This window comes from Tyto alba, unplaced genomic scaffold (genome assembly GCF_018691265.1).
Source record: "Tyto alba isolate M040663 unplaced genomic scaffold, T.alba_DEE_v4.0 Super-Scaffold_15, whole genome shotgun sequence".
In the NCBI taxonomy this organism is placed as follows: domain Eukaryota; kingdom Metazoa; phylum Chordata; class Aves; order Strigiformes; family Tytonidae; genus Tyto; species Tyto alba.
The window spans coordinates 8,088,055-8,158,336 of record NW_024881277.1 but is presented as its reverse complement, the minus strand read 5'-3'; the positions used below and the strand labels follow the sequence as shown (position 1 = coordinate 8,158,336).

Below are 70,282 nucleotides of genomic sequence, written 5' to 3'. Positions count from 1 at the left end.
ATGACCTCACTGGGACCCCCTAGGGCCATGCAGGCAGGCTGTTGTGGTCAGCTCCACACAGGAGGACTATAGCACCAAGAGCCTGGGGGCACCACTCCTTCCTCAGCCACTTCACTGGCCTGCTGGAGCACCAGGACATCAAGGACTTGTGACTCAGCAACAACCAACAGACCCAGAGTCTGGACATTGCCTTGATTTAGCTGAACATCATCATTTTTCCATTGGAGGCCGTTGCCCAGCCCAGGTCACCTCCCTTCTGATCTCCCCCCATCCTTACTCTGCTCTGGGCAGCCTCTCCTGGCCCCCTCCTTGTGCTCTCCATATGGCCCCAGGATCTGTAGGGATCACTGCTGCAAACCCCCTCCCAAAGGGTCTGTGGAGGTGGCAGTGCTTGAAGGGAGGGACTATGGTGCATTTCCAAGGGAGCAGGGGTGTTTGGCTGTGCCTGAGGGTGAGATGAATCACTCTGCAGCCTCCTTTCCTTGTGCCTGCTGCGTCCCGATGGCCTCCTCTGGGATTGCAGAGTCCTTGTTTTCCTGAAGATACCTGGATTTAGCGCTTTCCCTTTGAGTGACTCCCAACCTTGGGTGATCTCACAATTTATGGGGCTCCAGTCCCTGCCCGCCCCAGGCACCTGTGTCCATGGAGATACCCCGTGCTCTTCAGGCAGCTCCAGGCTCCCCTCCTTAAGGACTTCATCTGCATGTCACTTGTGGGACAACCATGGGAATGCAATTCAGTGACCATTCACCATCTCCAGTGTCACTAGACATCAAATGGTTACTCTTAAATCCCACCCTTGGCCTCTAACAGGCCATACCATGACATTGACCTCTTGGCTCCTGAATCCATGGGGAACAGGCTCTCTGGGGGAGCAGTTGCTCGTGCCTATTCCTGGCACCAGCTTTGGAAGAAGAGCCCAACTTTACAGCAGTGCACTGGGGAGATCCCATTTTATTATAGAAATCCTATGGGGGCGTTGGCTCTTACCCAGTGTTAGACATACTTTATACAGGCTCCAGGAGACAGAGCAGAGTCATATCTCAGTACAAGAGAGTTGAGTCTAAACTTTTCTGTAGGAACAAAATAACTACAGATTACCAAAAATTATAATGATAACATTATGATGTTGGAAATGAGAACATAAACACTGATGATAAATCAAATGGTGAAAATGATAACATTAAAAAACCCCACAGGCCTGAAATGGGATACCCTGTGAGTCACTTGCGCAGAGAGAAGGGAAGTTTATCAGTATTGAGAAACAGCTGTGAAATTGTTTTCCTAATGGCAACCTTGATCTCTTTGTTCCTCATGCTGTAGATGAGGGGGTTCAACACTGGGGGCACCACCACATACAGAACAGCCACCACCAGATCCTGTGATTGGGAAGAAATGGATGGGGGCTTCAGGTAAGCAAACATGCCAGTGCTGAGGAACAGGGAGACCACAGCCAGGTGAGGGAGGCACGTGGAAAAGGCTTTGTGCCGTCCCTGCTCAGAGGGGATCCTCAGCACAGCCCTGAAGATCTGCACATAGGACATCACAATGAAAACAAAACACCCCAGAAATACACAGATACTAGCCACAATAAGCCCAGCCTCCCTGAGGTAGGCGCCTGAGCAGGAGAACTTGAGAATGTGGGGGATTTCACAGAAAAACTGGTTTATGGCATTGCCGTGGCAGAATTGTAGTGAGAATGTGTTGGCAGTGTGCAGCACGATAGAGGAACCCAGTGCCCCAGGCAGCTGCTGCCATGTGGACACAAGCTCTGCTGCCCAGGAGGGTCCCATAGTGCAGGGGTTGGCAGATGGCAACGTAGCGGTCGTAGGACATGATGGTGAGGAAGAAAACTCTGCTGACATCAGAAGAAAAAAGAAAAAGACCTGGGCAGCACAGCCTTGGTAGGAGATGGCTCTGGTGTCCCAGAGCAAACTGGTCATGGCTTTAGGGACAGTGGTGGAGATGGAGCCCAGGTCGAGGAGGGAGAGGTTGAGGAGGAAGAAGTACATGGGGTGTGGAGGTGGTGGTCGCAGGCGATGGCGGTGATGATGAGGCCGTTTCCCAGGAGGGCAGCCAGATAGATGCCCAGGAAGAGCCAGAAGTACAGGAGCTGCATCTCCCGTCTGTCTGCAAATGCCAGGAGGAGAAATTCAGTAATGGAGCTGCTGTTGGACATGTGCTGCCTTAGGGCAAGAGGACCTGTCCAGGGAGGAAAAGCACACTGAGAAGTTAGGGCAGAATTCTTTGAGCAAATCTCTATGCATTAGTCAGTGCTCTGTCCCTTGTTCCTACCCAAACACACATTACTTCCCTCCTTGTTTCTCTCAGCTAGATGTTTGGGTTGTGCAGGCTGAGTGAGTTTCCAGGACAAGTAGCCTTGGCCCATCAGCTCCAGAGCAGTCAGCCCTTCTCTACAGCAGAGGGTATGAGACAGAAAAGGTATGAAATCAACAGTTCATGTCAGCTATAATTCACTCGTAATGCAGAAGGGCTCTTCAGCATCTTCCAGGAGGACAACCCCAGAGAGACTGTTGGCTGTGCCACAGCTGCAGTGAGCAGAGCCAGCTCATTCCCTGGCCCCAAGCACTGTGTTGCCCTGAGCCCTCCGGGTTAAGATGGGCTGGGGCACTTTGCTCCCCTGGACACATCTACAGGGCAAGACCCAATCTTTCATTGTCTGAGCTGCAGCTGAAACCCTCCTCCCCAGAGGGATTGAGGGCAAGAACAAGGGCAGCACAGACAGGAGGGGAAATGCAGAGACATGCCCCAGTGCTGCTGCTGAGGGAGGAAGAACAGGGGGAGAGAGACAGGTACTGGGGGGTTTAAACTCATCAAGGGTCGGGATGCCATCGGGGTGACACAGCCTGGGAACATTTGGCCTTGGGGCAGAAGCTGTGCTGGGTGGAAGAGGAGAGTGGGGAAGGATTCTGTACTGCACGGGATGTCAGGGAGATGCCAGAATCCCCCCCTCCCTCAACATTTCTGGGAACAGCTCCCTCTCCCTCCCTGCCCATGTCTCTGCTGCCTGGAGATGTCCCTACCAGGGGCTGCTTCTCTGTCACCGTGTCTTCTCCCAGTCAGTGCCCACAGCCCCCATCCCATCCGCTGTGCTCAGCTCTGCCCTGCAGACACCTCCTGGCAGCACGACATTGTCTAAGGATAGCTTGGTGTTTGGAGGTCCTAATATACATCTAAGATCAAACCCGAGGGTGAATTTGTTGCTGATCTGTAGGATTAAGTTGGGGAAGGCTGTGTTCCTTGCTGAACTATTGATCTCTCAGTGCAATGCTTTAGGGGTCTTGGTCTCATGCAAAAATGAAAACTCCATTACCATCTCTGCCTCATCATCAAAGCAGAAACTGAAACCACAGGCTCTAGAAAGTGACTTTGCTTCAGGTACCCCCGCCTTGTCCTTCCCATTGAAATATCCCCCAGGTAATATCCTGAAGGTGTTCTGGAGCTGTGAGCAGCCCTGATCCACGCAGCAGCCTCTTGAGAGCAGAAGGACCCTGCCCTGTCCTACTGGGGGTCTCTCCTTCCCCTCCCAGCTTCTCCCCACAGCGCCATGGGGAGCTCCCCGGGCAGGCTGAGTGCTGACCCTGGCAGGCAGCAGAGTCCCTGCCCCAGCACACAGCCCCCTGGGGTGCAGGGACCCTGCTGGGAAGAACAGCCCTGGGCACCCCTGCCTGCACACCCGGCTGCACACCCCTGCAGCCGGCCCCAGGAAAAGGGAGATGGGATGCCCTGTCCCTCTGAGGGTGCAGCAGGGAATCCCTGCTCTGCACCATGTCCTTCTCCACACAAAAGAAACCCTGAGAGCCATCCTGCCAGATCCTATCTGCTCTGGGATGGGCCAGCTCTAAGAGACCCTCCAGGACTCTCAGGTACATTGCCCTGCACCCACAGACTTACCGAGTCAAGGGCTGTGAAGATTTCTCCTGCAGTGAGCTCTCAGCATCCTCCCACTCCACGCTGCCTGGAACCTCTCCCTGCCTCGCTGCTCTGCCCTGGGTGCCTGCAGGCAGTGCCCCCAGCCCTGCTGCGCTTTGCAGAGGAGCTGCTCCTGGGCAGAGCTGTCTCTCACAAGCACTGCTCAGTGGCCAGGAGCTCCCTCCGGCCCAGGAGCCCGGCCCAGCTCAGCAGCAGGGGACCAGCCCAAGGCGGCACTTTCTCTGTCCCCTCTGGGCTCCCTCCGGGTGTCCCTGGGCTCCAGGGGAACTGCTGTGAACCAGGCTGAAGGAATCGCTGATGTTCCCTCCCTCAGCTGGGGAGAAACACTTATTTCTAGCAGTGTCATTTCTCGTCAGGATAGGCTTATGTATAAGATTCATCTTTTCTTGTCTTAATATCCGACAGGACTTGCAGACAGTGACAAGGAGGGATTTCTTTTACCCCTGCTGAGGAAGTGATTCAGCTGAGTCTGTTGAGGCATCTCACTCTAGACTTGTGGTCCTGGGCCTAGAAGGGGATTCAGCTCCCTCTCATGACTGTCACAAACCCACAGACCTGGGGTTCCTCTCTCCTCAGTTCAGGTGTGCACAAAATAGGCACCTGCATGTGAGCTGCCTGTCTCATCTGCCCTGCTAATTAATGGAGATTGAGGCCAGCAGTGAGCTCCTTAGAAAAATACCTGGTGACATTTGGGGTGCCCGAGGTGGTCCAAGATATGTGCAAGTAGCTGCAAGCTCTAACAGAGCAGCCCTGACAGACGGGGCAGCATCTGGGGGCAGCATCCTGGAGCCTGGTTGTGAGTTCCTTTGCCCAACAGCAGATGCCCACATTTAGGATGACTGAACGTTTCCCTACTCCGTATGTTCATGGCAGCCTACAGAGATATTTATCTGACCAAATGGAATCATGTACCCTAGGAAGATCTAAGCCTTTCCTTCCTTTTGTCATTAGCTGAGTTTCCCACCTGTCCTTTGAATATAATGGCAGTTTTCTCATGTACATCCCTTCAGTGCTTAACCTATTTTAGTGCAGATTAATCTCAGTTTAATATCCAAATACAGGATATGCAAATACAGGCCAGTAGTGCTACATGAGATACTGGGACTTTCCAGCACAACTGCGTGTCGCTGACATGGACAGCACAGGCCCTCTGCAGGGACCTCCCCCCATTCAGCCTGGTTGCTACAGGCACCGTGCTGGGCACCGCGGACAGATTCAGTGCCCCTGGGCCAGCCCCCGCATCCCACTGCAGTGAGGCAAGGGCTGGCCGTTCCCTGTCACGCAGGTGCAGGGCAGGGCGTGAATACAGAGCACATCACACCGGGGTCTCACTCGTGTGCCTTCACTTTCAAACTCTGATGATTCTTCTCTCCCCCATCATTAACCACCCCCTCAATGTTACCATTCCCTCTTTCCTCCTCCTCCTCTCCTTAATTTCTCTTTCACTATCCTAATACCCTCCAAAAAGAATAGCCTAGCCTGTTAATGCTTTCCCCATTGGCCATGCATTTCTTTTTTTGTACCCTCTTTTTGTATTGCTGACATGGCTGCTGTAGCATTTTGCTCCTTGGGCGGCAACCCCTTTAAACACAAAATTCTCTTTCATTACCTGTAGTGTCTTTCAACTCCTCATATTGTTGTCTTGTTTGAGGATTGGCCCATGAGCCTGAAATGCTGAAATGTTGAAGTTTCAGTCCTTAAGTACCTTGGCAGTTTCCTATTTGGCCAACAGAAATCTCCTGAAGATTTACAAGGAGGAGGGTTTTGCAAGGAGAAGGGGGCAAGGTCCACACCAGGAGCAGAATAACCCCTTGCTCCAGAGGCTTTAACAGGACTGGCTGAGGAGCGGCCTTGAGGAGTTGAGCATGGGAATTATGATGGATGCTATATGCACCAGTGGGTTTCCCCTTTCAGTGGGTGGATGGAGAAACTGGAGAAGGTCCAGAGGAAGTCTGTTGTGATGGGGTTTTGGCTCTGAAGCACATGAGATATATGGAAAGGCTGAGGGAACGGAGCCTCTTCAGCCTGCTGAAGGAGAGGCACAGGGCACTCTAAAAGCAAGTGATGCCTACCTGAATAGATCATGGTGGAGCCAAACTCTTCTCTGGCGGCAGACGGTATGGCAGAGGCAACTGCCACAAAGTGCCTCTTGAGAACTTCACCCTGGGCAACAGGAAAATCTGACTAACAGGCTGGTGCTGCAGTGCAGCAGGACACCCAGAGACTCTCTGTGATCTCCATCTCTGGAGGTTTTCAGGGTTCAACTCCACCAGGAGTTGAGGGTCTCTACAGCATAAGCTCTTGGGACAATGCAGGGTGCAACTGCCCTGTGCTCAGGAAGTCTCTCGTCCTGCCTTTGGTTCCAGGTAGGGCCAGCTCTGAGGTCAGAGCCGGTTGCTCAACTGTTGTGGTTTGAGCTCAGAGGGTATCTGAGCACCACACAGCCGCTCACTCCTCCCTTCCTTCCCAGCAATGAGAAGGGACAAATAAGCCAGGCTTGGGCTTCAAGATAGGACCAGGAGGGGCAAATCACCCATAATGGTCACAGGCAAAAGGCAAACTCGTTAGGGGAAGAAAAAGAGAACATAGATATATTACAGACACTAACAACAACACATAGCAGAATAAGACAGTGAGAAGCATTGCCTCGTCTTGAGAACACCTTCCCCCCCCCTCTCTTCTTCCCAGGCTCAGCTCTGCTCCCGATATCTCTACCTCCTCCCCCAGCGGCGCAGGGGCAGGGAATCGGGGGGTGCAGTCAGTGCTGCCTTTTCTTCCATCTTCGGTGGGGGGAGCTGCTGGAACTTGTTCCCCTGCTCCATCATGGTCCCCCTCTCACAGCAGACAGTCCTCCACAAACTTTTTCCGATGTGACTCCCTCCCAAGGGCCGCAGCATTTCCCTACGCTTCTCCAATGTGGGGCATCAACTTTCTCCAACTGGAGTCCCTCCCATGGGCTGCAGCCCTTCCCAAGCTGCTCTGGCATGGGACAGCCCCACGTGCTGGAATCCTCCCAGCGCTGAACTACAGTAACAGTGAGGTCTGCCTTTTCCCGCATGATCCCAGGTTTTTTTGGGCACTGTCACCTTGGTGATCTATGCAAAACACAGACCATAAATCAGTGTCTGCCCCACCGTGGATCTTCATGGGTGGCAGGGGGAGGGACACCCTGTCATCTCACCAGAGGATACAGGGGGGTCTCTGCTCCAGCACACCTCCCCCCTCCTTTCTTCCTCCGTTCCTCCATTGACCTTTGTGTTCACGCAGCTGCCTCAATTCCTCGTTACAAGTCCCACTCCTTCTCACCACGTCCCTTCTTAAACATATTAGCGCAGAGGCGCAGTTGACTGCCTTGGCCTTGGTGTGGAGGTGGGGCAGATTTGGAGCCGGGGAAGCTTCAAGAAACTTCTCCCAGGGGCCATCCCTATCGCCACCTCCCTCGCTACGAAAAAAACCCCACCACTCACTGAAACCCAGGACAACAATACAGGGAAACACTGGGTGATCCCCAGGCCACCCCTCTCCCCATAGAGTGGTTCCAGGACACTGGGGGACACTGTGTGGGGGACATGGGAACAGTGAGGAGATACCCAGGCCACCACCCATCCCCAGAGCAGTGGGGTCCCAGTGGGGTCACTGGGGGAGTCTGCCACCATCTAAGGGTCCCGTTAGCTTTCCTGAGTGTGTGTGTGTGTGGGGGGGGTTGGAACAGTCCTCTCAGGCCTCTGATTTGGGGGGGACAGTGGAGGGGACAGCAGGAGAGGCAGTGGCGGAGGGGCACAGTCGGGGTCCAGAATGGTGGTGCCTTTAGGGGTCCTGGTGCAAACATTGGTGTCACTGGTGGGGGGTGGACACCATGATGTACTTCTGGACGCTGCCTGTGGTACTGGGGACCATGGGCTCCACTGCCACCAGTCTGACCATGGGCTGGACACTGGGGAGAGTGGTGGTGACAGGGGAGGTGGCAGTGGGTGCTGGGCTGGTGCTGGAGGTGATCACCTGTGGGAATTGGTGAATTTGGGAGGACATGGGGACAGTGTGGGACACAGGGCCACAGGGACTGGGGGGAATGGTGATGGGGATTGGGGGGATGGTGGGCTCAGGCAAGGTTGCTGTCACAACAGGGACCCCCTGGACCACATCTGAGGAGATGATGTCCACATCTGAGCTGGCCTCGTGTGCTCTTCATGCCCACAGGGGTGTTCAGAGGCACGAGTCCTTCCCTTGCACACGCAGAGGCAGTGCACTGTCACAACTGTAGTGTCTCTCTGGCCTCCAGTTGCTGCTCCCAGAGGCTGGCAGGCACCTGAGCTTCGCAGTGTACCACCCTGCTCTGCACTCCTCTGAGGTGCCCCGAGGCATGAGGAATGGACACGGGGACCTCAGCTCAAGGAAGCACATCCCAGTGCTGCATTCTGGTGGGTTCCCAGGGGACAGTACGCTCAAGGTGAAGTGACTGTGAGACACTGTCTGTCCCACAGACGTTCATGGGATCCCCGGGAATAGCTGAGGGCATCTGTGCTCATTCAGGTTCATCTCCCCACGTGCACACAATTTGCATACTCACGACTCATCTGTACAATGCAAACATGGACTGCTGACCTGGTCACTCAGTGTCCCTCCATGGAGGGATAAACAACCTCTCTGAGCTGGGGTGAGAGGCCCGTGCTGGAAATGGTGGTTGTTCCTGACTGGTGTGTGACGATCACTCTGGGGCAGCTTTCCCCAGGTGTTCAGAGCACACGGGCAGAGGGCAGGTCCTGCCCTGATGGTCCTTCATGTCTCTCCCAGGAGAGGCCTGGCTGTGTGAGGACACAGCTGTGTGCCCTGACCTTTCACACTCACACACTTCAGCGGTACAGCGGTGTTATCCCTTGCCCAGCACTGCTGCACCCAGACATCTCAACCCCCTCCCAGCTCTCCCCACTCCCCAGCCTTCTCCCCAGCCGAGCAGAGCAGCCCAGTCTGGTCTGGCCCCGCAGAAAGGAGGAGATGGAGGTTACTGTCAGTGTCTCTCCTGCTGTCATGGCCTGGAGATCACCTGCTAGGAGCCTTCAGTCCCCCGGGCCAGCCCTGCTCCCCAGGACAGCACAGAGTCCTGGCCCTGGGACTCCTCAGGCAGCTCCCACTGCCCTCAGCTGGCACCCACAGCAAAGAATTTCTCTTTTCATGTCTCCCTTCCATGCACACAGTGTCCTGCTCTTCTCCCAGGACATCCCACCTCTCCACAGGACCTTTCCTCAAGGTGGGCACATCTGTGCTGGCCTGGACAGCCAGTTCTGCACCCGCTTTCCATACTCTCCACAGCCCCTGAGCTGCTGATGCTGCTCTGAGGAACAAGTGGGCTTGCCTGGGGCCCCAGGATGATTTTACAGTGCTGTGCTGGTCAGGCTGGGAGGCAGACCCAGCTCAGGGACATCACTGCCACCGACTGCCTCCCACAGAAGCTCTTATGTGGCCATGGAGGGTGCTCAGAGGTACCCTGCCTTATTTCCCACACCACAAGATGTGTTTGGATGCTGCACTGGATTCAGGCTACAAGAGTCCACTGATGGTGGAACAAATCACTCACCAGGCTCCTTTCCCTGTGCCTGCTGTGTCCCTTGGGGGTGCAGAGCCCTCACTCAGCACTTCACACCCAGATTTAGCACTTTATACCTGGGTCCCTCCACCCTGGACATGTTTGTGTTCAGTGGGCTCCACTCACTGCTGACCTCCTGGCACACGCTGATCCTGCAGATCACCTAGATCACCTGCACTCTGCTGGCAGTTCCAGACTCCTTCCAGAAAAAAAATTCACCTGCCATCAGTCCTATCACATGCTGTAGAGCTCCAGGGAGTTTAACTGGAGATCATTCACCATCTGTGTGGGTGCTGTCCAACAAGTAACACCTGAGCCATTCCTCAGTCCCTGCAAGACCATACTGGGAGCCATCCCACTGAGCCCATGGGGAAACAAGCAGAGAAACAGTCCGCTTTGGAGTCTATTCCTTGGGCATCTTGGAAAAATCCCTAAGCGTTTGGGCACTGCCTTGAGGAGATCCCCTTTCGTGATGGAGATGCTGTTAGAGAGGCCAGCTCTGTCACAGATCTGCTGTGCAGGGACTCTGTATGCAGGAGCTGACGCAGCAGCACCAGAGAAGGTCTTGGAAAAAAAGCCTCAGACAAAAAAGTCACTGCAGGGTCCTTTTCAGTATTTAAATGCAGAGGGTGTGGAAATTCATTTACACTGTCTCTGGGTCAAACCGGACAGATAGATAATGAAATTGAAATAGTAAGAATAGTGAAAACACTTTATGGACAACTTAGAAGTGAAAAAAAAAAAAAAAAAATCCAATAACATCAACAACTACAAAATATATAAAAGACAGGAAGACAGGTTGAGACTGTAATGAGTTATATTAAAAGTGATATGGAGAAGATGGGCAGTATATTGCTTCTAAAAAAAACATCTGGTCATCAGTTTCTGAACTGCATCCTTGAGGTTCTGGTTCCTTATGCTGTAAATGAGGGGGTTCAATGCAGGAGGAACCACTGAGTACAGAACAGCCACCACCAGGTCCTGGAGTGGAGAGGAGATAGAGGGGGGCTTCAGGTAGGCAAAAAATGAAGTGCTGATAAACAGGGAGACCACGGCCAGGTGAGGGAGGCACGTGGAAAAGGCTTTGTGCCGTCCCTGCTCAGAGGGGATCCTCAGCGCGGCCCTGAAGATCTGCACATAAGACAGCACAATGAAAACAAAACAAGCAAAGAATAAACAGGCACTAACCACAATAAGCACAACTTCCCTGAGGTAGGTGCCTGAGCAAGAGAGCTTGAGGATCTGGGGAACTTCACAGAAGAACTGGTTCACCACATTGCCATGGCAGAGTGGTAGAGAAAATGTGTTGGCAGTGTGCAGTGTGGCATAGAGGAACCCAGTGCCCCAGGCAGCTGCTGCCATGTGGACACAAGCTCTGCTGCCCAGGAGGGTCCCGTAGTGCAGGGGTTGGAAGATGGCAACGTAGCGGTCATAGGCCATGATGGTGAGGAGAGAAAACTCTGCTGTAATCAAGAAGAGAAGCAGAAACACTTGCGCGGTACATCCTGCATAGGAAATGGCCGTGGTGTTCCAGAGCAAATTGGTCATGGCTTTAGGGAAAGTGGTGGAGGTGGAGCCCAGGTCGAGCAGGGAGAGGTTGAGGAGGAAGAAGTACATGGGGGTGTGGAGGTGGTGGTCGCAGGCGATGGCGGTGATGATGAGGCCGTTGCCCAGGAGGGCAGCCAGGTAGATGCCCAGGAAGAGCCAGAAGTGCAGGAGCTGCAGCTCCCGTCTGTCTGCGAATGCCAGGAGGAGGAACTGGGTGATGGAGCTGCTGTTGGACATCAGCTGGTTCTTGACATGGGGACAGTGGCCTAAGAAGGAAAAGATGGGACAATTGTGACAGACTGCACGCAAAGCCACTGTATTTCTCAACAAAATCCCTCCCCCCAACTCCCAATTCCAACACATTTCCTTTGTTTTCTCTGAGGAGCAGGACCTCTGCCCATGTGCTGCCAAGGAGCCAGCTCTGCCCTGCTGCCGTGAGGACATGGGAGCTGGTTCTTGTCTCCTCCAGTGTTCACAAGGGATGTCAGATGCAATTCACTCTTAATAGAGATGTTCAATATCTGCACTTATGACTCCCAAGAGAGTGGGATGCAGAAGAGAGGTTTATCATGTGTTATGATAACTTTCTCTGTGTCTTTTATTTTCCACCGTCATCACATCTGGTGAGTACTACTTCTAGGGGTAGAAATCCTCAACTTTATGACTGAAAGTGTGGAGTCTTAAGACAAGACAGGCAAAAGGGCTCAGCTGTCTCTTGCTCAGTGCAGAGTCAGGAGAGCAGCAGTATCAATCAAGCTTGTTCCCAGCTGCCCTGTGCTTTCATTTCTGCTATCTGGAGGATGACTGCACACAAAAATTACTCTCAAAAAAAAAAAAAAAAAATGTAACTGGACTCTAATGAAAGCAGGGGAGTCTTGTTTCTCTTATCCGCAGGGAAAGGTCTGAAAAATCTTTTTACCACCACAGAGGTGCAGTTTGAGGGAGAGGGCAGGACATGGCCCCTGTCAGAGAGAAGCAAAGGAATCTGCGAGGAGACTGACAACCCCCAAGGGATGGCTCAGCACTCCCTGGGATCCTGCTTGGAGCTCTATTTGCCAGGAACTGTTTCTCTGTCCCCACATCTCCTCCCTGTCCCTGCTCACGGATCCCATCCCACCCACCATGTCCTCAGCTCTGCCCAGAATACACCTCCTGGCAGCAGGACACTGACCAGGGGGATCTCTGTGCTGGCAAGTCTTGAAGAGAATTTCAGATAAACCCTGAAGAGACCACAAAGGTGATGTTAATGCTTTCTGTAGGCTGAGGTGGGTGAAGGGACTTTAGCAGGTTTCCTGATAAACCCATTCCTCACTCACTGTAATGCTGTAGGAGTGTTTGTCTCTTGTGCAAACCTGAACAGATCCATGACCATATCCACCTACCATCACAGCCGGGGAGTGAAAGCACCAATCCTGGTAAGTTCCTTTACTGCCGTAGCACCCCGCCTTGATGTCCTTCTTGAAAAGTGCCCTGTGAAATGTCCCAGGGGCGATGTGGAGCTGCAATCAGCCCTGACCCATGCAGCAGCCTCTCGATAGCAGAACAATCCTGCCCCGCCGTAGAGTGGCTTGCTCCTTACCCCACAGCTTCTCCCCACAGCGCTGTGAGGAGCTACCTGGGCAGGCTGAGTGCTGACCCTGGCAGGCGGCAGAGTCCCTGCCCCAGCACACAGCCCCCTGGGGTGCAGGGACCCTGCTGGGAAGGACAGCCCTGGGCACCCCTGCCTGCACACCCGGCTGCACACCCCTGCAGCCGGCCCCGCCAGAAGGCAGCCCTCATGCCCTGGCCCTCACAGGGGGCACCAGGGAAGCCCTGCTTGGGAGCAGCTACTCCTCCTCCTCCTCCTCCTCCTCCTCCTCCTCTAGGCAGGAGGCAGATTCCTAGGGGTCTGCCGCCTTCCCCAGATCCCTCCCTGAGCTGCAGCTGCATTGCCCTGCACCCCCAGACTTACTGTGGCCAGGGCCCTGATGCTTTCTCCTCCTCGGACCTCTCAGCATCCTCCCAGCCCAGGCTGCCTTGAAGCTGTGTGTGCCTCGCTGCTCTGCCCTGGGTGCCTGCAGGCAGTGCCCTCAGCCCTGCGCTTTGCAGAGGAGCTGCTCCTGGGCAGAGCTGTCTCTCTGCAGCGCTGCCCACTTGCCAGGAGCTCCCTCCGGCCCAGGAGCCCGGCCCAGCTCAGCACCACAGCACAGCAGCCCAAGGCACTTTAATGACCCCTCAGGAGGGTTTGGTGCCAACTCCATGAACCTCATGCACTGAGAAGCTGAAGAAACCTCTGAAGAAGTCAATGTTATATTCCAACTCCAAAGTTTCCTGCACTGTTAATGGCTCCCACTGAGAGACACTGTTGACAAAGCCTCCTCAGGGTCCTGTTAGAGCAGAATTCTGGAGGCAGTGATGACAAGTCAAAAACTAAAAGGGAAAGGTGGCTCTGATGCTGAGTAAACCTGAATGTGTTGTATTAAGCCAAAGTTCCAAGCCCTAGGCCCATTAAATAAATGGCCAAGCCATGACCCCCAGCCCCTGGGAAGGGAGATCCTGTCCCTCCCACATTCCTCAGGGCTTTCCTGGGGTAGGGGCTATGGAGATGTGCACCTCCCAGGCTCCTGAGGATGCACAAGGAGGCCATGAGGCCCCCATGCTGCAAGGGACTGTGCCTCCTCACAGGCATCAGTGGCAGAGACAACAGCCATAGCCAAAATGATGATGGGGTTGACTTTACTGGGGGCTTTCAACTTTCCCACAGCCCTCTGTCATCTCCACCACAGGCTGTCCGATGTGGTTGCATGCCCTGGGCCTTTTCCCCTGCAGGCTGTCCTCATCCCCCAGTTTGTCCCCTGGAGAATGCCAGGGAGAAATTACCTGTCCTCATCTCCCCCAGCCTTACAGCCATGAGGCCCCAGTGCTGTAAGGATTAGGTGTCTCCTGGTAGGCCTGCAGTTGATTTCTTGAAGGCTGGGGACATCCACCGTGCTTACCAGCCTTGCTCTCACTTGACCATCTTCCTACCCTTACTGATATCTCTCCATCCTCACGGGCTGTTGGTTGGAATGCAAAGCTTTGGCTAATCCAGACTTTTCTGGGTGGCCTATTGTACTGCACTTGGAGGGACGCTTCATGTAGCTCAACGTAACACAAAATCCTCATGTCCAGTCTCAACTTCCAAAGCTTCACTTTGTGCCATTCTTTCTTTCTTATGTTGTTTCTCGATTTAGAGAAAAACCTCCACCATCTCTGAAACCACACTTCAACCCATGTCAGGATAGTCTGGGTGGCCATGCTCATCTAGTGCAGACCTGTATGCAGGTGGCCTTGTTTGTGGCCAGCATGCACCGCTGTCTGTATGGTGTCCTCATAGTGCCCAGGCCCATCTCCTCAGAGTCCCTGATCAGCTACTCAGGTCCAAGCCTGTCCTGATAAATGAGGAGATTATTCTTCCTCTTAATGCAGGACTGGACACTTCTCCTTGTAAACTTCAAGAGGTTTATGTTGGCCGGAATCCCAGAGTTTCTCAGGTTTCCCTGGGCTGAAGCTCCACTTGGTCAGCTGTTAGTGCCTCTGTGCAGATAGCTCACCTTGATGGTGGTGGTGTCTCTCACGTAATAACAGCCTGAGGAGCTGCAGGGCTCTACAGCCCCAGGTAGGAATTACCATCAACACAATCTTCAAAACAGCAAATGAGATCACAAACAAGCAAAGTCAGGGTCAGTGGAGAAAGGGTAAATGAGGGTTGGGCTATTTGTATGTTAGACGTGTTAGTGGAAAATATATACCTGTAGAGAGATGAAACAATAAGGATCTCTCCAGAAGCTGGTTTTAGGCCCTCCAGCTGTCTGGGACCTGGATCCAGAATTCCCTCATCCCCCAGTTCCTCCACACACAGACAAGCACACGCACACGCAAATGTCTCTCTCCAGCACAGCATCACAGAACTGCTGAGCCTGGAATGCTGTCAGGTTCTACCTCCTCTGTCCTTCCTCTTCATGCTTGGTTTCTGTCAGGAGCTCCTTTTTCATCCATGCCATCCTCCTGCCACTTTTCTTGACTTTCAGCATGTCTGTGTGGACTGTTCTGTAGTGCAAAGAGGAGATCATTAACCATCAAACAGCTCTCTGCACCCTTTCCTCTTCAGGGCTGTATCCCATGGGATTCTTCCAAGCAGGTCCTTCAGCAGGTCAAAGCCTGCTCTCCTGACGTCCTGCCCCTTGCTTTCTTCCCTTCTCTCAGCATGCTACACTCTACTTTCTCACCCTTGATTGTTACAGCCCCGAGCAGCTCTTCCTTGTTTGCAAGTATCAAGTCCTGCTGCAGGGCCCCTCACCTCACTGGCTCCTCAGTCACCCTTGTCAGGAAGATGTCACCAGTGAGCTCCAAAATCCTCCTGGGTGGCTTGCACCTCTTCAGCAGAGGCAACTGGGACAGTTTCAGCCTGCCATGAGGTCCAGGGCCTGCAGACATGAAGCTCCTTCCAATTGTCTGAAGAAGGCCTCATCTACCTGATCAAGAGGTCTGGAGCAGAAATCCACCCACCCTCCCACAGTGCTGCCCATGTTGTTCTGCCCTCTGATCCTGGCCTATCAGCTCTCAGCTAACTCATCGTCAGTCCCCAGGCAGAGCTCCATGCATTCCTGCTGCTCTTACACCAAGGACAACCTCCCCTCCAGGTCCAGACCTGTGGCCTTATCAATACCTGACTGCAAGACCCCACATTTTCTCCAGGTGCTGCTTTGGGCCACTTTCTCCCTCAAACAACCAACTCACAGATCCTCTGAGCTCACCAGGGTCTAGTACAGATGTAGGGTCTCAAAATACTTGGCTCCCAGACTCTCCTACTTGCTGGTTAATTTGGTTTGATGTGCATTAGTGGTTCCTCCCAATGACATAAGCACCAACATGACACATGCACACAGCCTGATCTCTCCAGTTGCTGGCCCACCAGGTGCATGAGCCCCTTTGACTCGTGCTTCCCACTCCAGGGATGGGCCCTTGGGCCTCTATCCGTACCAAGAGCAGACATCTACTCACCCCAGAAAGTTGTGGAGGATGGAATTTCATAAGAAGACAGGACAGACTTTCAGTTGCATGGTGGCATAAACAATAATGCTGACCAGCCACACATGACCAGCTCCTTTCATCCCCATTTCCCCCTGTTTTCCGATGCTTCTTTCTCCCCAAACCACCTCGGTCCTTCCCTTTCCCTGCCTTTGGTTCTTTCATAGGCATGCCACAGCAAGCCTGGCACAATCCCCAGTGCTCTCTCTGGCATCCCATAAGGACTCTCAGACCCCAGAAGAGAAACCCCCACCCTCAGTTGGCAAGGTCACTCTGGGAGACTCCTCCGATTGACCCACTTGTTAAATGTCACACCCAGATCTTTTGGACCTCTCTGTGAACGAGTATTTTTCACTTTGGGTTTTAAATTGTTTCTCTGAAAACAGGGTGATTCCTGTCCTAAGAAATGGAAATTATTTATGTTTGTGGAAGTGTTGGAGATTAGGTCAGATAAATATGTCCAGGTTATATGTGAAACGGAGCACAGTTTGTCTGACCATGACCAAGTCCTGATGACATCGACTCCACGAGGCATTTACTGGCACTGATCACACATGATAAGGACCGTAACATGCATGAAAATACAACAGGCACGGAGAAAGGAGACTGGAGAAATGTGGAAGCTGCCTGAGGAGCCCCAGGGCAGGGGGTCTCCTGCTGTCCTGGGCAGCAGGGCTGGTGGGGAGGCAGAGGCGGGACAAAGGCAGCCAGGGCTGAGGGTCACTTGCAGCATGAATGCAGGACAGAGAGAGAGTGCCTGGCCTCTGTTTCCTCATGCCCTTTGGACCAGCTCAAGTAGTGGGGACACTGGGGAGGCTGCCATCCCTCTCTGGGTTTTTTCCTCAGTTTTTGCTTAGGTCTTTCTGGTGCTGGTTATTTCTCTCTCTTATCAGTCCCAGGCAGCCCTTTTCACTGAGGGCTACTACATCCACCTCTCCCCTCATCCAAAGGGCCCATCATCTCATTGTAAATGGTATTCAGGTTGGTCAGGCACAATTTGCCCTTGTTCAGTTTTTACTGGCAGTTCCAAATCTCATTCTTGTCCTTCAGGTGCTTCGAAATAGCTTCCAGGAGGATTTGCTCCATCACCTTCCCAGGGACAGATGTGAGGTTGAGCAGCCTGTAGCTCCCTCATCTTCCTTTTTGCTCTTCATGAAGATGGGTGGCATGTTTGACTTTTCCCGGGTGTCAGGAACCTCCCTGACTGCCACGGCCTTTACAGGGTGACAGAAGCAGCCACACACTGACCTTGGCCAGCACCCTCAGCACCCTTGGCTGAAACTCACCTCATAGAGGACCCACAGGCATGTATGGCCAACCAGCTTGCTGAAAGTCTCTCCACATGTTCCTGGTCACTAGGCCCACTGCCACACTGAGTTTAGAGATTTGGGCCCACATATTTTTTTTTTTAGCCTTGCTGTGGCTGCCAACACCCTTACTGAAGCCTCTTTTGCTACCTTCTTCATCCCTTGTTAGTTCCAGCTTCAGCTCAGCTCTGCTTTTCCTAGCTCCATCCCTGAACACACAGACAAGGTCTTTGTGCTCCCCCAAGGGGATCCTGAACCCCTTCAGCCCTCTGTGCATCTCTACCCTGTCCCACAGGCAGGCTGGTGTCAAGAGGGTGGCATCTGGGGACAGCACAGCAGTGCTGGGAGCAGGAGCACCAACAAGGAAAGGGGGGGTGCGAGACATGCCCTGGGCTGCACACAGGGGCACGGGGGGCTGGTGCCTCGGTGGTTGGCCAGGCTGTATGGGCTTGGGGTGGATGCCAGCTTGAGAGTAGGAGCTCTGGGATTTCCATGGAATTCCAGTGAAAATGTGGCTGCAGCGAAAGCAAGTGGGCAGGTTCAGGCACAGGCAACTGCAGTGGCAAGGTGCACAAGAAAGTGTGCTGGCCTCCTGCCATGGTTGCTCAACTTCATCCATAAAATTCCACGTGGGTTTTGCATTTCAACAGGGTTGGCCTTGAAGTTGAAACAGTTGTCCAAGGCCCCTTTGTTCTACAGGGCAGTTTCCCAAGAAATCCAGCCCAGGAACTTCCTGACAAGACAAAAATTTCTCCCTTGTACTCCAAGGCTCTGATTCTGGGTTTGTCCTGCGCACCTCTCTTGGGAGTTTAAACCCCACCATCTCCTGGTCACTGCAACCATGTGACACCAACCCTCAGGAAAAGCTCATGTGCCCATGGTTACAAGTTCTGGTGCTCTGTCTCAAATATTTCTCCAGAATGACACGACAGGCCACATCAAGCCTCTCATCTTGCTGCACCCATTTCTGGAGGAAGAGAAGTGACAGGGTTTGACTGTCCCCTTTTCAGTGCTGAGGCAGGATTTGGGGAAGTGCGGTGCTTCCCCCTGCATCAGCTCCTTCATCTCACTGAGAGGTGGGGCTACAACATCTGCTGGGCAGCCAGCCCAGGTTCTGGATGCCACCAGTCTTCTCTGGGGACATGCTTCTTTTAGCCACCAGCCGTTGCTGGGTCCTGCTCCACCTGCTGCCAACCCAAGGGCAGCTTCATCGCCCTTCTGGCCTTTGGCAACTTCTGCTCCACGTGGCTTCTGCTCCTCCAGGCAGCTCTTCTTGCCTGGCTGAGAGCCACTCACAGGTGACCAACAGCCTCCAGAACAGTGGCTGTAGGGGAGAGGGAAGGTGGGCATGAAGGGTTGCACTGGCCTTTCACCACCAGGAATTGTCTCCTTTGTATCAGCCCTTAGGAAGCCCTGCCAAAGCATCTCCCAAATTCAGTGCTGGCAGGAGGATCTCCTATAGACCCCTCTGGTCTGAGCCTCCTCCAGACACCTGCACCCCTGGGCTGGATGCTCTGCCTGGCACGGGAGGATCAGGCCACTCTCCTTGTACCCACACCATCTCCACCTTGGGAAAGAAACACCTCTAAGATTTGAAGACAGGCTTCAGGCCTGCCCATTGCTCCCACCCCCCACTTCTCTGGATATCCAGAACAACCTGAGGGGTGCTTGGGCTCCTCTTTAATAGGACGTAACCAGAGTCTTCACATTTGTCTCAGGACAACAAATGGCACCATCCAGACCCCAAACTCACCTGCTGCAGGTCCTGTACTGCACAGTGGTGATTGGTGTCAGGACCAACTGCCACTCCCAGCTGTACTGCTCGGGGCTGTGGTCACACCATCAGTTGAGATTTTAGGCACCAAAAACGAATATTGTGCTTTGCCCCCAGCTGACAGTTAAGCACCATGCAGCCACTAACTCACTATCCCCATATCTCCCCTGATGGGATAGGGAGGAGAATCAGAAAAAAAAAAAAAATGAAAACAGCAAAAATCCTCATGTGTTGAGATAAGAAGACTTTAATAATTGAAAAAAGATGTAGTAGTAGTAGTAGTAATAATAATAATAATAATAATATAATTATAATAATAATAATAATAATAATAATAATAATAATAATAATAGAAATAATTGCAATAATTGTAATGAAAAGGAAGATAAAAAAAAGAGAGAGGAATAAAACCAAAGAAGAAGACAAGGGGTGCCCAGTGCAATTGCTCTGTACCCACTGATCCATGCCCAGCTGGTCCCCCCAAGCAGTGATCCACATCTCACGGCCAACCCACTGCCTTCCTCCCTCTTGTTTATATACAGGGCCTGATGTCCTGTGGTATCAAATAGCACTCTGGCTAGTTTGGGTCAGCTGTCCTGGCCATGCTCCCTCTCAGATCCTTGTGCCCCGCCTCACTGGCAGCATGGGAAACTGAACAATCCTCGACTTAGGATAAGCCCTGCTCAACAACAGCTAAAACATCCCTGTGTTCTCAACATTGTTCTCATCCTAAACCCAAAGCACAGCACTACACCAGCTGTTAGGAAGAAAATTAAATCTGTCCCAGCTGAAATCAGGACTTTGCAGATTGCCTTTCTTGGTAAGCCTGGCTCCTTGTAACCCTTTTTGTCAAATAGGCAAGTTCTTATGGGCCCCACTGCCCTCTGCATCTGACATGCACACCAGCTGGTTGGATCATTTGTCCTCTGTGACCAAAGGCCATGGGTCATGCTCACCCAGGCCTTTTGCAAGCACCAGTTTCCTTCCTGTTGTTCTTTGCAGTCACGTGAACCAGGATCGGAAATGTCAGGCTGTGCTCTGCCTGTTGTGACAAACTGCTCAGCCCTCGTCATGGTCTGCCTTCAACCAAAAAGAATTTTCAGCGTGCACAACATCTTGTCAGGGTGGCTTCTGCATCCGTTCCTCCACTGCCTGCTGGCAGGAGTTTGCTGCAAGTTTTGGAAAGCAGCAAATCCTGATTTTTGTCGCTCTTATCCCCAAACTTGACGTTGTCGTTGCCCAATAAGGTGTGGTACTGACCTTCTGAGGCACATAGATTTAGGTCAACCTCGCTGCTCATTGTCTTTCTGTGAAGTTCAGTGTGACTGAGGATGAGCTAGATCATCATTACAGTGGTGCTTTCCACCTTTGTCATCACTTCCATTAAATGAGCATTTCTTTTTCTTACCCATACTGCCATACACCCACTCAAGTTATTGTCTTCTCAGAGGAACCATCTGCACACATGCCTTAAATGCTGATGTGCTGGAGCTTCAGTGCACAGGGACCTTGAGATACTTGGGGCTTTGGCCAGCAGGAACTTCAAGTTGTACAAGGAGAAGGCGCAAATTGGGACTGGACCAGCAGAGGAGTGAGTCTGAGGAGAAGGCCCTGGGCACTGTGAGTGATGCCATATGTGCCGCTGGTAAAGGCTCACCATGAATAGAGCCAGCTCCTGCATACGGAGCTGCACTGTAGCATGACCATCGAGACACGGGGAGTTATCATCCCCCTTGACTCAGCACTGGTGTGGCCACACCTCTAACATTCTCTACGGCTTTCCATTCTGAGGAGAAGGAAGGAACGGGAGAGTGCCCAGAAGATGTCTGCAAAGGTGGGTTTAGAGGGCATGAAGCACATGAAGTGTGTGGAGTGGCTGAGGGACCTGGGCTTCCTTGTCCTGATGGTGTGGAAGGTGATGCGGGAGTAAAAGAGTAGCTTGAAATTAGGAGTTTTGGGTGTTTTAGAGATTTTGGACCTTTTCTTTGTAGTTGGAAACCACCTGAGAAAGGAAAAGCATCACAAAGTGCAGTTTAGGAGGTTTAGACTGGAAAGGAGGAGAAAAAAATGTCCCTTGAAGGGTAGTGCTGTGGTGCCAGAGGTCAGCCAGAGCCCGGATCAGTGCAATGCTTTGTGTTCCAAGGAACAGGCAGGGAGGAAGGAGAGATCTCAGGAAAGGCAGGGAGATGCCATAGGTTGGGTGTCCACAGCCTGGGGGTCTCTGTCCCCTTGGCTATGGCAGTTGTCTCTGCTACCAAGGCCTGGAAAGAGACATGATAATTGCATGGAACTGGGGCCTCGTGGCTTCCTTGCAGCCCCCCAGGGAGGCTGGGAGCTGTGGTACCACTGTCCTCCTCTCAGCATTGCCCACCCCACCCCACAGTGCCCCAGGAAGAGCCCTGAGCCAGTGTGAGGGGGATTCCCCTTCTTGGGGATGACCACTTGGCATGATAAAATATATCAAGTTTTACTCAGCATCAGCTCCTTGCACAGTGCCATTGCCTACCTGTACTCACAGCCTCCAATTTTCTTCTCTAACTAATCCATGGGGACACCTGGTCTGTAATGGGCCTCAGAGGGGCCAATTAACACTCCAAGACACTTTGGATTTTGCTTCTGACTTTAACCCCTTCAGAGGTTGGTTCAGCTCCTCTCAGTATCTGTGGTTCAAGCACCAAATACACCCCCGGTCTCATCAAAGTGCAGAAAACCCAAAGGAGCCACATCTCTTCCATCAATTATTTCAGGACTTCCAGGCTTGCACAGCTAATTGGAGAGGCTTCAGGAGTCTAATTAAAGTGGAAGATTTTAATGACAACTTCATAAAAATACTTTTTTTTTTTTTTCATTTTGAAGGGGTTTTAATCCTTTTTTAATTTTACAGAAGTGATAGAAGCTTTCTCCAATTCAGAGGGTCTTCTAAGGAGGACAGGAAATGTAGCAACAGCGGTCTCCTCATGGTACCCCACTGTATGGGCAACTTTCCTCCCCACCTCCCCTGCCCCACCATTTCCCTCAGGGGCTGCCTGGGACTTGCATTCTTCTACATCAGGCTTCCTCACTGATGTTCACAGCTGAATGTTACAGCTCCTTTGCACCAATTCCCACCTGATTTACCCTGAGACTTGACTGTAAATAGTCACAGGAATCTTATTAATTTGAAGAAAGAGAAGTAAAACATGATACAAATTATTAAAAAAAAAATCAACAATAAACTCCTCAACTGTATGCCAAGTCCAAGCCTCCACTAAGGTCTATCTTCCTCAAGCGATGACCATAAAAGGAATACTCTAGACAAATAGATAGGAAATTATAAATATACACACAATTAGCAAGTTGACTAAAAAAAGAGTTTGGCAGTTTAAATCAACTTTTCCACCTTTTTGGCCAAATTTCAAGCCCAGAGCCTTCTCACCAACTCACGCCTCTAGTGATCTCCCTGCCCATCTTCCTGTGCCTCCTTAGCCCATGCCCACCTCTATCAAGTGAAGTTGGGGTGTTGTGGGAACTTCTTACAGCCAACTGAAAAATCATTTGTCAATGTTCAAAGCATTTCTGAGGTATAGCTGAGAAAGAAATTAACTTGTGTTACATCATGTGCTTGTTAACATCATTATATTTAGCAAAACCCATCCTCGAAGACAGCTGTTCTAAAAGCCCCCTGCAACCGGACAGAAATTAAGATGCAAGAATAAACTAATTAGAGTTGCTGCACTCTAACAAGCTCCCAGGGGAAAGTTACTGAGTCTGGAGAGCTATGGGAGGAATAAAGAGTCTTTGGGGTTTAGTGGGGCATGCTGAGGGGTTTGGGTGAGGAAGCTCCCTCAGGAGATTGACGTGAGCCTCTCTGGGGGCTGATTAGAGCAGAAGAACAGAGGCAAGTGACTTCAGGGTGACAGAGACATCCTGTGTCATGTAGCCCCTTGGATGTGCCCTGCCAAGGGGCTCAGTGCTAATTCCCAGCCCATTTGAATGGTGATTCCTTTGGTCATCAGCAGCTGAGGTTTTCCCCCGGTCACTCTGAGGACAAATACAGGCAGAGTGCCACATCCTTGCCCCTCAGGCCTGGCACTGCCCAGCTCACCCTAAACCTTTGCCTATACCCTAACACCTAACCCTGAAAGGTGAGCTCTCATCCTTAGCCCTGCCCTGATCACTGAAGCTGAAACCCTCACCAGATGCCTGAAATCTAAGCCCTACCTACCTCCCTAATCCTTTCCCTCAACACCCCTCATCTTCAACCAAGTCCTTCCCTGGGCTGGCCTAACCCTGGGCAACAGCCCTGGGTGGGGTGCAGCTCAGCAGAAAAGGCCCTGGGGTTCATGGTGGCCAACAAGCTGCACATGAGTCAGCAGTGACGGCTGGCAACCCAGAAGGCCAACAGCATCCTGGCTGGCTGAAGAGGAGCATGGCCAGGAGATGAGGGGGAGGGATTCTCCCCTTCCATTCAGTGCTTGCTAGACCACATGCCCAGTACTGCACTGAGTTTGGGGCCTCCTGCCCCCAGTACAGGAAGGACATCAATCAACTGGAGCAAACTCAGTGAAGAGGCACCAATTCAGTTGGGCATGTGTAGACGTGCAGGGGGCTGGAGAGCTTCCCACCTGAGGAAAGGCTGAGGGAACACTCTCAAGTATGGAGACGAGAAGGCTTCGGGAAACCTTGTAGGAGCATTTCAGTACCTGTCAGGCAGTTAAAATAGAGCCAGGCTCTTCAGCGTGGTGCATGGTGGGAAAAGGAGAGGCAAGGGACAAAAATGGAAAGAACATTCAGGCAGGAGATGAGGACCATGAGGTCATAACCATGAGGTCACTTACACACTGGAAGAGGTTATCTTGAGAGGCTCTGCAACCCAGACCCTTGGAGGTTTCCAAGCCTCCTTTCCCCCTACATGTGGTCTCCCAACATTGAACAAAAGCTCTGGCTCAGGCAAGAATGAAGCAAAAGCCTATGGCACCAGCACAAGCTCTTCCTCCCCTGGGCCTTCTCTTCCCTGTGAGAGGGGTCTGCCACTAACCCCACACTTCTTTCTCCCTCAGCCTTTGCAGCTGCATGTGCCTGGCCTTCTCACTTGACTTTGCAACCATGACCTTTGTTTTCAAGGCCCAACACATATCTTGTCACTCCTGCTGTAAACTGGCACCCACCCCGCAACTGGAGCCCACCTGACCACAGGGGCAGGGAGAGGCCAGGCCCACTCTGCTTGCACTGGGAACAGCTTTTTCCTGGGAACGTCCCCAAGGAGCTCTCCTCACGTGTGTCAGGCTGTGGCCTGGCACAGGTGGCACAGGGACAAGGGCTGCTGGGGCAGGGCTGAAATAGCTCAGCTGGGAGAGCGTTAGACTGAAGATCTAAAGGTCCCTGGCTCAACCCCAGGTTTCAGTAATTTTTTCTCCCTTAGGGTCTTGCAGATCCCGTCTGCCTTTGTCCATCCTGCCCTGTCCCTCCTTGCTCCTTCCCCTCTTGCCAGAGCACTGCCCGTGCGCTGTAGCTGCACATCTACAGGTTAGAAGGATCCTTCCTCTTGCGCCACAAGCCCCCAGGCTTCCCCTGGGCAGGACTCTCCACTCAGTGTGTCTTTGGGGTGTTCTCCAGCTGGGTCTCCTTCCCTGCTCCACAGGGATCGGGATCTCTCCACTCAGGGGTCTCTGCAAAGACTCTGTCTCTCTCCTCATGGTCATTCTCACTGGTGCACAGACTGCTCCCCTCCTCACACACATCCTTCACCTCAACCTCAGTTCCCAGACCAGGGCACACTGCCCACAGGGAGGCCACTGTCCCCCCACTCCCAGGGAGAGGCACTCATTGCAGCTGAGCAGCACAATTGCCCCATGTTTACCACCACGAAGACACCACCCCTGCATGTGGTCAGGCTTTCAGCCTTGGAGTTAACAGCTGCCCGTGCTCAGCCACCCTGCCACAGAGACCCCAGCCAGGGCTGTCCCAGGGCACTGCTTTGCTGTCAGGACAGGCCTCAGCACTGGAGGAGTGGGGAGGTCCCTGAGCCCACCCCACACCCGCAGCCCCAGGGAGATGGAAGCCTGCTGTCCACCTCACCTCCTGGGATGCTGCTGGGAGGAGTGGTGCAGGGCAAGTCCCAGTGACTGGAGGAGGGGTTATAGGATTTCTGCCCCTGTGTGCCCCCCACACACACACCCTGGGGTGCCATCAGAGCCTGGGGGGCACCTCACCCCAGGGAGGGAATTTCCCTCACCCTGTTGCACTGCTCCTGCTGTGGAGTTGGGGACAGACGTGGCAGAATGGGGTGCTGTCCTGGAGGGCAGAGGAGGCTCAGGGGTTTTCTCTTCTCCATCGACCTAGCTCAGAATGGGCCAGAGCATGGGAGAAGAGCCTGCAGCAAGAGCCTCCTCCTGCCCCATTTCCCTGCAGAGACGGTAAAGGGGCAGCACTCTGCAGTGCAGCCCTAGGGCAGGATCAGGCCCCAGTGGAGAGCCAGTCCTGACTTCCCCCATCTCAGGAGGCTTCAGGTTCTGTTTTCTGCAGAGGGTCCCAGGGCACCTGGGGGACAACGGCACTGTGATTGGCACAGACACATCATGGGAGGAGAGTGTCTCTCTTGCTGGCAGGTCTCAGGGGGCTGTAGCTCAGTGGCTGAGCAGCTGCTTTGCATGGGGGAGATCCTGGGTTCCATCCCCTGCACCTCCAGGGGTGCTGCTGCCCTGACTCCCCAGCCACAGGCAGGTGTGGGCTGGAGTTTAGGCTCTGGTCATCTCCAGGCCCTGTGGGCCTGTCCTGCCCAGCCAGGGTTTGGCTTTGAGGGCAGGAGGGCGGTGGCAGGGCTGGGTGTGCTGCCTCAGGGAGGGCACAGATTTCAGCAGCACGCTCGGAATCGTTTCTGGCTGCACTGAGGGATGTGCTGTGAGAGTGCTGGTCCAGCGCAGGTGTCCTTTGGGACCAGGGCCACACTGCCCTGGTGGCTTGCCAGGGCAAGGCTCTAAGATTGTCCTTTCTCCAGGGGGAGATCCCAAACCACATGGGAAGCACTCCTCTGTGCCAGCAGGTAGGGGTGTCTGAGCTGGATGAGCCTGGACAGGGCTGTGGGACTCCCAGCCGGAGGAATGACATTTCCTACCCTGACCCTGTCTCCAGGTGTTTCTCCTTCCACCGGCACCACTGGCTGGAGCAGAGCCCCAGTTCAGGGAACGGGAGCTGCTGAGGTCAGGCACAGCTCGGCAGAGGTGCGACTGGTGGGGCCGGTGCCCACCTCTTATTCATGGGGTGTCTGGTGTCTCCGTGCACCCTGTGCTGGTGGGATCGGGGAGTCACAAGCCTGTCCACACACATGCCCAGGCAGCGAGGCCAGGACATGGTGCCTTGGCTGCTCCCCCAGCAAAAAACTGGCAACCAAAAGGGGGGAGAGACACGGACTTTCACCGCAGGGTGCCCAGCCCTTGGCAACAGGGAGCCCAAACTCAGAGAAATAAGGCTGCTCTCCCATGGGCTTTCCACATCCGAGCTCTTCCAGCGTGGGGCAGCGGTGCTGAGGGTTGGGGTCTCACTGCAACCCCCCTCAGGTAGATCCTCAGGAGCTGCAGGAGCAGCCACAGATCTGGGGCACAGTGGCAATCCTGCTTTGCTGCAGAGAAGGGACCCAGCTGGCAGGGCCAGCCTGTTAGGTCCCAAAATGCATGAAACAGGTTCTTTCTGCTCAGGGGTGCTGTCCCCTCAAGCACACCCACGCCTGGGGCTTATTTCCTCAAGGAGGAAGAGGCAAACCTCTACCAGGTGCCAGATTATGAGAGAAATATTACACCTGTGGGAGGGCAGAGCTGGTGGGGCAGTCACACCGGATAGGCACTGGGTTCTTCTCCCCAGTTTCCACATGGGGCACCTTGAGTGTGCAGATCAGTGTCCATACTGCCCAGAGGCCCCCACCATCCCATGTTCAGAAAATAACACTCTCCTCTTCATCTTCACTTTTATAAACTTATTTCTCTGAGATGCAGGTCTGGAGCTTATCCCAGTGGGAGTTCTCCAGGCTGTGTTTGCAATGCCCATGGATGTCACGCATCATTGTGGGGATCTTGCCCTGGGAACGCTGCTCTCCCATGAGGGCTGCCAGCAGGAAGGCTCTCAGGAGTGGGGCAGAGGGATGTGTGAACCTCGGCTCCCCCCAGGTGCCCCCAGGGTCAGCCCAGGGGTGGAGGAGCTCCCAGCAGGGAATGGGGCAACACTGCTATAGGAGAAGATGTTGGCAACGTCTGCCTCCTCTCCACTTCTGCTCCAGGGCCAGATCCTACTGTTTGCAGCACTATGGAGCTGCAGCTACTCCCCACAGGCAATCCTGCCACAGACACCCAACACACCTTCCAGCCTGCAGCAGAGAAGCCCATTGGGGAATAGCCGGTGGAGTGCGGAGACCCACCAGCGGGAACAGGGAGGGCAGTTGGGCAGTTTGGGCGCCAGGTCCTGCCCAGGTGCCAAACTCTTCTCCCAGCCTGGCTTCTGCACAAGGTTTCTGTGCCGTGGGTGCTGGGGCAGGTGAAACCCCAGCTGAGGGAGAGGGACCGGGACCCTGGCTCAGCTCCCAGCAGCACCTGTTTTAGTGGAGGGACACAAAATCTCCACTGCCATGGAAATGTGCCCACATGAGCATCCTCCCAGATGGGTCCTTCTCCAGGCCAGGGGCTGGACCATGGCTTTTGGCTGCCGCACGCGTCTTGTGGGGAAGCTTTCTCCAACCCCCTGGCCCTCTAACAGCGCTGAGGGAACGGTGCCCTCATCCTCGGTGCTCCCAGCCCTCACGTACCTGCCCACAAGTACTGCCCCGCACACAACCCAAACTGACATACCTGGCAAGGCAGCAGGGGGGCAGGGGTGGGAGCTGCAGGGGAGCAGGAGGAGGGTTTCCCAGGGCTGCTCTGGGTCTGCAAGGCAGGAGGAACAGCCCATGGAGACTGGGGTCCTGGCAGAGCATGAGGAGAGAGAATCCCAGCCACGTGTTTCCCAGGAGGTGGCTCTGCACCCTGTCCCACGGCAGTGGGGAGCAGATCTGCCTCCCAAGCATTGTGGGAAGTAATCCGCGGGCCATGATCCCACCTGGGGCTGGCTGGGGTTTTCAGGGACCTGCGGTCACCTTAGTGCTCGCTTCTGTGAGACAAAAGCCCAGGGCTCACCCTGACATGGCAGCTCTGTCGTGGCCTCTGCATGGTGGGATCAGTGTGGCCCAGGCAGGGCCTGTGGGAAAGAGCAGCTGGAACCCTTGGGGAAGAAATGGGTGCTCCCACTGGGGTGCATCATGGGACCTATCAGAGAGTCACTTTGATTAGAAACTGCCTGTGGGCAGCAGGATGGATGTCTCTCTCACCAAGATTATTCCCCAGGGACCATGGCCTCACGCAGCCCCACAGGCTGACCCTGAGCCTGCTGTCCCTGAGACGTGTCCCTTCCTTGCCATGGTGTCTCTGTTCTCTGCTCCCCCTGACCAGCCTCAGGGAGATGCCCTGACACCTGGTAGGGAAGCACCAGCTCTGGGTCAAAGCCCCCAGAGGCTTTTAATAAGCAAATATAAGAATGCACAGCATAAAAATGGGAATAAAAACGGAGGAAACTCCCAGCAGTTTCTGCTGCCCATGGCTCAAGGGAGACAGTCCCCTGGTGCTCGCGGCTCTCCCAGCTGCACAGACCTCTCCTCCCTCCCGGCTGCACCCAGCTGTGCAGCAGGGATGGGCTCTCCTGGCCTGGGGCTCAGGGACTGCTGTGCACCAAGCTCGGGTGTCACAGCCTTTGCGTCCTCACAGGGAAGTGCCACAGGCACCTCTTCAGCATCATCATAGCCCATGCTCCCCGGGGACAGGGACAAGGTGTCTCCTTCAGCTCCAGGGACGTCGGCACTTCTCCAGGAGCGCAGGCTGCCCCCTGCAAGCAGCAAGGTCGGACGTTTCAGTTCACCCCATGGGGTCTGTACACCACCACCCTCCCTGGTCCTCACCACATTCAGCTCCTTCTCCCACCCCCGGGCCTTTCAAAGAAAACTCCCATGCCAGGTTTCCTCTTCCCTGCAGGTTTGGGTGTCAGTAGGGTAGTGACTTGAGGGGCACCAGGGATGGCACCCTAGGAACAGGCAGCGCTCTCTTTCCCTCTCACCTCCAGGTGCAGCCCTGGGCCCTGCTCCCTCCTCTGGCATCCTGGGCATTTCCCACTCTCCCTGCCCAGGCACATCATCCTCCCCCGCATCAGGAACCTCCCTGGCATCATCGTAGCCATCTGCTGGGTCACCTCCGGGCAGGACAAGGACGTCTGAAAGGAGAGGGGAGTTGGTGACAGTGAGAAGATCCGTCCTGCAGAGCAGAGGATGGGAGGATGTGCAGGGACACAGAGCGCAGACACTGGGCTTGGCAGAACCACAAGAGATGCCCATGTCTTCCCCTTCTCCGATGGTGACACTCAGGGACACCTCTGTCCACCCCATGTCTGCAGGGAGATCAACCCCTTCCTGCCTCCGTTACCTGGTGCTGATCCCAGACCTTTCTCCTCCTCACTGACCCTAGGGTGGGGCTGCAGCTGGGTCAGGGACTCCTCTGAATAGGAGCCTGGAGAGATGCACAGCGGGTGTTATGGAGCAAGCCCCACTGACGTGGTTCACGGTCAGCGCTGCTGGGGAAGGGGGACCCACAGAGCTGGGGCTATGTGGGGAGGAGGTCTGGGAATTCACCCTGCTCCCCCGGGACAAACCCTGTCTCAAAGGAGCTTCCAGAGCTGGCCCAGGACAGCCCCTTGCCTCGCTCCTCGGGTGTCTCATGGGGTGCAGGGGCAGGAAGAGAGGGGCTGTCCAGCTGGGACAGTCAAAGCTGACTGGGAGAAAGCTTCTCTCCTGGGATCAGGACCTGGATGCTCTCCCCACAGCTCCCACAGCCCCAGCGCCACAGGGACCACAGGCTGGGGGTCTTCAGGGGGTCAGCTCTCGGTTGGGGCCAGAGGAAAGGGTCCTGCGGATGTGCCTCCAGGGAAGACCCACACCCACCTGAGCGATCAAACTTGGCCCGTTTCTCCCACGCTGGGCTGTACCCGATCTCCTCGTACACAGCCTCGGGGAAGGGCTCCTGGGCTCTGCTGGAGCCTGTGGACAGAGACAGGGCTGGCACAGGGACAGGCAGAGGGGCAAAGGGACCCCACTGTGCTCCCCCAAAACGGTTCCATGTGCCACCTCAGGACTGGTCCAACAGCACAGCCCCACTGCACTGTCCAGGCACAGCTGCCACATCCCCAGTGAGGGCAGCATTGGTGTGAAGATTATCTGGGGCAGCATCACCCTCACATCATCCCTTTGGAGACAGCGCTCATGCCCCTCTGGCCTGTGCACAATGTCCCCCTTGTCTCACCCTGGATATGTTCCCACATTTCCTCGTCACCTGGAGCTTGCCCCTACCTGCCCCTGTCCCACCAGGGGGTGGGCAGGGCTGGGCAGGGGGACAGCCTGGGGGCCTGACACCACGGTGATGGACCCTGCTGCCCCACACTCCTCCTAGCACCTCTCTTGCCCCAGAGCCCCCTCCAGCACTACCGAGAGCACTGCCAGCCTTGGCCATCCCCTCTCTGCCATTTCTCTCCTCACCCCATGGCTAACTGCCCCCACCTCAGGGCTCTCTCCACCCCTTGCTTCTGGTGCCCCACAGCCAGGCACTGAACGGGGAAGCACATGAGGCAGGTAGCAGCACACAGTCTCACCCTCCCGCTCTGCCTGTGCCCCTTGCTGACACCCCCTGCAGCACCCCACAGCCCTGCCAGGAGGTATCTCCCCCCAGCACCTCTGGGCAAGGACCCACCTCTGCGTCCAGCCCTGGCGCTCAGCACTTGTCCAGCCAGGAGGGCCAGGAGCAGGCAGACAAGGGTCCCCAGGATGATGCACATGATGACGGGCACTGAGACTCTCCCGCTGCTGCTCTGATGGCTTTGGGTGGGATCTGCATGGGAGACAACTTCGAAGGGGCAGCACCCAGGGGTGAGTGACAGGAAAGCTTCCACCATCCTGGGTAAATTATAGCTCTCCCCAGCCCCCTGCCACCACTCCAGTATCTCCTCCAGGCAGTTTCACACCCCAGCTAGGAGCCCCTTCCATCCAGCTGTGGGGTCACAGCCTGGCCCCGGGGGTATCCAGCCTGGGGGGAGGACAAGTTACCTGCTCGGGGTGGGGGTGTTGTCGTCCTGGGTGTAGCTGCAGAGGAGGAAAAGGAGAGCTGGGCTTAGACACTGGGTGTGTGGGTATCAGGAAACCTCCTCCCCAACACACCGTGTGTGTGTGTGTGTGTGTGTGTGTGTGTGTGTGTGTGTGTGTGTGTCTAGATGTCCCTGACACATCCAACCCAAATTGCCCCTCCTGTAGTGCCAGAAAGGGAGGCCGGGGCAGAGCCCAGCACCTCTGCTCTGGGAAGCAGGCAGGATGGCAGAGGCAGCCCAGGGGATAGCCCTGGGGCTGCAGAGCCCCACGGGCAGTGGCCAGAGCACGGCCAGTTACACTGAGGCTGCTCCCTGCCTGGCACCGGGCTCCTGCACTCCACAGGAACGTTCTTTCTCTCGGGAGGTCGGGGTCCATGCCAGGACTGTGTGGACAAAAGGCCTTCCCTAGCTCCCTGCCAATACCCGAGCAAGGGCTCCCAGCCCTGCCACTCACCTGAGCAGCGCACGGCAGCATCTTCCTTGTGCCGGCAAGCCCCGCTGTCCCCGGGCCGGGCCCAGCAGTCCTGTAGGGATGGCTCCGTCCCCCGGCACTCCACCTGCTCCAGCCAGATGGGGCCCGTCCCCATCCCAAATGCAGCCTCATGCAGGGCAGACACCACAGGACCACAGCCCAGCTGCCTGCACGCCACCTCGGCATCCTGCATGTCCCACGAGTCGTCGCACACCGTCCCCCAGGAGCCACGGTGCCAGACCTCCACTCTGCCCGAGCACCCGTCCTTGCCCCCACGGCACGAATCTTCTCCCTGGCTGGAGAAGAGTAAGACCTCCCATGGCACCGGGAGAGCAGGCAGAGCCCTGCCAGACACAGAGGGGAGCTCCCTACCTGTGCAGCTCGTGGAGTTGGGGCACGGCGCCAGCGAGGTTGGAGGCATTTCTGTCTGTCCCCCTGAAGAAGGAAACACTGTGGTGAAGGGGCTGGTTTGGGGGATCATGCAGAAGAGAGCGGGGCTGAGCTCTGCTCGGGCGTCCCTGCACCATCTGGGGCACGGCAGCAACTGAACCCCAGTCATCCATGGGACACGTGCAGGACTGTGGGGGGACCCTGATTGCTCAGCCCCAGAAGGTCCCTGGCTCACAGAGCAGCAGTAGCTTGTCTATGGAGGGGAGGCTCTTCTGAAGCCTGTCGGGTCTCTTCTGAGACCTCACCTGGAGATGCCTCTGCTTCCCCAGGCACTGGTGGCAACCTGGGTGGCAACTGCTGCTGGATGTGTGTGGCCGCGGTCACGTTTGTGCCACTGGCAGCGGAAGGGTCTGGCATGGAAAGTAAAAGCCTCTCCAAGCTCTTTCTTTGTGTTTGGCCATGCCCCGTGGGGAGCAGGATCTGGGGTGACACTGGTGCATGGGTGCCTCAGAGTTACCATTGCAGGTGATGTGGATCTCCTCTTCCAGGTATTCACATGACTGTGGATTCCAGGGCGTGGAGGGACACTGCCAGAAAGAGCTGTTTGTCTCCCCACACTGCACGCGATCCAGCCAGGCAGGGCCAGACACCCTGCCAGAGGGCAGGCGTGTTTCCAGGGATCCTCCATCCCCGCAGCCCAGCTCCTTGCACGCCAGTGTCACCGTGTTGTCAGTGATGGAGTTAGAGCAAATGCTCCCCCATGTCCCGTTGTAGAAAACCTGCAGGCGCCCGGAGCAGCCGTCGCTGTTCTCCAGCCTCAGGGCCACGAACTCTGGGAAGAAAAGGCCCCAAAGCGGGAACAGGCTGATCTGGGGCTGTGGGAGCCAGGACACCTCTGCACCCCCCCAGGCCCTCAGCCGGGCAGGGGCAAGGCCACCACATCCCCCTTGCACCCAGGGGCAGAGAGAAGTCCCGGATTTACAGCCAACCCTGCCCTTCCCGCGAACCCTTGGGGACAGCTGAGCTCCCCAGGGACCCCCCGTGGGACTGAGGGTGTCCGTGCATGGGTGGGCCTTGGGCAGGAGCTCAGAGGCAGCCAGGGGCAGCCTTGGCCATGGCCGGCTCTCCCCGCGTCCTGCCCTCCCCGGGACCAGGCTCCCACCACAGCTCCTGAGGTGGCACAGACCTGAGCAGACGACTCCCGCATCCTCTTTGTGCCCGCAGTCGTGCTGCCCCCAGGGCCCAGCCGGGCAGTCCCAGAGAGCAGCTTCGGCCCCGGAGCAGTTCACACCATCCAGCCAGATCTGCCCGGAGCCTTCCCCGAAGCGAGCGGAGCCGGCTGCCTCCACTGCCTCTCCGCAGCCCAGCTGGTGGCAAACGACGGCGGCATCAGACAGGTCCCAGCCGTCGTCGCAGACAGTCCCCCAGATGCCCTGGGAGTAGATCTCCACTCTCCCCGCGCAGCGCCCGGCCCCGTTCACCAGCCGGACCCGCCGGCTCCCTGCAGCGGGTGGAAACCCCAGTCGCTGTCAGGGCCTGCCCGCCTGCACAGACCGTCACCTGGGCGCCTGGGCAGTGCCACTCACCCCAGCAAATGACTCCCACGTCCTCCGCAAGCCCTGCCGCCAGCGCACTGCCGGGCAGGGAGGTGTTGCAGAGGGTCAGCTTGGCCTCGTGCCCTGCGCACCAGACCCCTCGCAGCCCCACGGGGCCCGTCCCTCGCTCAGGCTTTGGGGGGTTGTAGGCTGTCCCTGCCTCTCCGCACTGCAGCTGCCGGCACACCACGCTGGCCTCCTGCACGTCCCACTGCTCATCCAGGACTCTGCCCCACGCCCCATCCTGGAAGATCTCCACTCGTCCGTTGCACCGGCTCCCTCCGCCCACCAGCCGCAGGGATCCAAAGCCAGCTGGGCCTGGGGACAGCAGAGATGCCACTGCCATCGGCGGCACCGGGAGCATGGCACCCTGCAGGGAGCAGGGCAAGGGGGGATTTTCAACCAAACGGGACAAGGTGGAGCCTTGTGCTGACGAGAAGTGAGGGCAAAGCCTGGGCCCTCTCTGCAGCTCACAGCCAGGTCAGCTGCTGCTGGGGGCACCAGCTCCTGCCTGGGTGGGGGGATGAGGCTCTGCAGGGCTCTCTGTGGGGACGGATGCGGTCGGCTGCAGCCAGAGGGATGGAGCAGAGCCCTGCAGCCCTGTCCTGGGCTCGCTGCACAGTACGAGGAGAGAGGAGCCCGGGCCTGGCGGTGGTGCTGGGGCCTAAGCCACTGCCCTGGGGGCAGATGCCTGCCTCCGTTCAGTCCTCAGCTCTCCCAAAGTCGAGCGGTCAGTCTGAGCAGGGAAAGCCCTCCAGACAGTTCCTGGGGAAGCCAGGGTTTCCCCAAGGAGAAATTCAGCCTGATACGGCCATGGAACCCCTACTTTTAGTGGCTATGTTGCACACAAGTGACAAATGGAGTTTATGCAGCATTTTTCCAGCACTAACCTGAGCAAAGGACAGCAGCAGCGTTCCCTTGGGAGCACGGCGAGGTGCCCAAGGTGGTCACTGGGCACTGCTGCAGGAGAGCTTCAGTCCCGTCACAGTGGAATGAGTCTCTCCAGACAGGGCCAGTCTCTCTCCCAAAATATTCTCCTCCAGGAATGGACTCAGCAAACCCGCAGTTGAGTTGATGACAGAGAACGTGGGCATCCGAGAGGTCCCAGCGGGAGGCACAGAGGGTCCCCCAGGTTCCCAGCACCTGGACCTCAACCCTCCCCGCACACACTGTGCTGCCGTTCACCAGTCTGATCCCTGTGTACTCTGGGGACAGATGTGGAGAAAAGAGAGTGGATTGGTGCTCCTGTACCCTCAGTAGCTGGTGGAGGGGCCAGAGGGACCACATGTCTTTGTTCTCCTTCTGCAATATTGTCATGCTGCAAACAAACCCATCAACCCCTCCTGTCCTCACACCTGGCCCAGCACAGTCCCTGCTCTGTTCCCCAACCCCTACCACAGCCCCGGTGTTCAACAGCCCACCCTGAGTCCTTACCTGTGCAGTTCACAACAGCGCTGTTTGCGTGGGTGCAGGGCTTGTCCCGGGGGGGCCCTCTGGGGCAGGAGGTGAGGAGGGATTCATTCCCCACACACCGCAGCTCTCCATCCCACATGGGACCCACCCCTTCTCCAACGTGACTTCCTCCAGCGACAGGCAGGGCTACGCCGCACTGCAACTCCCTGCAGAGCACGTCAGCAGCCTTGGGACCAAAGTGGGAATCACAGACACTTTTCCACAGGTCCCCGTCACGGATCTCCACACGTCCTGAGCAGCGGTTCTTCCCTTCCACCAGACGGAAAAATCCTGGAAATAAATCAACTGGGAGTTCCCAGAGCCTTGTGGCATTCCCATGCCCACATCCCAGACCATCTCCACGCAAACTGTGACAAAAATCGCTCACTGCACATCTCAGAAGAAGCTATTTAAGGAGTGATGGTGTCACAAAGGCATCCATGTCAAGTTACACACTTTCTCTCCACCATCACAGCAATCAGGGGTGTGTGTCTATTGCAGACCCACAGCAGAGTCTGCAAACCACGTTGGCACCGTTGGGACCAAAGTGTGAGTCACACACCGCTGTCCAAAGATCCTCATCATGGATCACTATACGTCCTCAGGAGGACCGGTGCCCTTAGAGCAGCCGGACAGATTCTGGACCAACCAATGACCCCTGAGACTTCCCACAGCCATCTGGCAATACCCTGACTACATGCCAGCTGATCTCCAAGGTGGCCACAGGCAAAAAAAACCCTACGACATCCCCAGCTGCTCTCAGGGGGTGCTGGTGGCACAAACACATCAGCCAAGGGACCTGTGTCTGCTAAGGGGGACAACCGCAAAGTAGCTCCCCGTCTCACGCCCTTCCACAGGACGGTGGGTGGCCACAGGAGTCACTTCTGGTGCCTCTGGCATGGGGACAGCTGGCCCTGAGCACTGCCAGACAGCTCCTGGGTGAACAGGAGGAGAAAGATGGCAATCAACAGACCATGCAGGGCAGGGATGGAGGGTTCATCTGCACCAGCTCAGGGACCAGGCACAGTAAGGCACCCTTGGGCAGGTTCCCACTGGCTTTCCCCAGGCACTGGGGACAACAGTAATGACAGTTCCAGCTCAGCAGTGTGACTGGCCACACTGGGCAATGCTCCGGTGCCTGACTTTTGCTCCCTGAGGGCACAGCCAGGTTCTTCCACAATCCCAGCCCCAGAGGTATGGAATAGGTTGTCCCCTTACCTGAACACACCACTCCAGCATCATGGAAATGACCACAGTCATGTTCACCCCATCCTCCATGTGTGCAGTCAGACAGGGCAGATTCGGTGCCATTACAGCCAACATCATCCATCCAAATGGGGCCAGATCCTGGCCCAAAGTGTCCGTATTGAGGAGCTTCAACAGCAGACCCACAGCCCAGCTGTTTACAAACCACTGCTGCATTCTTCATGCTCCAGTAGTGACCACACACAGTCCCCCACTTGCCCTGTTGTTTCACCTCCACTCTCCCAGCACAGCGCCTGCCGCCGTCTGCCAGCCTCACCTCCACAGCACCTTCAAACACTGACACAGGACCAGTAAGGACAGCGCTCAGCCCCAGCACTGCGGGTCTGGGGAAGCCCTGTGCAGGTGGAGTCAGAGGCACCAGGGTGGGAGCCCACTCCCCTCCAGGCTGTCCCCAGGGCAGTTCAGGAGTCCCTTCTCTCCTCATGGGCTGTGCAAGACTGGGGGTGCCCAGCTCCAGCCCTGCTGGGTCATTTGTGGCACCACACACTCTGACACTTCCATCCACTCCAACAGCCCCTCGCCCCTGACCTGTGCCCACCCAGGGCTCCTGCTCCTCCCCAGACAGCACCCTGAAAAGGGACCTGTCCCCACCAGGGCTCCCCCAGGATCACACGGCTACTCCTCCCCAGAGCCCCCAGCTCCCCTGGACCACAGCCTGCCCTGGGCCCCTCCCAACTCACCCTCCTCCCTCAGGACTTTCCGTGTCCCCTGTGGAGCAGAATGATGGTCCCAGTGAGGCCTCCCAACCCATGCTCCCTCCTTGTCCTTGGGCATCAGCCCAGACCTGACCTTGTCTGGGATCCCCGCAGGAAGCTTACCCCTTTGCGAGCCTCTGGGAACAGATACCCCAGTTCCCTTGTCTCCACAAGCACAACCCACCCCCGGTCAGGCCGGGGATCACCCTGACTCCGGGACAAGAGTGAAGAGCCCACACCCCTTCCTGGGTACCCCGGAGGCTGGCTGTTCCTCTGGGATGACAGAACAAAGAGCCACCAGTTAAGGCACCACCAGCTCACAGGGAACAGAGCTGGCAGAGCCAGGGCCCCAGGGATGGTGCCCAAGGATGGCAAATCCACACCCGGGTACCAACGGCCAGAAACGTGGGAGCCCTGGAAGCAGAAAAGCCCTTCTGCCACGCAGAGAAGCACAGGCTCAGTGAACCTGTTCACTTTCTACCCCTTGTCACATAGACACACGGGAAGAAGCCCCATTTCCAGAGGGATCCCTGTGCTGCTCCTTGGCCCCAGGGCTTTGTGGCAGGGTAGCAGGCGTTTCCCCCTGCACAACTGCACCCAGAGGAGCAGCTACAGTAACTAAGGGGACAGAGGGACTCTGTCCCCATTAAGAACCTTTCGGCAGCCGTGCACCAAATGCAGGAGGATGGAACAGAAGCGAGACATTGGCTTCTGCATCTTTTCCTGCGTAACTGCAGACTGCAGGAGACAACATCACCCCTCCTGTTCTCAGGCCAAGGCCAGCACAGTCCCTGCCCTCCTCCCCTGCCCCCGGCACAGCCCCGGTGTTCAACAGCCCACCCTGAGTCCTTACCTCTGCAGTTCACAGCAGCGCTGTTTGCTTGGGTGCAGGGCTGGTCCCGGGGGGACCCCCTGGGGCAGGAGGCGAGGAGGGATTCATTCCCCACACACCGCAGCTCTCCATCCCACATGGGACCCACCCCTTCTCCAACGTGACTTCCTCCAGCGACAGGCAGGGCTGCGCCGCACTGCAACTCCCTGCAGAGCACGTCAGCAGCCTTGGGACCAAAGTGGGAATCACAGACACTTTTCCACAGGTCCCCGTCACGGATCTCCACACGTCCTGAGCAGTGGCTCTTCCCTTCCACTAGCCGGAAAAATTCTGGAAAAAAAATCTAATCAACTGGGAGTTCCCAGAGCCCTCTGGCATTCACATACTCACATCCCACACCACCTCTAAGCAAGATGTGACCAAATCACCCACTGCATATCCCAGTAATAGCTTTAAGTTTCCTTGTAATATTTCTTTGAAAGGACAGATTGCGTAGAAGGTAGGTCCTTGAAAGGAGCTGTTATTGTTAACAATAGGCCTATGAAGATAGTAGTTGCTTAATTGCATATATTTTGAGGATAGTGGTTGCTTAATTGGATAGCCTTGCACTTATCTACTGACCATCCAAGGTCAGCTTTGATTAAGTAGGATACGTGGTGAATGCCCAAAGATAATAACAAGAAGAAGAGTTACAAAAAGACAAGAATGGCCTGGTTTTGTCATGTGTGAACTTAATGAAAACAAAGATGAGTATCAATATAGACAATTTTAAGAAAAGGACAAGGTAAAGAAAATGAGCAAGGAGGAAGTAACAGCCACCGACATACTGAAACGACCACAAGGATGCACTACCACGCCTGTGTAAAGGACATTATAATATTAAAAGGAGAACCAGGGAAGGCTTATACTTATGTATATACTCACCATAAAGATAATGAATATGTATGACCTTTTCCTATATTAACAGGATACTAACAAGTTCAGGGGGTCGGTGCTAGGTGGAATTATGCCTCACTGGCCTGGCACCAGTAAAGGAATGCTTCTTTCAGAAAAAATAAACCTTGGTCTCTGAGAGTTTCTTTACAGACTGACTTTTACATTAACGACAGAGGAAGCTGTTGGGAAAGTGTTGGTGTCAGAAACACATCCAGGCCAAGTTACACACCTTCTCTCCACCATCACAGAACTCAGGTGTGTGTGTCTATTGCAGACCCACAGCAGACTCTGCAAACCACGTTGACACCGTTGGGACCAAAGTGTGAGTCACACACCGCTGTCCAAAAGGCCTCCTCATGGATCACTATATGTCCTCAGGAGGATCTGTGCCCTTAGAGCAGATGGACAGATTCGGGACCAACCAATGATCCCTGAGAGTTCCCACAGCCCTTTGGCAATACCCTGACTACATGCCAGCTGGTCTCCAAGGTGGCCTCCAGGAAAAATCCCTACGACATCCCCCAGCTACTCTCAGGGGGTGCTGGTGGCACAAACACATCAGCCAAGGGACCTGTGTCTGCTGGGGGGGACAACCTAAAAGTATCTCCCCATCTCACGCCCTTCCCCAGGACGGTGGATGGCCACAGGAGTCACTTCTGGTGCCTCTGGCATGGGGGCAGCTGGCCCGCAGCACCGCCAGACAGCTCCTGGGTGAACAGGAGGAGAAAGATGGGAATCAATAGACAATGCAGGGCAGGGATGGAGGGTTCATCTGTGCCAGCTCAGGGACCAGGCACGGTAAGGCACCCTTGGGCAGGTTCCCACTGGGCTTTCCCCAGGGACTGGGCACTCCAGTAATGACAGTCCCAGCTTGGCAGTGTGACTGGCCACATTGAGCAATGCTCTGGTGCCTGATTTACGTTCCTTTAGGGCACATCCAGGTTCCTTCCACAACCCCAGCCCCAGAGGTATGGAATAGGTTGTCCCCTTACCTGAACACACCACTCCAGCATCAAGGATATGAACACAGTCATGTTCACCCCATCCTCCGTGTGTGCAGTCAGACAGGGCAGATTCGGTGCCATTACAGCCAACATCATCCATCCAAATGGGGCCAGATCCTGGCCCAAACTCTCCGTACTGAGGAGCTTCAACAGCAGACCCACAGTCCAGCTGTTTACAAACCACTGCCGCATTCTTCATGCTCCAGTAGTGACCACACACGGTCCCCCACTTGCCCTGTTGTTTCACCTCCACTCTCCCAGCACAGCGCCTGCCGCCGTCTGCCAGCCTCACCTCCACAGCACCTTCAAACACTGACACAGGACCAGTCAGGACAGTGCTCAGCACCAGCACGCGGGTCTCGGGGAAGCCCTGTGCAGGTGGAGTCCGAGGCACCAGGGTGGGAGCCCACTCCCCTCCAGGCTGTCCCCAGGGCAGTTCAGGGATCCCTTCTATCCTCATGGGCTGTGCAAGGCTAGGGGTGCCCAGCTCTGGCCCTGCTGGGTCATTTGTGGCACCACACACTTTGGCACTTCCACCACAACAACCCCTCGTCCCTATCCTGTGCTCACCCAGGGCACCTGCTCCTCCCCAGACAGCACCCTGAAAAGGGACCTGTCCCCACCAGGGCTCCCCCAGGATCACACGGCTACTCCTCCCCAGAGCCCCCAGCTCCCCTGGACCACAGCCTGCCCTGGGCCCCTCCCAACTCACCCTCCTCCCTCAGGACTTTCCGTGTCCCCTGTGGAGCAACATGATGGTCCCAGTGAGGCCTCCCAAACCATGCCCCCTCCTTGTCCTTGGCATCAGCCCAGACCTGACCTTGTCTGGGATCCCCCCAGGAAGGTCACCCCTTTACGAGCCTCTGGGAACAGATTCCCAGTTCCCTTGTCTCCACAAGCACAACCCACCCCCGGTCAGGCCTGGGATCACTCTGACTCTGGGACAAGAGTGAAGAGCCCACACCCCTTCCCGGGTACCCCGGAGGCTGGCTGTGCCTCTGGGATGACAGAACAAAGAGCCACCAGTTAAGGCACCACCAGCTCACAGGGAACAGAGCTGGCAGATCCAGGGCCCCAGGGACGGTGCCCAAGGATGGCAAATCCATAACCGGGTACCAACGGCCAGAAACATGGGAGCCCTGGAAGCAGAAAAGCCCTTCTGCCACGCAGAGAAGCACAGGCTCAGTGAACCTGTTCACTTTCTACCCCTTGTCACATAGACACATGGGAAGAAGCCGCATTTCCAGAGGGATCCCTGTGCTGCTCCTTGGCCCCAGGGCTTTGTGGCAGGGCAGCAGGCATTTCCCCCTGCACAACTGCACCCAGAGGAGCAGCTACAGTAACTAAGGGGACAGAGGGACTCTGTCCCCATTAAGAACCTTTTGGCATCCGTGCACCAAATGCAGGAGGATGGAACAGAAGCGAGACATTGGCTTCTGCATCTTTTCCTGCGTAACTGCAGACTGCAGGAGACAACATCACCCCTCCTGTTCTCAGGCCAAGGCCAGCACAGTCCCTGCCCTCCTCCCCTGCCCCCGGCACAGCCCCGGTGTTCAACAGCCCACCCTGAGTCCTTACCTGTGCAGTTCACAGCAGCGCTGTTTGCTTGGGTGCAGGGCTGGTCCCGGGGGGACCCCCTGGGGCAGGAGGCGAGGAGGGATTCATTCCCCACACACCGCAGCTCTCCATCCCACATGGGACCCACCCCTTCTCCAACGTGACTTCCTCCAGCGACAGGCAGGGCTGCGCCGCACTGCAACTCCCTGCAGAGCACGTCAGCAGCCTTGGGACCAAGTGGGGATCACAGACACTTTTCCACAGGTCCCCGTCACGGATCTCCACACGTCCTGAGCAGCGGCTCTTCCCTTCCACTAGCCGGAAAAATTCTGGAAAAAAATAAAAAGAAATCAACTGGGAGTTCCCAGAGCCCTGTGGCATTCCAATGTCCACATCCCACCCCACCTCTAAGCAAGCTGTGACCAAAATCACTCACTGCACATCTCAGAAGAAGCTGTTGGAGCATTGTTGGTGTCACAAACACATCCAGGCCCCCCTGCACCCTTTCTCTACACTATCAGAAGATCCAAGGATATGTGTCTGTCACAGCACCAGACACTGCTCAGACAAACTGCTGCTTCACAAGGTGCCCTGTGCTGCCTGGCATGGTCCCCCCAGCACCACAGTGGTGTGCGCAGTTTAGGTCCAAGGCCAAGGGCTGTGTGCCACCCTGCTCCTCTGTCCAGGCACAGCACTTGTGCTCCCTGAAAAGTACTCATGCCTGTGATGGTGAATGACCCACGGGGACCAGCCACCTCATGCTGTTCCTCCAGTGTGTGATGTTCCAAGTAAGACCTGCCCTGCTTTCTCCAGCACAGGGTCCTCAGCACTGTTGTCTGGGAACTGGCAGACTGAGTGGAGTCCAGTGGATACCAGTGGACACACTGGGGCAGGGACAGAGTGTTCATTTTCAGCCTAAGACACTGGCTGAAGAGGGGCTGAGACACTGTGGCAGGGTTAGTTCACCCTGGGGTAGGCTCACTCTGGGCTTTCCCCAGGCACTGGGGTCACCAGCAATGACAGTCCCAGCTCGGCAGTGTGACTGGCCACATTGAGCAGTGCTCCAGTGTCCGCGGCGTTGCTCCCTGAGGGCACAGCCAGATCCTTTTCACTATCCCAGCCCCAGAGGTATGGAATAGGTTGTCCCCTTACCTGAACACACCACTCCAGCATCATAAGAATGAGCACAGTCATGTTCACCCCATCCTCCATGTGTGCAGTCAGACAGGGCAGATTCGGTGCCATTACAGCCAACATCATCCATCCAAATGGGGCCAGATCCTGGCCCAAAGTGTCCGTACTGAGGAGCTCCAACAGCAGACCCACAGCCCAGCTGTTTACAAACCACTGCTGCATCCTTCATGCTCCAGTAGTCACCACACACGGTCCCCCACTCGCCCTGATGTTTCACCTCCACTCTCCCAGCACAGCGCCTGCTGCCGTCCGCCAACCTCACCTCCACAGCACCTTCAAACACCAAGATAGGATGGGTCAGGGGAGCACCGAGCCCCAGACTGTGGGTCTGGGGGAGCCCCCTGCCAGGGTAGAGTCAGAGGCACCAGGGTGGGATCCCACTCCTCTCAAGGCTGTCCCCAGGGCAGTTCAGGAGTCCCTTCTCTCCGCATGGGCTGTGCAAGGCTGAGGGTGCCCATCTCCAGCCCTGCTGGGTCATTCTCCATCCCACCACACAAGGCACCTTTTCCCACCCCAATGGCCACCTGCCTCCTGCCCATGCCCACCCGCACACTGCCCTGCCCTGCACTGGGCACCTACTCCTCCCCAGCACCCCCTGAACAGCCCCGTGTACCCAGGCCTGCAGCTTCCCATACAACTGCCTGCCCCAGCACCAGCCAAACCCACCCCCATGCCCAGGGCTTTCCATGTTCCCACTGCGACGATCCAGAGGATCCCCCCACCCACATCCCCTTCAGATCCCTGGTGTCAGCCCAGTCCCTGCACTGGGCCAGATCCCCCAGGAAGGGTGTGTCTCTGCTGTAGATGCCCTGGTCCCCATCTCTCCGTGGGGTACAAACTGTCTTCATGGGGTCAGGGCTCCCCCGGAACAAGGGGACAGTGAGCAGCACAAAATCCCTTCGGGACCCCCGAGACATTAGCAGTGTCCAGGGGGGGATCTCTGGGTGCTTCCATCACCAGTGAGGCCACCACCGGCTCCAGAGGCACATTACGAGGGGAGAGGGGGTCCCAAAATGTAACCCAGGACAGGGTGTCTGTGAATCCAGCCAGGCACAGGCTGCCCTAGACACTGAAACCCTGCAAAAGGAGATACTGTCTCCCACCCAGATGGGCCCAGGGAAGGGCACAGGGTCCACGGACTTGAGCACGTTGTGTCCATCATCTCTGTAGCACCTGCAAAGAATCCCCGTTCCCAGACAGATCCCGATGACCATGCTGGTACCCGCTATTCCTGGGCTGTGGGACAAGGGAGCCGGCACTTACCCCTGCACAGCTGTACCCAGAGGAGCAGCCCCAGCACCTGAGGGGACAGCAGCCCCTCTGTGCCCATCCGGAGCCTCCTGTCCTGCCAGCACATCCCTGCCGTGCCACACTCCTGTCACAGCTCCTGGGGACTCACGGGGACAATGATGATGGGAGGGCAATATAGATCCAGGCCAGCTACGGGAGGAGCCAATCAAAGCAGCAGCACCTTTTTAGACATTACCAGGAGTTATCTCCCCTCCGACACAGCCCAGCCCTCCAATGAACGTCTCCAGTGCCATTCATGACCATATATGAGGGGTGGCTCTGCTGCAGGTGTCACATCACTGTGGCAGTGTGGCGTCACAGGACAGGGCTGGCTGTAGTGGGGGAAATGGGTTTTTCATGCCTTGAACCCTGCTGTGTGGGCCGGGAGCACTGAGCGTCTCCTATACTGGGCACATCCAAGAGCCCAAGGTGTGAGTGCCCAGACATCCCTATGTCATGGGAAGCACAGGGCTGGGCCTGCACTGGGGCTGTGTCTGGAAGGGAAGGAAAGAGCCCCTGCCCCTGCTTCAGACCCCTCTGTGCTGGGAGCAGCAGCGGGGAAAGGGCCTCAGCCCAGGCCAGAGCCCCATCCCAGGAGCACTGGCTCACCCGTCCCTCCCTGGAGAGCCCCATGGAAGGTCCCTTCAAACGAGCTGGGGCTGGGCCATGTCCCTGTCCTGGCAGCAGACAAGCAGCTCAGATGGATCCCTGACTCTCAGCATGTCACCGAGGGGCCGTTATTCCCCGCGGGGGGCTCGGGAGCTGCAGCCTGCAGGTGCACAAACCACAGCCCACGTGGCCTCACAGAGCTCCTCGCGCTCCCCCCCACAAGCGCCCGGGCAGGAAGTCTGTGGTTTCCTCCTGGAGCTGAGCCCGGGCACATCCCCGCGGTGCCCCCGAGCCACCCCCACCCCGACTGCTCCAGCCAGGGCCGCAGGGGCTGCTCCTTCTGACATAGAAATTCACTCAACACTTAGAATCCAGTAGAACTGCTGAGCAGGTATTCTTTATTAGCAGCGCTGGGCAGCACTGGGGATCGCTCCACCACGAGTGCTCCCACAGACAGGTACAATCACAGAGAATATGTGCTGTGAGCTTGTACATATTCTGTGGATTTCTGAGAACTAATCTACATATACATAAGATTTCCTAGAATTTATCTACATAGTCCGAGCATGTGTGATAAAATTAGGATTAGGGTCTTTTCCCCTCTGGTGGTCACTCATAGTCTTCCTCACAGTGTCCGGTGATTGAACTTTGGGATTCCTTTGCCCACATATGGTCATGCAGTTAGCTCATCCATTCTTGGGCCCTGGGATGCTCCAAGAAGGTCAGTTGAAACTAATTCCCAGGTGATTATCTTGACAGTGGCGTCTTAGGCCCTTGTTATCAGGGGTACTCAGGAAACTTAAGGAACCATCTCAAGGCCTACTTAAATTTCCTGAGGGAGACGTTGCATATTTCAAAACATCTTGATATTAATTCTGCCTAGCAGCTGACTAAACTATGTGAGTGAAAGGAAGAAAATAATATGAGTAGAACATGCTGACCAACAACGATTCTACCATAAACAATTTCTTTGCTCTAAACAAGAGAAATAGTTTTGGTCTTCTCTCACTTCCTTCTCAAACTTTCAGTCCTTCACTGGGCTCCATCTCCACCACTGTTCCCAAATCCGTAGTCAATTCCCTGCAGGACACTAGGGACATCTCCTGCCAAGGGTGTGTGGCTCAGCTATTTTTCTTTTTTATGTCAGCTGAGAATTCTCACAATCATGGCCTACCACCGCTACGTTGCCATCTGCCAACCCCTGCACTACGGGACCCTCCTGGGCAGCAGAGCTTGTGTCCACATGGCAGCAGCTGCCTGGGGCGGTGGGTTTCTCTATGCTGTGCTGTACACAGCCAATACATTGTCACTACGGCTCCACTAAGGCAATGCTGTTGACCAGTTCTTCTGGGAAATCCCCCAAATCCTCAAGCTTGCCTGCTCAGACTCCTACCTCAGGGAAGTTCAGCTTATCGTGGTTAGTGTCTTTGTTGCATTTGGCTGCCTTGTTTTCATTGCACTGTGCTAGGCACAAAGCTTGAGGGCCGTGCTGAGGATCCCCTCTGAGCAGGGACGGCACAAAGCCTTCTCCACATCCCTCTCTCACCTGGCCATAATCTCCCTGGTTCTCAGCACTGCCATGTTGCCTCCCTCAAGCCCCCCTCCATCTCCTCCCCAGCCCTGGACCTGGTGCTGTCCGTTCTGTACTCGGTGGTGCCCCCTGCAGTGAACCCTCTCACCTACAGCATGAGGAACCAGCAGCTCAAGGATGCCCTATGGAAACTGACCCAAGGGATGTAGTTTCACTGACAACAACCTGTCTCAAGTCACTTCACATTTCCCAGAGTTTATCTTAGGCCAGGAGTCTGCTATTTTCCCTGTAATAAACCTACATATAGATAATTTTCTGGACTTATACTACCTCTCTTGAGGATTTTTCCTGTTGTGTCTTACTCTTGCACCACATTGTGTCAGGTGTGATGTGTCCAATAGCAGCTCTTGAATAAAATGGGATCTCCTGGGTGCAGTGCCTGAAGGCTGGGTTCTTCCTCCAAAGTGGCTGCCAATAAAATGTCTAAGGAATTGGTCTTTTAAAATTCTTTTCTCCTTATGTTCTCCCTGTATTTGGAGTTAAGATCACAGTACCATTGGGTTCCACTGGACAAAAAGTTCTGCTTTTAAAGGCTCTCTTCTTGGTGTAAGATGGTGCATGAGCTCCCCACTACCTCCTCAGGCTGCTTCATATATGCCAGGACTCATGGCATATAGCTGTCTTTATGGAAAATAATTTGGTCAGGAGAGGAGTAGGGGTCACCACATGCCCTGGGGTGGGAACGAATGGACACACACAAAGTGAAACACCCTCGAAGTTGATGTCCCCCAAAAGCAAAGCACTAAATCAAGGTATATGCAAGCAAGGACTCCACAGTGCCCTGGGGGTCAGTGTGAACGCAGTGGGCATGGGAAAGGGAGACTGGAGAGGTGCAGGAGCTGCCTGAGGAGGCCCAGGGCCAGGACTCTTGTGCTGTGCTGGGGAGCAGGGCTGGTGGGGGAAGGGAAGGGTGTAAATGCAGTTGAGGTTAGGGACAACCTACCAGATGAATGCAGCAGAGCTAGAGACTGACTGGCTTCTGTTTCCTCCTGCCCTTTTGGCCAGCATCAGCCCTGGTGCTTGTGGGAAGGCTGACCCCCCTGTCTGACCTCCAGGAGCTGCTGTGCCCTTCCGAGGAGCTGGAGCTGTGGTTGAGTGCCCAGAGTGCTGCAGCACCCTGTGGTGGGCACTGCCCTGGGGCCAGGGCAGGTGGGGAGAGCTGGGCTGGGGCTGGGCTGGGCTGGAAAAGTCCTGGAAGAGGAAACACCAGTGATACCCAACTCTACCACCATTACTAATAAAAAATAAACCAGTTTCCTACTGACACTCATGACGCACCAAGTCCCGTAGCTCTTGCCACAGCCAGTCTCTCAGCCAAGCCCCGTCTCAGACAGCTCCAGCTAGATCAGGTGCTCATGGGCTTGTCTTGACAAATACTGAAAATATCCATTGAGTGAGATCCCACCAACTGGCCTGGGTCCTTGCTGCAGAGTTTGGCTCTGAGGGATTTCTCAGAACCCCAGCTCTCTCAGCCACTCCTTGTCCATAATGTGCTCCAGGCCCCAACCATCCTTCTGGCCTCCGCAGGACTCGCTCCAGTCTGTCAGGATCTTTCTTGTGCTGGGGAACCCCGTACTGGACACAGCAGTCCTGATGTGGTCCTGTGGTGGGTTAACTTTGTCCAGCAGCCAGACAGCCACCCAGCTGCTCACCTCACTCAGCCCACTCAACAGGACAAGAGGAAAAAATAAACCAGAGAAGCTCATGGATTGAGATGTGTGTGGGTCAAAGGAGAAACCAGAAATGATGACACTGTGGTAGGTGTTCAGTTTGGTTTACCCCAGGCAGCAGCTAAGCACCCACAGAGTCATTTGCTCACTCCCCTTTGCCTCTTACCACCCCAGCAGGGCATGGGAGGGAATTGGAAGTACAAAAGCAGGAAAACTCATGGGTCAAGACAAAGAGAGTTTAATAGGTGAAGCAATATCTGCGTGTGCAAGCAAAGCAAAATGGGAAATTCATGCATTACATCCAATCAGCAGGCAGATGTTTAGTCATTCCTAGGAAAACAGGGTTTGGGAAAACAAATACCATCACCATGAATATCTCCCCTTTTTCCTTCTTCCATTGAGTTTTGTTTTGTTTTGTTGGGGGTTTTTTGTTTTGTTTTGTTTTGTTGTTGTTTTGTTTTGTTTTGTTTTGTTTTAATTATTTCTGAGCCTGACATCATATGGAATGGAAAATCTCTTTGGTCCTTTGGGGTCAGCTGTCCCAGCTGTGCCCCTGCCAACTTCTTGTGTACCCCCAGCCTACTTGCTGCAGGGGCAGAGTGGGAAAATTAGAAAGCCTTCATGCTCTGCAAGGACTGTTCAGCAACAGCCAAAACTCTGATGTGTTATCAGTGCTGGTTTAGTAACAAATCCAAAGCACATCACCCTATGGGCTACTATGAAGAAAATCAACTCCATCCCAGCCGTTTACAGGTCATACAGCCAGGGTGAGGAGTCAACAATGTCTTCATTGAATGATCGCAGGAAATCAGTGGATCACACAACCTGGCTCTTCTGGAGGACACAGTTTCCTTGGTATTCACTGCTCATGTGGGACAGCAGCATGCAAACCACCCAGGACGTTTCTTGTGGTGTTTGTGGAAATATTATTAGTATAGATGGCAAATAGTCCTTTCAGTCTGCTCACCTGGACCTGGTATTCCCAAAAGAGCTGGTCAGGGATGTGAATACCATTGTCAGGGCGTGACCATGAAATCCTGGTCTCCCAGATCCCCAGGGACGTGGGGAAGGAGAGGAGCAGAGCACAGGCCCTGGACTTCAGGGCAGGAGAACTTGGCCTCTCGAGGGCACTGCCAGGGGGGATCCCGTGGGCACAGTGTCAGGGCACTGAGAGCATCCATAAGCCTCCATCGGCCCTGGCCAGCCCAACCTCGGGTCTGGGCCCACACCTCTGTCCCTGGGCCCAGGAGACCATTGAAGCCCAAGCCAGAGTTTCAACACCAGCTTGATCTACGCAGGAGGTGTACTGGTTTCCAGACCAGCCACGGACACAGCCTTGCCTGTCAATGAACCCTGTTGATTTGGGCTTTCAGTCTCACTTCCCAGCTTAGTTCTTTATGGGGTGTACAATGAAATGACACTGTGGCCTCCAAGTGCCAGACCCCCGCTAATTCACAGAGGCCTAGGGCCTTTCTGCTTCCTTTCTTCCCATCACTTGGTCAGGTTTGGGGAGGAGAAGAAGGAAAAGCAGGGCAGGTTTCTGGGTACCAGTGACTGAATGTGGGGAGCAGAGCCTTCACAACTGAAATGATCAAAAAGCTATGTTAGCTCAAAACTTTCATTCTGAGGTCCTTTCTCAGAGGCTTAGTGCGGAGCTGCAGACGAACGACACGCCGAGACGGGTTCAATGTGGGTGATAGAGCACCAGTCTACTTGTGTCTTTATTGGTCCAGGGTACATATATTTATACAGACAATGATAATTATTATGCCTACTAGTCACTAGCTGATTGGTTTAAGCTCTAAAGTCGTATTCACACGGTCCATCTACTTGCAGTTAGCTAACAGCACAAGCTTCTCATAACACTAAGTTTCTCATGCCACTATTTCTAATTCCTCTTGACTTGTTTTCAATACACAACAGTACCATAACACAATGTTTCTCAGACCACCGTTACCCTAACACTGGTTTTCTCAGACCACTGTTCCCAATTCCTCTCAACCTGTTTTCGACACACCACGGTACACAAGGCTGAAGCATCCTTGACATTCTTCATTTATCAGCAGCTGCGAGCAGCTGCAGGCAAACCCTAGTGAGGCCCAGCATCAGCGAGGCAGCATCAGCCCTTAGAACAGGCTCTGATCGTACCATTGCTCGTTGGGCTCATGACCTTTGTCTCTGAGCCATTCTCCAACAGCTTAGATCTTCAGCAGCAACATGGAAGCTCTGAGATCCCTCTATCTCCCTCTCTTTTAGTAATTAAGTTGATAGTACCCAAATCAGACTTTCTTTCTTTTTTATGGCCTAGAGCACCCCGTGGTCTGGACATGTGCCAGGAACCTTACAGAAGAATCTTCTGCAGAAGAAGATGGATGTTCCCAGGAATCTCAGGAGGGATGGCATACTGATAGCTGTGTTCAGGGAGCTGGTCAAATGTCTCATCTTCGTTTCTGTAATGGTGGCTTAGATGCCTGGCTCATGTGTAAACTCTCTATGTGAATGTTGACATTTACTGAGCTACCTGGTCTGACCTCAGAGCTGGCCCTGATTTGAGCTGCGCATTGGACTCGAGGCTTCCTGAGCTCCCTTTTACCCTGAATTGTCCTATGACATAGAGGCCCTCACCTCCATCTTAGTTTCTTCTTGTAGGGCATGTTGCAAGGCACAGGCTCATGGAAGGATTGGTGGGGAAGAGACTTCTAGGGGTCTCTAGTCCAGCCTCCAGGCTGGCTGTGACTTTGTAGAGCTGAAACCCGAAGCGCTCCAAAGGTGGAGATCACAGCAATGTTCCTCCTAGTCCATTCTATTTCTCCTGAGGCTCAGGCTAGAGCTCCCCAAAGGTAGTTTGTGACTGGTGCCCCTGTCATATCATTGGCCACTGCAGAAGAGAGCTTGGCTCCACCATCTCTGCAGGTAGCTGTTGGCTTTTATTAGGTTGCCCTGTTGTGGGAATAGAATGGAAAATTGCCGAGGAGGATTGTAAATATGCTCAAGTGTCTTGCAGCTGGGGTGCCAAAAAACACATATATCACACTAATTGTGGTTTACCTCTGTGTGCTTGAGAGGTAGAATGTCTGTGCTTAGATAACAGAGGCCTGTGAGAAACACAGAGGCACCTTATTGAACATCCTTGAGATTCCTGCCCTGCTGTGGGAAAGATCAAAGCACAATGGAAAAGTAGACCTGTGAAAATCCCAGATATATACAGGCAAAAGCAGTAGGCCAGAGATCTTTTCTTTTTTGATGTAACCATTCTCCCAAGAGATACCATGTGGGGTCTAAAGAATTTTTCATGTCTATTTTCCTAATTTTTGTCAATTCATCCACTTTTTGGTTCCAGTTTGTGGCTGGTTTATTGTCACATGCATGTGTGGAGCGACGGAGGAATGACACGCCGAGACGGACTCAATGTGGGTGATAGAGCATCGTTCTTTCTTTCTTGGCCCAGGGTACATATATTTATACAGACAGCGCTAATTATTATGCCTACTAGTCACTAGCTGATTGGCTTACGCTCTAAAGTTCGTATTCGCACGGTCCACCTACTTAGCTAACAGCACAAGCTTCTCATAACACTAAGTTTCTCATGCCACTATTTCTAATTCCTCTTAACTTGTTTTCAATACACAACGGTACCATAACACAAAGTTTCTCAGACCACCGTTACCATAACAAGAAGTTTCTGAGGCCACTATTTCTAATTCCTCTTAACTTGTTTTTGACACACCACGATACACAAGGCCGAAGTGTCCTTGACATTCCTCATGTATCAGCAGCTGCGAGCAGCTGCAGGCAAACCCTAGTGAGGCCCAGCATCAGCGAGGCAGCATCAGCCCCTAGAACAGGCTCTGATCGTACAACTGCTCGGTGGGCTCATGACCCTTGTCTCTGTGCCATTCTCCAATAGTTCCCTCTTTTTCTTTTTATACGAGCAGAGCCTGCCCCAACGTTTGTTCAAAGATTTTCTTAATACATGATAAAGCACAACTTAAACATGCAAGCCCAATAATGACAAAGATCAGAATAAGAAGTAAACTTTGGAAAGGCCTTTTAACCATCCACCTAATCCCATCCAGTTAGTGAGTCCGTCTAGTCCAAAGAACCCCACATCTTGTTTTATCTTTTGGGTATGTTCTACAAGCTGTTTAAGTTCCGTATGAATTGACCTCGATTTGTCTTCCAAATCCATACAACACATACCCTCAAAATCCTCACAGCCATGACCATGCGCCAAGAGTAGGAAATCAATGGCCATTCGATTTGTAATATGGCATGCTGGACTTCGTTCATACCCTCGGCTAGGCCTGAAAGTACAGTGCTGGTAAGATTTGCCTGTTTTACCACCCAACAAGATAATTTCTCTAACTGTCGGTGCGCTTGGGCAGCAGAAGCACCTGGGACAAAGAAAGAAGAGAATATTACTTCCCATTTGTTCCATAAGCTGACATTGTCATCACAGGCATTAGTGAGGGTCTTTAGTGCGCATCTATATCACCGAACTGGATGGTTTTTATTAGGGTGATGATGGGGTAAGGCCAAACTGAGACGCCCAATGGTGCAGGGCCCTCCAGTGGGTCGGAAGGGGATCCCCTGCCATGCCCGATCACCACAAATGAGAAATAGGCCAGGAGGTAACCTCCTGGGCGTGGTAGTACCAGGGGCTGGATGCAGCCTATTTCGGCTCATTGGCTTACACCAATTTCCCCAACAGGCGCTACTGCCTTGTGAGGATACCTCAGTTCCTACCGTGACCTTGCAAGGGTACCGGTTCCCTTCACTGCAGGGGTATTTAGACGCATCTAGGAAAACACAGTAAGAGGCATTCAGTGAGTCTACTAGTTCAAGTTCCTGGGGGCGTGGGCCAATGGGCAGGCGGTTAGCCCAAGAATCATATTTGTCAAACCAGCTACTCATGTTTGATGCAAAAGCCCTATACCAGTTCCTGGATTGGTTCCAGCGTTGGGCATATTCCGCAAGTGTTTGGTTTAGAGAACCCCAGTTGGCACCGTTCAGGGGGATGCCTACCAAGCATGTTAGAAAGGGCACACTTGGGGTGGCGAGACTAGTGCAAAAGGTGGTAGAGTTTGCGGCTCAGCCTAATGTTACCCATACATTTTCTCTTGGATCGAACACGGTTCTCTTTATCCCAACCCCAATCGAATTCGCGCCCCCCAAAACCAGTAACAGAAACCACCACATTGCTTCAGTTATCCCAAGGAAATTTAACAGTCTGGAACTTCAGAGTGTCCAACGTCCAAAGCGGCCTTAGTCCACCTGGCAGGAATCCACTGGGAGCCTGAGGGAGTAAGAACACACATATAGCTCTTACCAAGGAACTGGACCTCAGCAGGTCCCTCCCACTTCCCTGTGGATAGGTCTCTATAATAGACTTTCATGCCCTGTGGTTTGTTGTTCTCGGAGGTGTCAGAATGTTTCTTAACCGGCGCTACATCTGAATCTCCAAAAATGCAAAGGTAATTCATCACAAACAGTGCCTTAGCTACTCTCTCTTGGATATTTTTGACGTCGTGGAATTTTTGTAAATATATTTTAATTGTCTGATGTGATCTTTCAGTTATAGCCTGCCCAGTTGGAGAATGGGGAATAACTGTGTCCTGAGTGAGTGGTGGAGTCTTTTGGTGGCAGGGGAGGGGGCTATCGGGGCGGCCCCCTGTGAAAAGCTTCTCGAAGCTCCCCCAGCTCCACGTCAGCTCCAATTCTGTTTGGGAAATTGAGCCAATCGGCTGCGCCTCTGCAATAACATATTTAAGAAGGGACGTGGTGATGTGCATTCGGACTTGTGAGGAGGAGTTGCTGCAGCTGCATAAACACCAAGGTCAGTGGAGGAACGGAGGAAGAAAGGAGGGGGGAGGTGTGCCGGAGCAGAGAGCCCCCTGTATCCTGTGGTGAGACGGCAGGGCGGCCCCCCGCTGCCACCCATGAAGATCTACAGTGGAGCAGACATTGATTTATGGCCTGTTGCTCCTGCTCAGCTGATCAAGGTTCTGTGCCCGAAGAAGGCCGGGGTCTCATGGGAAAAGGTAGCCCTGCTGCTGTAATTCAGTGCTGGGAGGATTGCAGCATGCGGGGGAGTCCCACGCCAGAGCAGCTCGGGAAGGGCTGCAGCCGTGGGAGGGAATCCAGTCAGAGCAAGTTAGTGACCCATGACGGAGCAGTGTGGGGAACACTGCAGCCCATGGGAGGAATTCAAGTCGGAGAAAGTTTGTGGAGGACTGTCTCCTGTGAGAGGGGGACCACGATGGAGCAGGGGGAACAAGTTTCAGACACTCCCCTCACCGAAGATGAAGGAGTGGCAGCGCTGACTGCACCCCCCATTCCCTGCCCCTGCACCACTGGGGGAGGAGGTAGAGATATCGGGAGCAGAGCTGAGCCCGGGAAGAAGGGAGGGGTGGGGGGAAGGTGTTCTCAAGATGTGGCAATGCTTCTCACTGTCCTACTCTGTTATGTGTTGTTAGTGTCTGTAATAAATATATGGGTTTTTTCCTTCCCCTAACGAGTCTGCCTTTTGCTCGTGATCATAAAAGGGTGATTTTTCCCCATCCCAGTCCTATCTTGAACCCCAAGCCTGGCTCTCTGTCCCTTCTCATTGCCGGAGGGGAAGGGAGAGATATCTGCTGCATTGTGGTTGGCTGACAATCAGGCCTAAACCACGACAACCTGTCATGTGTACAACCCCCCAGCTCTGACAGAACTTTCTCATTTTTTCAGTAATATAAGCCCGACCATTGTCCATTTTTATCTTCTGTGGAACCCCCATGACAGCGAAGCAGCTCATCAAATGGCGTACTACGTGCAATACCTTTTCGCCTGTCTGGGGCGTGGCCCATACAAACGGGCTGTATGTGTCAATTGTGATGTGCAGATATCTTAACCGACCAAACTCTGGTACATGTGTCACATCCATCTGCCAGAGGTCACAGGGGCCCAACCCTCGGGAGTTAACTCCGACTCCCAGGCCAGGACCATGATGGCTGCACTCTGGGCAGGCTCTTACAATCCCTTTGCTTCTTCAGTGGTTATATTAAACTGTTTTTTCAGGCCTTTTGCATTCTGATGGAAAGTAGCACGAGCCTCGTGGGCCTTGACAAAGTTGCTGAGTGGCACTGTTAGGGTGACGAGTCGGTCTGCTCTTTGATTCCCTTCCCCTAGTCCTTGGGACCACATATGACTTCTTATATGAATGACTGCATACGGATTCTGGCGCTGTTGCAAAGCAGATTGAAGTCGGCAAAATAGTTCATTTAATCTGGGATTTTTTGAGTCCCTGAGTCGTGCATCTTCTATACGGTGTAGGACTCCTGCAGCATATAAAGAATCAGTTACTACATTGAGACGTTGATCATGCCATCAAAGGATGACCCAAACCACTGCTGACAGTTCAAGCGTTTGCAATGAGTCCCCTGGAAGAGCTGACAAAACATGGTGGTGCCATAATTTATCCTCCAACCAGGTGACGGCGGCACGCTTAGATTTCTTTCCAGCATCAGTGAAAGCAGTAATGGTGTTTGATAGAGGCGTCTGTCCTGGGTTGAGTGAGTGGTGGAGTTTTTTGGTGGCAGGGGAGGGGGCTATCGGGGCGGCCCCCTGTGAGAAGCTTCTCGAAGCTCCCCCAGCTCCACGTCAGCTCCACTTCTGTTTGGGAAATTGAGCCAATCGGCTGCGCCTCTGCGATAACGTATTTAAGAAGGGACGTGGTGACGGGCAGTGGGACTTGTGAGGAGGAGTTGCTGCAGCTGCGTGAACACCAAGGTCAGTGGAGGAACGGAGGAAGAAAGGAGGGGGGAGGTGTGCCGGAGCAGAGACCCTCCTGTATCCTGTGGTGAGACGGCAGGGCGGCCCCCCCCTGCCACCCATGAAGATCTACGGTGGAGCAGACATTGATTTACAGCCTGTCATTCCTGCTTGGCTGATCAAGGTTCTGTGCCCGAAGAAGGCCGGGGTCTCATGGAAAAAGGTAGCCCCGCTGCTGTAATTCAGTGCTGGGAGGATTGCAGCATGCGGGGGAGTCCCACGCCGGAGCAGCTCGGGAAGGGCTGCAGCCGTGGGAGAGAATCTAGTCGGAGGAAGTTAGTGACCCATGACGGAGCAGTGTGGGGAACGCTGCGGCCCATGGGAGGAATTCAAGTCAGAGAAAGTTTGTGGAGGACTGTCTCCTGTGAGAGGGGGACCACGATGGAGCAGGGGGTAATAAGTTTTGGACACTCCCCTCACCGAAGATGAAGGAAGTGGCAGCACTGACTGCACCCCCCATTCCCTGCCCCTGCGCCACTGGGGGAGGAGGTAGAGATATCGGGAGCAGAACTGAGCCCGGGAAGAAGGGAGGGGTGGGGGGAAGGTGTTCTCAAGATGTGGCAATGCTTCTCACTGTCCTACTCTGGTATGTGTTGTTAGTGTCTGTAATAAATGTATGTTCTTTTTTTTCTTCCCCTAACGAGTCTGCCTTTTGCTCATGATCATAAAAGGGGGATTTTCCCCCATCCCAGTCCTATCTTGGACCCCAAGCCTGGCTCTCTGTCCCTTCTCATTGCCGGAGGGGAAGGGAGAGAGAGGTGCTGCATTGTGGTTGGCTGTCAATCAGGCCTAAACCACGACAGCGTCTCACTGCGTTTGGAAGGCATGATCCAGTCGTGTTGGCTCACCCATTGCAGTACTGGCGATTTGATTGGAGTCACTGCTATATCCTGAGCTGCAGTTAGCAGGCTGGCTTGCAATTCGTCCGATTGTCTGATGCACCATTCAAGCAACTCCCTCTTGATGGGGAGACGTATGCTGCCCGGTTCAGATCCCGTAATCTGTACGATGCGAGTTCGGCCCTTTCTAATTAATTCTGCTAGGTTCTCCAGTTTTTGTTGAATGGATTTCTGAGGCTGTAGCCTTGTGTATACCGCTTCCAGTACCTTGACCTTCTCCCCCTTTTTCTTTTGGTGTTGAGTTAATGCGCCGATGAGCTGGGATGGGCCATTTAAGATGGTGAGGTCTACCGGTAGCCGGGGATCTCGGCGGTCAACCCATCGCTGGGTAACGTAGTCTGCAATTCGGGACAGGGTTGATCATTGTTCCTCTGATAAGTGCACCGGGCGAGCGGGATCAACCCCCTGGAGTAAGGGTCAGAGGACATCCAATTCATCATTGGCAATTCCTACCACAGGGCGAAGCCATTGTAGGTCTCCAAGCAACTTCTGTGCATCATGTAAGGTACGGACATCAAGCTGTATCTGTAATTTCTGTGGTTGTATTTGTGAGTCTGTTATCAGCCACCCAAGGTATTTCCACAGTGCCGAAGATTTAACCTTTTCAGGAACAATAACAAGGCCTTCCTTTTGAAGAGCGTGAGTCAAAAAGGAACGTTGCTGGTGAGAGAAAGGGCATTCTTGAGCAATCAGAATGTCATCCATATAATGATATATAATTGCAGTAGGCCAGACAATTCTGACAGGTAGTAAGGCATTGCTTACAAACAGTTGACAGAGTGTTGGACTGTTCTTCATTCCTTGTGGCAATACTGTCCACTCGAATCGCTGAGCCGGTGCTTCACGATTAATCGATGGGAGGGTGAAGGCAAAGCGCTGTGTATCCTCTGGATGCAGTTGGATGGTAAAGAAGCAGTCTTTCAGATCAACAATGAGTAGATGCCAGTGTTCAGGCAGCATAGATGGATTGGGCAGCCCGGGCTGGAGGGCTCCCATGGGCTGCATCTGCGCATTTACCGCACGCAGATCATGGAGGAGGCGAAATTTCCCTGACTTTTTCCGGACAACAAATATGGGTGTATTCCACGGGCTAGTGGACAATCGTAAATGTCCCTGAGACAGCTGTTCCTCAATTAGTTGATGCGCTGCTGCAAGGCTTTCCTTTTTCAACGGCCACTGCTTGATCCAAACCGGGGTGTCTGATAATCACTTCAACGGGATCGGGAAAGCTTTAGAAGCAGTGACCGTAGCTGAAAAGGATCGCTGGTAGTCAGGATGACACCAATCTGGTCCAGCACATCACGGCCAATTAGGCCATAAACTCCTTGAGGCAGAGGCATAACTGTTACATACATATTGGCAACTCTCCCATCTATGATCACTCGAATGTGCTCTCTGCTGCGCATCACTGATGAGTGTCCCCCAACTCCTTCAACCCCACGAGCCATAGGTACCAAAGGCCAGTTGGGTGGCCAATGGTTATTGTCCACAATGGTGAGGTCGGCTCCAGTATCCAATAATACAGTAAGGCAAATCTGTGTCCCATTCAAGCAGAAGGTAACGTCGGTCACCGGACAGCTATTCATTGCCATAGTTAGCAGAGCCAAATCTACTGTTGATCCAAAGCCAGCGGTTCCCCTGGTAACCGTGGGGGAGGCCTCCATCTCTTTGGTCAGTTGGGGCAGAGGCACAAATTGAGCAATTTTGCTGTTTGCTGGAAAATGAATTGGGGGAAATAAAGTCTGTACCATTATGCATATAGTCCCAGTAAAGTCAGCATCAATAATTCCTGGCAGAATAAACAGTCCTTTAATGCTGCTTGATGATCGCCCAATTAGTAAAGCACCTTGTGGCTGTCCATTAATTACCACTGGGCCCGTAACCTTAGTTGCAATCCTTTGCGGTTGTTGATCGATCAGTGTAACACCTATTGCTGTCGCCAGGTCCAAGCCGAGGCTCCCTCTAGTGGCTGGCTGGAGGGCACTCGCAGGAACGGATTCTTGTTGGCAGGGGCTGGAACTTGCTGAGGCAGTATCAGGCTGTTGTCTAGCTGTGCAGGGGCTGCCACTGTTGTCGTTGCGCGGCAGCCCGTCGCGCTCATTTGGGCGTTTCCCGATCGCCCACATGCACTGGTGTTATGGCTATTCATGTTGCACTTCCCGCACCAGACTCGTCGAACAGGGCATTCTCGTCGAATGTGTCCTTCTTGCCCGCATCGAAAACACTTGGGACAGTGCCACGTCGGTGGTCACTGTTGCTTCTCAGATGGACGTAATGGGGCTAGGGCAGCAAAGGCTTGGTGCTGGGCCTGAATCAGGTCCCTCCCTAACTCCCGAACTGCTTCTACCAACATAGCCTGGGGGCCTACAGGCACCCTGCTCATACATTCCAACATCTGCTCTATTGTAACATCCCCAGGAAATGTTAGTATAATAGACTTTGTTGCTGGGTTAGTATTTTCTAAAACACATTGCCTGAGGAGCACAGGTTTCATCCAGTCTTGAACCTCTGCCTGTTCTATAGCTGCGGTTACCCGATCAATGAACTGTGCAAAGGTTTTGACCCGTCCCTGTTTTATTGCCATATAAGATGGAGAAGGGGGGGCTGTTTTAACTGCGGCTATGGCTAGCCTTGCTGTCCGCATGGCCTCCAGGCAGACATCTGGACCTTGCTGCATTTGAGCGTCTATGGTAATATATTGCCCCACTCCTATAAGCTGTTCCACAGTTACCCCAAACAGTGGGTCATGCTGCTGTCTGGGCTGTTGAGCTGCTATTTCACAGAGTCGTTGCCAGTGGGCCTGACATATCAATAACTGAGATTGGGTCATAATCATTTTCATAACAACCTTAATATCTTCCTGACACAAAAGAGTTACCCCCCATATGTAATTTAATAACTGCTTCGTGGGTTCACCATGTAACCCAGACTCATTAACAGTACTACGCAACTGCGAGAGCATTTTCCAGTTCAATGGACTATGGCTGCCATAAACGGCTCCATCTTCAGCCCATTTGAATCAAACTGGAAATGCCAGATTCTCAGAGAGGGTACCAACAATGTCATATTGCTTATCCTCTGCCGCCTGGCGCATGATCTCCCGCCAGTCAACATGACGTACCCACCCCTGTGCTTTCGTTGTATCTGACCGCATTGGGAGGCCATCTTCCCTCTCCCACCCCGCCTCCGAGGTTGGGGGGGGTGGGGGAGCATGACTATAAGGGCACTGGGGTGGGGCTGGCCTCCAGACTTCCCCTATTTATGTTAACAGAAACTGGCACTCCTGTTGATGGTACAGGAATATGATCACTGTCAAAAAGCATAGATCCGGATACATCACTTTCTGGGGTAACAGTGGAACTTTCCCCCCCCAACTTTGTAGTTGCCACAGCTGCAAGGTTCTTTTCAAGCTGATATCGCTTAATATTATTCACCACCTTCCTCCACGGTTTCATCATTTTCCTTGCAGCTTTATCCTTGTCAATTACCATATCCCATAAAACATCACCTAATCGTCTCCAATCCTCGACATCAAAAAGAGAATTAGGATTTTGAAAACATCCTTTGACCTGTCATAACGCTACTAATCCCGCAAGTGATTTTACACAATCTACTCCCCGTTTTTCTAAAAAGCACTGTAATAAATCCAGAGCTACCTCCTGTTCCATATCGTCGACTGGTGCTCCCTGATTAAGGCACCTCCGGTCCTGCACTGCCTGGCTAAGGCACAGTACCGTTACCGCCGACCCACCCCTGATGAAGGCACTGTCGGCCCTGTGCTCCCTGGCTAAGGCACAGTAACGCTCCCGCCGGCCCGGTGCTCCCTGATTAAGGCACCTCCGGTCCTGTGCTCCTTGACTAAGGCACAGTACCGTTACCGCCGACCCACCCCTGATTAAGGCACCGTCGGCCCTGTGCTCCCTGTCTAAGGCACAGTAATGTTCCCTTACTTTGACATGTTGCTGATGCTCCGTGATTAAGGCACCAGTTGCAGCTCTTGCCAGTAGCCCTTGCAGAGAGCGACCCTCTATCTTGGTTCAGGTCCTCGGAATGACACATCGGAGATCCAATGTTCGATCGTTCTTGATTCCCCGGGCGCTGCTGTATCTGGTGTTTCTCCGTGTCCGTTTCTGATCCCCCAGGCGCTGCTGTATCCTGCACTTCTCCGCTTCCCGTCTCGACCCCCCAGGCGCTGCTGTATCCGGCACTTCTCTGCTTCCGGTCTCGACCCCCCGGACGCTGCTGTATCTGGCACTTCTCCGCTTCCGGTCTTGACCCCCTGGACGCTGTTGGAGCCGGCGCTTCTCCGCTTCCGGTCTCGACCCCCCCAGGTGCTGCTGTAGCCGGCACCTCTCAGCGTCCGCTCTCGATCACCCGGGCGCTGCTGGAGCCGGTGCTTCTCCACGTCCGCTCTCAATTCCCCGGGTGCTGCTGTATGTGGCGCTTCTACGCGTCTGGTCTCGGTCCCCGGGTGCTGCTGTACCCGGCGCTTCTCCGTGTCCGCTGCTCCATCCGTGTTATTCTTCTGTGCAGGTCCCTGTTCGGGTGCCATCTTGTGGAGCTGCGGAGGAACGACACGCCGAGACGGACTCAATGTGTGTGATAGAGCATCACATATCTTTATTGGACCAGGGTACATATATTTATACAGACAACACTAAATATTATGCATACTAGTCACTAGCTGATTGGCTTAAGCTCTAAAGGTTGTATTCGCACGGTCCACCTACTTGCAGTTAGCTAACAGCACAAGCTGCTCATAACACTAAGTTTCTCATGCCACTATTTCTAATTCCTCTTGACTTGTTTTCGATACACAGAGGTACCATAACACAAAGTTTCTCAGGCCACCGTTACCACAACACTAGGTTTCTCAGACCACTACTTCTAATTCCTCTTAACTTGCTTTCGACACACCACGATACACAAGGCCGAAGTGTCCTTGACATTCCTCATGTATCAGCAGCTGCAAGCAGCTGCAGGCAAACCCTAGTGAGGCCCAGCATCAGCGAGGCAGCATCAGCCCTTAGAACAGGCTCAGATCGTACAACTGCTCGGGGGGCTCATGACCCTTGTCTCTGAGCCGTTCTCCAACAGATACTGACAAGTTAGAGCAGACTTCTTTGAGCCCAAGCTATTTTTTTTTTTTTTTTTCCCACAGAGAATCCCCTCAGAATTACTTCTCTTTCTTTAGAATAACATCATTCCTTTTTTAGTAGTGATCTCAAATTTGAGTTGTTGCTGAGTGAGGGTACCTTCTCTGAAGTGGCAGAAATTCTCATCTTTCACATGGCTCTCACCCTGAACATGGGGGAGAGCTGAGGGAGAAAAGGGCTCCCTGTGCCCTAGTGCAGAGTCGGAAGAGCTGATCTGCCCTGAGTGACCTGCTGGTTACCACACGGGTGCCCTCTGCTTACAGCTCTCTCCACTGGAGGATGATGTAATTAACAACATACTTGAAGAAGAAATTTGACTTCTGTAAGCATGGAAGAGCCCATTTTCAAATTCCATTTCTCCAAAATGTTCTCTCTGTCCCTGTACAGCTGAACAGAATGGGATACAGAGGAGTGGTCTGGTCTCTGCTCCCTGGAGATCTCCCTGCCTGGAGCCATTTCTCTGTCCAAATGTCACCTCCCTGTCAGTGCTGCCAGCCCCCATCCCACCCGCTGTGTGCTCAGCTCTGCCCTGCAGACCCCTCCTGGCAGCAGGACACTGCCCAGGGACAGCTCTGTGTTTGCATGTCTTAAGCAGCACCTCAGCCAAAAGTTTAACCCTCAGGCAAAGGTGATCTTGGTACTGTTGGTATATAGAGTAGTGGGTGAAGGCACTTTAAGAGGTCTCTGGCAGATCTGCTGATCCCTCAGTGTAATGGATCAGCTGTCTCAGTGACTTTCTGTCCTGGTTCGGGCTGGAATAGAGTTCCTGTTTGTTTTAGTAGCTGGAGGAGTGCTGCAGCACACTGAGACCCCAGGGGATCCCCAGGTCCTAGTGCCCTCACTTGTGTGCGGGGGTGGGGGGAGCACAGCTGGAGTGCTGGGCCGGGATTGGCTGATATTCCATATCATGTGACATTATGCTCACCATATAAAGGCAGGAGAGGGCTGGGAGAGGCTGCTGCTTCTGGGAGTGTTGCAGTGGTGGCTTTGTGTTTGGGATTGCTGGCTGGGAGCAGGTGGGTGGTGAGCAGCTGTATTGTACATTACCTACTGATATTGCTATCAGTGTATTATTCTGTTATTAAATTGTTTTTATCTCAACCTGTGAGTCTCCCTTTGCCCTTCCGATTCCCTCCCCATTCCCAAGTGGGGGGAGGATGGGTGAGCGGCTGTGTGGCATTTAGCTGCTGAGTAGGCTCAAACCACGACAGTTTTTGGCTCCCAATGTGGGGCAGAGGTTTGCGATGTGATAAGGATATTAATTGGGAGAGGTAGCGAGCAAAATACAGACTGAACTCTGTTAGTGGAATGATCTTTGTAATGTCTGTAGTTGTAATTGTGGGGAAGTTTTTTTCAGGTGTGGTGAAGAGACTATGGGTGGACGTTCTGTATTGTGTCTCAGTATTTTGTCAGTTATGTTTTATTTGGGTGTGGGGAAGTTCTTTTCATTCTGGTTTTGCCTACTCTTTGTTCTGATGTTGATGTGTTTGCTATTTTCTGTACTAAATGTTGGATCTCTTAATTCTTAAATACATGATTCGCAGAGGTGAGGGGTGGAATGTCCTGGGTTGAGTGAGTGGTGGAGATTTTTGGTGGCAGGGGAGGGGGCTATCGGGGTGGGGCCCTGTGAGAAGCTTCTCGAAGCTCCCCCAGCTCCAAGTCAGCTGCACTTCTGTTTGAAAAACTGAGCCAATCAGCTGCGCCTCTGCGATATCATATTTAAGAAGGGACGTGGTGACGGGCAGTCGGACTTGTGAGGAGGAGTTGCTGCAGCTGCGTGAACACCAAGGTCAGTGGAGGAACAGAGGAAGAAAGGAGGGGGGAGGTGTGCCGGAGCAGGGAGCCCCCTATATCCTGTGGTGAGATGACAGGGCGGCCCCCCACCACCACCCATGAAGATACACAGTGGAGCAGACATTGATTTGTGGCCTGTTGTTCCTGCTCAGCTGATCAAGGTTCTTTGCCCGAAGAAGGCCGGGGTCTCATGGGAAAAGGCAGCCCTGCTGCTGTAATTCAGCGCTGGGAGGATTGCAGTATGCGTTGGAGTCCCACGCCGGAGCAGCTTGGGAAGGGATGCAGCTGTGGGAGAGAATCCAGTCAAAGGAAGTTAGTGACCCATGACGGAGCAGTGTGGGGAACGCTGTGGCCCGTGGGAGGAATTCATGTCGGAGAAAGTTTGTGGAGGACTGTCTCCTGTGAGAGAGGGACCACGATGGAGCAGGAGGAACAAGTTCCGGACACTCCCCCATTGTGGTTGGCTGCCTTCTCTGCAGGGCTGCTCTCAACCAACTCATCACCCAGCCTGTATCTGTGCATGAGGTTGTCCCAACCCATGTGCGAGACCTTGCACTTGGTCTTGCTGTACTTCAGGAGGTTTACATGGGCCCACCTCTCCAGTCTGTCTAGGTCCCTCTGGATGACATCCCTTCCTTCGAGCATGTTGACTTCACCACAGATCTTGGTATCGTCGGCAAACTTGCTGAGGGTGCACTTGATCCCACTGTCCATGTTGGCACCAACGATGTTAAATGGCAATGGGCCTAACACTAACTCCTCGGGAACACCACTAATCACACTTCTCCAATTCAACATCAAGGTGTTGACCGCAAATCTTTGAGTGCGACTATCCAGACAATTCCTTATCCACCAATTGGTTCATCAGTCAAATCCATGTCTCTCCAATTCAGAGAGAAGGATGTCATGTGGGACAGTGCCAAATGGCTTGCACAAGTCTGGGTAGATGATGTCATTTGCTCTTCCAAATGTTCTTTGATAGGGCCAGCAACTGGCGAGACAGGTGTGTGTATATCACGTTGGTGTGTATGTATGTCAGTGGGTGTAACCACTAGCAAACACCAAACCAGAGCAACAGTGAGTAGAAGAGGACTGGGAGTCTGGAATTTTTGACAGCTTAAATCTGGACTGGACAATAGAGAGACCAGAATTTATGGAAATAGCTACTGGAGGAGTAAGGTGGCTCAAACCACCTCCTGGAGATACTGTGGGTGCTTGGGCATCTGGTACTGATTATGCCATAGGTCTTTACCTGAAGGGGATCTTGTCCTTTTTGGAAGAGGGCATCAGGAATGCATGGAGCTCTGTCTGGGGATGGATGAGGAGTCAGCTGATGCATAATGACTGCGACAAAGCCCGTGCTGAGATCAGAGTCTGTGCTGTGCAACACACCCCATCAAGAAATGACTCTGTTAAACAGTAGATTTGCAGTGGTGGCAACCATGCCGGTTTTGCAAGGGGGGCTTCTGTCCAATTACTAATAGGATGTGCTACTACCAAGATGCATTTGGTGTTTCAAGCTGTCACTGGCAGAGGTCCCACAAAATCAGTCTGTAGTTGTGCCCGTGAGTCTTCACTCTGTTGGTGCTGGACTGGGGCTTTAACTCCAGCGTAATCTGCACTGGTCATGGCAGGAGAAAGACGGCTCCTACACCAGAGGTCTACATCCTGCTTCCTGTTAGGCCAGCACTCACTGTCCTTCCCTCTGCTCAGAGGGTTTGCCTTAGCTCATGGATGAGCTTAATTAGATTCTAACTGAACATTCTGAGTTACTTTAACTATGGGTCATCCCAGAGAATGTGCTGGCAAGGGTACCAGGATCCATGGTGGCAGCCCACAGGAACCTGGGCCTTCCCAGAAGAACCTGTGGAACTTGAAGAAGACTGACACTTGAATTCCCAGACTCCAGTGAAGGCATTGCATTTATTGCCACTTATGTGAGTGAAAATGTGTTCCTCTGCTAGAAACCGAGATGCTGTTCCATCTTTCTCTAGCTCATTTTCAAAAATCTTTTGTTCTCTTTCTAATCTTGTGGTTGGCCAATATCTAGCTGCAGTTATTTAATTTGTAACCAGAGTCTGTGTCTGTGGACCCTAAGATCTTATGTTGTTTTGATTAAGACAATTTTCTTAAATTGGGAAATTCCTCGTCCTTCAATTTCTGGATGGCTTTTTGCATGTTCTTTACCTTTTCAACTATTCTTCTCAGAAGAAATCTATTTCTGAATGCACCAGATTGGATCAAGATTCTCTATTGCTAGGGCAATGTGAGAAGCCCGAGGAGCCCCTGGGCCAGGAGTCTGTTCCTGGGAGAGGGGCTGGCACAGAGGGGCTTGCTGGCAGGGGACAACAAGAATGCCTGGGAGACCGGAGCAAGGGACACAGGGAGACACTGGCCTCCATCTCCTCATGCCATGGCTGGCCCTCAGCCCTGGGGCTGATGGGGAGGCTGAGACACCTCTCCTTCCTTCCTTCACTCCCCACACTTGGATGGGCCTCAGGAAACATCCAGGAGCCTGGAGGATGCACAAACCTCCTGGGCTGAGGTCCCATTGCTGCAGGGGAAGAGGAAGGGTGTGTGAGACAGATGGGAGTGCAGGGAGAGAGTGTGTGTGGGGGTGTGGCAGTGTGTGTGTAACAGAAAGGAAGATGCGAGGTGTGTGGCAGAGGGAGGTGTGGGTGTGTATCGTAGTGAAGTGAAAGGGGTAGAGTTTTGATTTGGAGGCAGCAGGAGAGGGAGGGTGTGCAGTTCAGTGCTGAGACATGGAGCTATATAGATGATTGAAGTGAGGCTGTGTTCAGGGATAACTTTGACAATTGAGGAGCAATAGCAAGCCTTTGGAAGAAGTTCCACAGGTTATGGGGAACTCACAGCCATTTTCAAAAGAAAAGAACATGACAGTTTTGTGTTTGAACAAATAGTGAATGAGGACAGAGTGTCACCAGTAAATCTTGGGATGCCATGGGATCAGAGTGAGGTGGGGAAGCAGGGGTGTGGGTTAAAATCTGTACAGAAACAGGCATAGGCAAGTGTAGGGCAGCCTATGGTGGGAATGGCACCTTCACTAAGGCTGGTACCACCCAAAAGAACTTTGTCCTTCTGACGATGGCTGCTGTCTCCTCCACTGAGGTCCCTGAGAGCACACCAGTCCCTTACAGCCACAGCGCTTTCTTGCCTACTCCCCAACCACCCACCCAGCCTGGGTGGAGTCCTCCCGCTGTCCTGAACTTGGCATCACACCCCCCTACATCTCACTGCCACCGGGAAGAGCCCTCAGCATCCCCTGAGGGGAAGGATCCCCATTCCCAGGCTATAAGGTCAGGGCTTGAACATCCTGCGTGAGGAAACACATCAAGGGCTTTCACAGTCACCCGAACATTTGATTTTCAGCCTGGCAGCAGTGCCTCTGCCTTCCTCCTTCACCACCCCCAGGGACAGGAACCTTGTCTCCTCATTCCCTCCATGGGCTCTTCAGTGATGGCTCTTGGTGGCGATCACTGACACCCTCAGGAACTTGGAGGGTTCCTGCTGACTCCGACTTCTCTAGAGGCCAGTTCAATCCCTTTCCAGGATCTGCAGTTCAGCAACTGGGCACCAGAGGGCTCAGAAGCAGCTAAAACGTCCTCAATAGCCAAGTCTCTGAGTATCACTGAATTCCTCAGTTCCTATGTGGTGAATTTGAGTGGTTTCAGGAGTGTAGTCAAAGTGAAAAGCTTTCAGTATTAAATGTTAATAAGAAACAATCTCTTCTTTTTCCTCTAGTTCTTATTTTCCTGCTTACACACTAAGTGACATCACCCAACTGCAATTGATACTGATTCTAGAGCATCTCCTGATTAAGTCTGAATATGGATGGAAGTCAAGACCCTGTATATCAGACATTCTATGGACAGTGTTTGTCCCTACCTCCAACCCCCACATTTCTCTCATCAGCCCCCTGGGACTTACAGCACCTTTGTTCCAATCTGAGCTTTCTCCAGGACAGTCTGTAGCTGCACGTTTCAGCCCATTCACACCAACTCCTACCTGCCGTACTTGGAAAATGAGCTGCACACAGACACAGAAGAATGTTTCTTACTTGCTAAAAAAAAAAAAAAACAAAAAAAAAACAAAAAAAACAAAAAAAACCTAAAAGATCGTCCAATTCAATAATAATAATAATAAAATATATAAATCAAGAAACCCAGAACATATCTTCTGCATATGAAGTCCACCTAAACTGCTCTGAAGTCCATTTTCTATAGAGAAGATGCCCTTACACCAAAGGAAAATATATTTTTTGTTAAGCAGAGATCCCAAGGGACCCCAGTGTACCCTCTACCCCAGAATCTGTCTGTAATCACTCATGGTCACTCACACCCTGAAGTTATAAGCTCCCTAATTTCACAGAGGGGTGAAAAGAGTCAAAAGAAAGGAAATGCCCTCTTTTGAATAGCCATATCTGCACTCATCCCACTGTATGTGGGCTACAAGTACGTCTTCAAGTAGGCTCTGCAGCATCTGGACCCACTCATTTCTCATTCACCTTCAACACAGGGAAGCTTGGGTGCAAGTGTCCAGGCTTCCTCATCTACTCAAGGGACAGAAATGAGCTGTCTCGACTGAGATGCTTTGGCTCACCCTGCCTGTCCACCAGCTCCTGCTCCAGAAAGTCTCCCACCAGCCTGGGGGACACATTTCCCAGTCCCATGCCATGGCCTCATCTACCCTTGTGTATCTTGCGGGCAGTGGTCACCACTTTGTGGGCAACTGGATCAACCCTTGAATGAAGATGTTTGGCAAAAGTTGAACCATTTGCAGTGTTGACCTTGGTGTAATCCGTATGAATGAAGATTTCATTGACAGAACTTTGACACTGTTCTGTACATTCTCATTCATTATTTCACAGGCCATGGACAAAGACCAGCAAGCTGATAGTGCTTTGTCTCCCCCTATGTAAAGAGAGTTGGATACATCTGGTTCCTTTGACAGCTAATATTCGCATTTTTTCATGTACCCCTGATTTGATTCCTCTCCACCATTGGCTGTTTTCTTCTAGAGTCCTGCCTTGAGACCCAATGTCTTAGGAGAACCTCTTGGTGAAATATGAGGCAAAGAGGACATGAAGTATCTCAGCTCTATCGCCACAAATCTTACAAAATTTAGATGTGACCACACATTATTCTTGTTTCTTCTTGCTAGTGTTCCCAGAGCAGTAAAATCTTATTATGCAGCCCATGAATTCCGATTCAAGTTTCAATTGAGTTTTGATACAGAAGACTGCGGTGGTTGGAGGATGCTGTCCTTGAAAACCAAGTACACTTGGCTTTGCTGCCCATCAGTGCTGCTGACCATGAGATCCCGGCTAAAACTCCCCAGAGTCGGCCAGATCTGCTCCACTGAGGATCGACATCTGCAGTTTTCTATCCCCCTTCCTCACTGCCCTCAGGAGCTCAGACTCCGTTATCACTGTCCCAACAGCCAGTCTTCACACCCCTGCTCAGCTCTTCCTTGCTTGCCAGTGTCAGCTCCAGGTTTGCATTGCCCTTGTTGGCCCATCTGGCAGCTGTGAAAACAAGCTGTCCCCAAACCGCCTGGACAGTTTGGCATGCTGCTGTGTTCCTCTTCCATAAAATTCTGGGGCCATTAAAGTCCCCAGTGAGGCCCAGGCTTCTCCAAACAGAGACTTCCTTGGGATGCTTCAAAAAGATTACTGCAGTTTCTCTATTCATGTTAAAACCCACAGGCTCCCTCTTCTCCCGGCTGAGGGCATCAGTGCACATTTGGGTCGTAGCACCTCAGGGGTAGCACCAGGCCAAGCTCTGACTTGTCTCAGGGAAACCTGGTACCAAGTGCCCAAGACCCAATGTGTGCAAAGGCTTTGCTTCAGAGCAGAGATGGGACAGAGTTTGTGGTGATGGAAACATAAAGCTGAAATTGGATGCCAAGAGATTGAGCAAACCCTCCTGTCCCCAAGGCTAGAGAGAAACAGGGCTGGGAAGCGCAGGCCTGGATAGAAAATGGTTTAAGGATTTCTCCTGGCTCCATCCCGTTCAGTATTTGGTTGGGTTTTCTTCATCATGCTCTCTTATCTGCAGATCTTCAGGGCCGTGCTGAGGATCCCCTCTGAGCAGGGACAGCACAAAGCCTTTTCCACATGCCTCCCTCACCTGGCCGTGCTCTCCCTGTTCAGTCCACACTGCCATGTTTGCCTACCTGAAGGCCTCCTCTATGTTCTCCCCAACTCTGTTTCTGGTAGTGTCATTTCTGTAATTGGTGATGCTTTCAGCACTGAACTCCCTCTTCTATAGCATTAGGAACCAGGAACTCAAGGATGCCCTGACGAAACCGATCGGAGGTTTTTCAGCAGCCATAGACTCTCAGCCTTTCTCTGCAAATGACCCCTACTATATATCATGACAGCCCAAGGAATACCTTTGCTTCTCTATACATTTTAGTCCTCGTTTTTCCAGTTGTGATGATGTGTTCTTCAAAGAAATAGCATTATTCTTTCCCTCCTACTTCAGTATCCAACCATCTTGTGCAACCCAGAGACTTGGTTTCAATAAGGAGCTCTATGTGTATTTAAGCAGAATAAATGAACACAAAACTTTTTGCCTTAGATCCATCCTGATCGGGGCAGGATTGAATGGGGAATGAAAACACCTTTCTGGCTGCACCAGCTCAGGGCAGGCCTCT

At 53.6% G+C, this 70,282-nt stretch overlaps 3 protein-coding genes across 3 annotated transcripts; all 3 read right to left on the bottom strand.

Moving 5' to 3' along the window:
- Positions 1–10,393: 10,393 nt before the first annotated feature.
- LOC122153125 (olfactory receptor 14C36-like) lies at positions 10,394–11,320 on the bottom strand. The gene has a single exon (XM_042789226.1). The coding sequence runs from the start codon at positions 11,318–11,320 to the stop codon at positions 10,394–10,396; it is 927 nt and encodes a 308-aa protein (XP_042645160.1).
- A 17,726-nt stretch (positions 11,321–29,046) lies between these two features.
- Positions 29,047–35,164, bottom strand: LOC122153076 (antigen WC1.1-like). The gene is made up of 11 exons (XM_042789190.1): positions 34,738–35,164; positions 33,839–34,159; positions 33,439–33,753; positions 32,770–33,084; positions 32,244–32,297; positions 31,845–32,150; positions 31,000–31,137; positions 30,198–30,293; positions 29,683–29,766; positions 29,377–29,473; positions 29,047–29,092 (listed from the first exon to the last, which is right to left on the bottom strand). Exons 1-11 carry the CDS (start codon positions 35,162–35,164, stop codon positions 29,047–29,049), a joined length of 2,199 nt encoding a protein of 732 aa, XP_042645124.1.
- Positions 35,165–36,177: 1,013 nt separating this feature from the next.
- Positions 36,178–40,291, bottom strand: LOC122153075 (scavenger receptor cysteine-rich type 1 protein M130-like; the record flags this gene model as incomplete). The annotated part of the gene is made up of 3 exons (XM_042789189.1): positions 36,178–36,234; positions 36,597–36,832; positions 40,021–40,291. Coding segments are annotated over 3 exons (564 nt in total), but the record flags the coding sequence as incomplete, so codon positions are not given.
- Positions 40,292–70,282: the final 29,991 nt, after the last annotated feature.

Bases quoted from the DNA above. Each gene is read 5' to 3' on its own strand.
- LOC122153076 (XM_042789190.1), bottom strand. From the start codon at position 35,164: ATGACAATATTGCAGAAGGAGAACAAAGACATGTGGTCCCTCTGGCCC. The intron at 32,151-32,243 runs GCTGCACAGGTA...CCAGCCAGGGAG, and splicing joins GCCGTGCCCCAACTCCACGA to AAGATTCGTGCCGTGGGGGC. The intron at 29,767-30,197 runs GTGGGTGTGGGT...GCATCTCTCCAG, and splicing joins GGCCAAGTTTGATCGCTCAG to GCTCCTATTCAGAGGAGTCC.
- LOC122153125 (XM_042789226.1), bottom strand. From the start codon at position 11,320: ATGTCCAACAGCAGCTCCATCACCCAGTTCCTCCTCCTGGCATTCGCA.